At 38.1% G+C, this 72,089-nt stretch overlaps 1 long non-coding RNA gene across 2 annotated transcripts; it reads left to right on the top strand.

Annotated features, from left to right (window-relative positions):
- The first annotated feature begins 36,505 nt into the window (after window positions 1-36,505).
- Window positions 36,506-50,537, top strand: LOC308187588. 2 transcript variants are annotated; one of them, XR_013944801.1, is made up of 4 exons: window positions 36,506-36,918; window positions 37,247-37,338; window positions 40,343-40,479; window positions 48,220-50,537. It is a non-coding gene; the product is annotated as an uncharacterized lncRNA (long non-coding RNA). The 2 variants fall into 2 exon arrangements; XR_013944802.1 differs by lacking the exon at window positions 48,220-50,537 and having other exon boundaries at window positions 40,343-42,296.
- The last annotated feature ends 21,552 nt before the right edge of the window (window positions 50,538-72,089 follow it).

Raw genomic sequence — 72,089 nt, 5'->3', positions numbered from 1 at the left:
TTTCTAATCGAGTTTTGCTATGCTGACTCTCTTATTTCTCTCTACCCTGCAGTTTGCATGTTGTTTTACAACACTGCAAAATTAGCTTAAAGAGTAAATACTTGCGAGTTTTCAGAATCCTGTCATGTCCCACAAAGGAAAATAATTTTCCTGTGCTAATTCTCCTGCTAGTTTGATTTCATGGTGTTTTTGGGGAGGTACAGACTGAATCCTTTGGAAAGAGGAGAATATGAGATTAGGAAGCAGACAGGGGTAAAACAGTGTGACTGCTATTAACAAAACTTACTTTCATTTTCATCTTCCCCTCCTCCTTTTTTTTTTTTTTAATTTTCTTCATCAAATAATAATAAAATTAAAAAAAAAAAAAAGACCAGATTTTCAACTACGTTGTATAGCACTGTAATTAGCATATGTCTTAGAAAATCTTCTGTTATGCTTTGTGTGTTCAAGTCAGAGACCTGGCTTAATCAAGATAGGAGAGACACGTGCCATGCATCCGAGATTAGTATTTGGCCCTCAGCCATTAATGCTGGCATCCTCAGAACTGACTCAGTCCACTGCCAAACTTCTGCCGGGATTTGGATTCACTGAATCCGACTCACAGCATTTAATCCCCCAAGCAGTATCTCTTTGAATTGTGGAGCTAGCAAAACATCCAGGTGGTGGTCCAGACATGACTGTGCCTGTAAAAGCTCAAGAAGCAGCATACCCAGCTTAAGAGTTTTACTACACAGAAAGCCCTTTACCATGCAAGTCTGAATGTCAGAACTTACTCTTCTTTTTATTGTGTTCATTGTACTGAAGAGACAATAGTCACACTGCCTATTGCATAAGCCTTCAAACCTTTTTAAAATACTTGAGATCTGACAAATGTTGTCTGCTATAAATCTACTTGATGGGTCTCCTCAATCCATAAGCAATATTTTTCATTAGCCAGCTTTCCAGTAAAATGTCATTTTGCCTTATTTTCAAATGAACACATTTTGTCAGGGTTGGCATCTTTATTACATTATCAAATATATCAGTGAATACCACCTGGTGTAATTCAGTCTTGTTATATGAGTCAGATAGTTGCTTAAACTATGGAATTTTCAAAGTCAAATTTTCTGGCAGAAAGAATATTCTTAATAGAATTTTAGATAAATAGTGTGTCACTGAAACTACTGATCTTGATTTAAGATAATTTGACCTCTCCATGTACAATATTCAAAATCATTTATATTCTTGTTGCACCAAAAAAGCTGTATAAAAGCTGTTTGATAATGCTTGATTTCTATTTTGTGCTATGTACCAAAAGTAGCACCTGACATTCACAATAGAACATGAATAGGTGTGACAGTGAAGTTCCCATAGAAGTCACGGATTTTAAGTTCTTTCAAATAATAACAGTGAATATACTCCCTTCTGTGTTTCTAAGCAAGTAAGGAAAACAGCATCATGAAAAAGGTGGCTTTTAATGGAATGCAGAAATTAAAATTTTGAAAGTCTGACATCACACACACAAAAAAAGAATCACAGGAAAGTGAAAGATTTAAAACTGAGCCAAAGGCTCAGCTAAATTACATTCTGATCCAAATGCTTTTGTAGACTTATTCACTGAAAAAAAAAAAAATCCATTTTACTGCACAGTTATTTAATTGAAAGTTTTCCATTTTCATGTTCATCTGTAATATGATTTTGGACAGTTCATTTAATTACAAATATTGAAATGGCATCTAGACTTTTTTTTTTTCCCCTTGTAATTGTTTTCTGCTTTTATTTGCAGATTGAGGAAATACTCGTAAAATCTAGATAGGTATATAAAAAGCCCTTATTTTAACCAAATATAAGCACCAGATTATTATCAGCACTTCCTTATAACAGAAAACTTTTTTATTTTTCCAGATTATTAATTCACTTTTATTTGCAAATTATTCTTACAATTTATAATCTTACAACTTCCCTACCATTCCCATGGTAGGTAAAATACAGGATTACTTAGTTTTAAGGCACCATAATTTCTTTGATGGTAGACAGTAAACTTTATAAACTATAAATGACCACAAGAGCTTCATAGCTTAGAAAACGCTTGCATTTTCAGTGTACACAAAATCTATTTTTTTACAGTATCTACTTTTGCCAGATCAAATCAACTAAGTGGAGCTCACTCTTGTCAATTCTTGGGGTGTCTCCAAGGAAAACACAGTTAGATCTACTAAGTAAACTGGACTGTTTACCAGGTGATACTATCCTTCTAAGCCAACATTAAACTAATCAATATTAATTTAAATTATTTCACCTGATAAGTTCCCTGCCTTTTCAGAGCTCATGGCATGAGCTCTGTTCTTATTTTCCCCCGTCTTATAATATGATGAATTGAAAATTTTGTATAAAATTTACATGGACCACTACCAAATGTTCTGTCATCTCTAGCATTTTCTGGTCCTGAACATCTATTACAAGACTGCCAGAGGTGGCAGAAATTAAAACTGGTGTCCCAGGTGGGGTCATCCAAAGCCAGATGTCTATTGCCATCTTGTTTGAAGAAGAGTGGAGACCTTGTCTTGCCCAGAGCTTCTTGTTTTTGGATCGGAGTTAAAAAGCATGGCATTGATTGTTAATGGCTCAATGGCAATTCTTTTAGATAAATTATATTTGCTCATGGGGATTTTTGCACCAGACTTCAATTTGGATTATTATATTATCCAAGGAGCCCCAGGGCTCAGTACTAGGGCCAGTCCTCTTTAATATCTTTATCAATGATCTGGATGAGGGGATCGAGTGCACCCTCAGTAAGTTTGCAGATGACACCAAGTTAGGTGCATGTGTCGATCTGCTAGAGGGTAGGAAGGCTCTGCAGGAGGATCTGGATAGGCTGGACCAGTGGGCTGAGGCCAACTGTATGAAGTTCAACAAGGCCAAGTGCCGGGTCCTGCATCTGGGGCGTAACAGCCCCAAGCAGAGCTACAGGCTGGGAGATGAGTGGTTGGAAAGCTGCCTGGCCGAGAAGGACCTGGGAGTACTGGTTGATAGTTGGCTGAATATGAGCCAGCAGTGTGCTCAGGTGGCCAAGAAGGCCAACAGCATCCTGGCTTGTATAAGAAGCAGTGTGGCCAGCAGGTCTAGGGAGGTGATTGTCCCCCTGTACTCGGCTCTGGTGAGGCCGCACCTCGAGTACTGTGTTCACTTGTGGGCCCCTCGCTACAAGATGGACATGGAGGTGCTTGAGAAAGTCCAGAGAAGGGCAACGAAGCTGGTGAGGGGTCTGGAGAACAAGTCTTATGAGGAGCGGCTGAGGGAGCTGGGGTTGTTTAGCCTGGAGAAGAGGAGGCTCAGGGGCGACCTTACCGCTCTCTACAGGTACCTTAAAGGAGGCTGTAGCGAGGTGGGGGTTGGTCTATTCTCCCACGTGCCTGGTGACAGGATGAGGGGGAATGGGCTAAAGTTGCACCAGGGGAGGTTTAGGTTGGATATTAGGAGAAACTTCTTTACTGAAAGGGTTGTTAGGCATTGGAATGGGCTGCCCAGGGAAGTGGTTGAGTCACCATCCCTGGAGGTCTTTAAGAGACGTTTAGATGTAGAGCTTAATGATATGGTTTAGTGGAGGACTTGTTAGTGTTAGGTCAGAGGTTGTACTAGGTGATCTTGGAGGTCTCTTCCAACCTAGACGATTCTGTGATTCTGTGAAAGATTTCATATTCTCCGAGAAAAGTTGAAGTTCTTTCCACCAATGCTGTGATTGTACCACTACCATTGTTAAAAGGAAAAAACAAACAAACACAACAACAAAGAAAACTCAAATACACAATTATAATTATCTGATAATGATAATGATAATGATGATGATAATAATAATAATAATTATAATAATAATAAGCTAATTCTGTTCATGCAGAAACTTTCATTATAACTAATGTTTATGTATTTGCTACATGTATGAAAAATGGTTACAGAATATTACAAAGCAGGCACTTATTTTCCTAGAATTGCTATTAAGCACACACTGACTTGTGCCAGAAGTATTTGGTAAGTAAAAAAATTCCTTTCATTTGGGCATTAAATGTGTGTCTAGGATCTCTGGTAAGAGATAGACAGTAACAATAGAATAAAAGCTTTGTAAAATTTTAGTCTCCCATTGACCATGTATTCCTATCATGTGCAAACAGACAAATGCTACAATCTGAAATCAGATTATTTTACTCTCTGACCTTATGTCTTAGGGCATCTTCAAAAGTCAAAGCTTTTGGCTACAAAGAACACAGACTTTCACTAAAACTGTTCTACTGGCACTATCAAGGCAAAAACACGCTTGGTCTTGAATACTTTGGCCCCTGTATATGTAAAGCATGTACATAAATCACTTATCTCAAAGAGGAAGAATTGTCAGTATCTTTATTATTATTATTATTTAATAATAAAAAAAGAGTAAAACAACACGCTTTACAAAGAAAGAAAAAAACACACACAGTTCCACACTTCAAATTACTCCCAGTCAATCCAAAGAGAAGTCTAGTTCATCCTTTCCCAACTGACATAAACAAAACTGATGTGAACAAAACTGATGTGGACAACTCCCTCCTCTTGATTTCTCATAATTACAAAATTAAAAAAAAAAAAATCATCATTGAGAACAAAACCAAAACCCACCATAGCCTAAAAACTCTGAAATCCAGGACCCTGACTTTGGCTACACTGCTCTGAAGATCACAGCACTTTTGGTTGGAAGACAGTTGCAGGTGGATGCAAGCTGTTTGGGAAGAACAGACATGATATTGTGAATAAGGATCTTCTTTATGCAGAACTCCAGCTTGAAAATGGAGATATGCCTGTTAAGAGTTTTTTTTCAAAACCAGAGTGGGAACGAACACTGGGGATGGGGGAAAACTCACAAGAGGGTGTAGTAAATGAGACTTTCTCCCTCATTACATCTAGCAAAGGTGTCCTGTTCAAAAGTTCTTGCCTTTATGGGGTTTTTCAACAAGCTAGAAATCTTCTAGGAGGGCAATACAGGAGTAGGCAGGATGTCCAAGAATTTACTAGACTACCCTGGTAACAGTCTCCAAATGCAAATGCTGGAGGGTTGGCCCAGGGGTAGTACTCTACTCCTGCTGCTCATAAATATAGAATTTGGTGGCAGTCACAGAGGGCAGCTTGGGTTGCAATGTGTCTAAAATTATTAAATTAAGGATCTGGAGGAGAAATGGAAAGGCATGAACCAGTTCTGGGGTTTTGGAAGTGTATATTTCATCTTATTCAGGGTGTTGCTTAGTAGGCTGTCTTTGGGAAGCTGCCACAAAGGAGAAGGGAGTCAAGGAGAACAAGATGATTTTTAAAGAGAATTTAAGGAGAGCTTAGGAATGAAACATTCTGCTTTGCAGGAACACTGGTAATTTTGGCAAAAGACCTTTTTGACTAAGCAAACAGCTCTTGAGTAAACTTAAGTAAACAAAAGGAATCCAGAAGGGCTGGGGAAAAAAAACAACAACAACAAAAACATGGCAACAAAAGCGAAGTATGGAGGAATTGCTTAGGCAACTATGGACAAAATAAGGAAAGCAAAACTCCATCTGGAGGTAACTAGTGAAAGACATAAAAGCATACAGGTAGGGATTCTATAGTTATTCTACTTGCAAACTGAATGTCAGGGAAAATGAGAACAAGCTGATGGAGAGAAAAGACAGCCTGATCATGGACAATATTGAAAAGGTTGAAAGACAAAACTGACCTCTGTGTGTACCAGCAAAGTTTGGGGCGGTGAAGGGATTCTCATTGTTAGAACAAAATGTTATAGATGTACTCCATATCATGGGGTTGTTAAGTTTTATTAACAGATTCTGAATGACTTGATTGGTGTTGGTGTGTTAGTGAGGCTGCTGCCTATCATGTTGCCTGGAAAAAAAATGATTAAAAAGTTAAAAAAAAAAATTGCAAAAAAACAAACATTCTTTACTTCAGTGAGGCTTTTAGCGTTTTCCCATAGCTGAGGAAGCTGAGCAAGTATGTGCTGGAAAAACAGTTGAGTGGGTTAGCTATGTGGGTTGAACGTTAACAAGACTCAGCCACAAGTGATCAATGGCTAAACGTCCAGCTGGTGACTGGTAAGTAGAGTATTCTAGGAGTCCCTGCTGGATCAACATCTTAAGTGACATGGATAGTAGTACAGACTAGATAACTACTTGAGGTCCTTTCCAACCAACATGGTTCTATGGTTCTATGAAATTCCATATGCATTACAAAGAGAAACTGGCAGAAGTTAAAGTGTTAGTAAAGTAAGTCCAGCAAAACTGAGCTAGAGCTGGGACTTGAGGCTACAGAGATATTACATAGGCAGGCAATAGTTACAGCCTGGTGGACATCCCAAGATTTGCATTTAGTAAGGGTAGTGGAATGAGCCCTGGAATGCACTGCACCTCCAGCCCCAGTAGAGAGCTTATGTGGTTCCTGATACCCCCACTGGGACACAATACTCTTAAGATCCTTATGAAATGCATCAAAAGGCTCAAAAGGGTAACATACCTTCCACTACCTTGTCACCAAATTCACTATCTGATAACATCCTATTAGAATCATCCTGACAGAAATGTTGACAGCATTTGGATCTGCATTTCCTCTCCTACACCTCTGTGAAAAATGTTTGCAAAAATTCCTGACAGTTTGTCTCCCAACACAACAAATAAACAACCGAGTTTATTTCTGCTCTTCTGCATCTTTATAACATTTTTTCTTTGTCACAGGTTATATTTTCATAAAATAATACCTATAAACTGGGCACAGCAGTATTAGAATCTCATTGTCAATAAAGAGAGAATAATTGATAACAGAAACTGATCTTTCCAATTCCTCCCCAAGACAAAACTCATAAAAAAGTAAGACATAAACATTTATTCTAAACCTGAAATGACTAAACATGACTGGTTTTGGTTTATATCAGGTCATCACTCTCAATGACTTAATCAATAGATCAAGAAAATGGTTACCGCATCTGAACTTGTTCCCACTTATCTGTGTTTTCCAGGACACTAAGTATGTGTTTGCTAAGTTAGACTCTACAGTTTATACTAATAGGTCTCACTGAATGCAGCTGAAGTTTAGAAACCTGTGGATTTAACTATATAAACATAAGTATCCAACACTATCTCAAATGTTCTATAGCATTGTCTTATTGTTACATTTCTCTAACAGTATATTTTCTCCTGAAGTGATCTCCATAAGTTTTTTGTTTAAGACAACAAGGAGAATGATGGGAGAACTGGGAGAGAGAAAACTAGATTTACCATCCAAATATATATATATTTTGGTAACATTTCTGCCTGATATTCCTGGTTTAAGTAGCTTTAACACTCAGCCAACTTAATAATTTACCAAACCATGCCAACCGACAAGAGAAGAAATAAGATATGTGGGAGGCCTTGGATTTTTATCTGTATAGGACAAAACCTTTCAAATTTTTTTTCTAAAGCCGTTTGTCTCCTTTGCTGAGAAAATGAAAGGGGAAGCAATTTCCACTCAGAGTATCTCAAAGTGGATCTCTGTGTCTATTATGCTTTCTGAAGATTTATCTAAGTCACCTGATAATATATGACCACACTCAACAAGGACCTGTACAGCTTAGAAATGCAATTTTTATTCAGTGTAACACAGGGTTCCATACACGTTTTTACAAATCATTGTATTCTTAATGTATACGCTTTTCCTGGATGCCTCATATATAAAGAAAGTCTTTGAGTAATTATTACCATCTGCCTGTACTGCTTTGGAGCCACCTGCAGTACAATACACAGACAGATGAGCAACCAGAAGACAAAAATAATAAAGATAAAATAAAATAAAATAAAATAAAATAAAATAAAATAAAATAAAATAAAATAAAATAATAAAATAAAATAAAATAAATAAAATAAAATAAAATAAAATAAAATAAAATAAAATAAAACAAACAAAAAAAACTTCCTTCTATAAGAACAGGAATTTTTAGGAACAGGATATCTCCCTTCCCTCCCTATATTTTTTATATTCCACAGACACTAAAGAAGAAAATGGAGAGTAGGCATGAGGGATCAAACCCTTCCTATCTTGGTTAACATACAAATGGACGGATAAGATACATCTTTGACTCTTTAGGACTTCATTGGCCAAAATTACCTAATTTTAGGCATAGTGGAATATTTGCAAAATTTGAAGTAGAATGCACAAAGGAGCAACACACAATTTAATTTAGTGTGGATAAGTTTGAATCTTGACTATGACATGAGGAGATCAAGTATATTTTATAACTAGAATGGTAACTGAATTTAGCAGGACCACGTAATGGTGTTCCAGTTAAAGTATAATCCAAAAATTGTACCTTGGTAATGTGCCTTGTTAGTGCTAAAGGCAAACTTCTTCACCCAATTGAATTTCTTTGCATAAGGGCAAAACTGCGAAAAAAACGAACCTTCTAAAGCAGCCAGTTCTTCTATGATGGTGTTTCTACTAGCTATATAGCTTATGCATATGTTGACAAACTAAGCAACAGCTGCTTTATTGGCAATATTCAATGCTAAGACATTGATGTTATGCCTTAGAGGGAACTCTTCTTGTGGCAAACCACAGCTAAATACATCTCGTCCTGTCTGAACTCTAAAGGAAACAAAGCAGGTATCCACTGCATTTTAAATGATCCAATTGGAGTAGAGCGGCAGCATGTATTAAAAGTTCTAGTACTCCATCCTAGGCAATTAAATATTATTATATATATATTTCTTTTAAACTGGGTTAGGTATCTAAAAAAAAAATCTCTTGAGTTTGTACAGCACAAACACACTCATAGGAAGGTTAAAGTTAGCAACTTCTATGAACCTGTGCATTCTTCTAGCTTGGCAAAATTCCTAACAAGGATGTACGAAGAGTCATGAAGTGCCTTGTTCTCACCTTGATGAGCACTTAAAATGTAATTTACTGTTGCTCTCAATTATTGTAGATTCCACAAGTGTTTACTGCTTTTGGCATCCTGGAACCTCACAGCCAAATGATGATGAATGAATGTAATGATTTGTTCTGTTCTAACAGAAATCTGGTGCTAAGGCAAAATAAGATATTTAGGCTAATCTGCATGACTACTTCTTGAAACTTTAAGTTCACAGATTCACAGATTTCTCTAGGTTGGAAGAGACCTCAAGATCATCGAGTCCAACCTCTGACCTAACACTAAGTACTCCACTAAACCATATCCCTAAGCTCTACATCTAAACGTCTTTTAAAGACCTCCAGGGATGGTGACTCCACCACCTCCCTGGGCAGCCCGTTCCAATGCTTAATAACCCTTTCGGTAAAGAAGTACTTCCTAACATCCAACCTAAAACTCCCCTGTCGCAACTTTAGCCCATTCCCCCTCGTCCTGTCACTAGGCACGTGGGAGAATAGACCAACCCCCACCTCTCTACAGCCTCCTTTCAGGTAACTGTAGAGAGCGATGAGGTCGCCCCTGAGCCTCCTCTTCTCCAGGCTGAACAAGCCCAGCTCCCTCAGCCGCTCCTCGTAAGACTTGTTCTCCAGACCCCTCACAAGCTTGGTCGCCCTTCTCTGGACTCGCTCGAGCACGTCCATGTCCTTCCTGTAGCGAGGGGCCCAAAACTGAACACAGTACTCGAGGTGCGGCCTCACCAGAGCCGAGTACAGGGGGACAATCACTTCCCTCGACCTGCTGGCCACACTGCTTCTTATACAGGCCAGGATGCCGTTGGCCTTCTTGGCCACCTGAGCACACTGCTGGCTCATATTCAGCCGACTATCCACCAATACTCCCAGGTCCTTCTCGGCCAGGCAGCTTTCCAGCCACTCATCTCCCAGCCTGTAGCTCTGCTTGGGGTTGTTGCAGCCCAGGTGCAGGACCCGGCACTTGGCCTTGTTGAACTTCATGCAGTTGACCTCAGCCCATCACTCCAGCCTATCCAGATCCTCCTGCAGAGCCTTCCTGCCCTCGAGCAGATCGACACACGCACTTAGCTTGGTGTCATCTGCAAACTTACTGAGGGTGCACTGGACGCCCTCATCCAGATCATCAATAAAGATATTAAAGAGGACCGGCCCCAGTACCGAGCCCTGGGGGACTCCACTAGTGACCGGCCTCCAACCAGATTTGACTCCATTCACCACAACTCTCTGGGCCCGGCCATCCAGCCAGTTTCTAACCCAGCGAAGCGTACGATTGTTAATAAACATTCAAGAAGATGTGCTAACATTAGGATGAAAAAGATGCTCCAGAATAACAGACTTTTCCATGTAATAAGTTATTTCATCCAAAAATATAAAAAAAAAAAAAAAAGAGAGAGAGAGAAAGAAAGAAAAAGAAATAGAAAGTGGAATATTTTGCAAATATGTTATTTGTATTAATTATGAAGAAGGTCCTCTTTAGTTGTGCAGCTACAATTGTGCTAGAGGGGAACATCTAGCACCCAAGGAGGAGGTTCCAGTGCTTAGGAAATTGACAACTGCTGTCTGCCTTCCTCATTAGCATCAAATTTCTTTCTGTAGGCAAAAGCTATGAAAAACCTTCAGCAACTTTTTCTCAGCCTTTCAGATGTTTTAACTAGTTTTTTTTTTCTTCTTCTTCTTTCCTTCCATCTTCCTCTTGTGTTTTGCTCTTTGGCCACAAAGAGAAACAGCAACTATGAAATAGTGATTATTTCCTCCCATTTGTAGTCCCTTTCTTGTGTATTAAAACAATTATAGATTAGAACCAGGTACAGAATTTAGCTAAATATGTACTTCATAGATTCCTACAGGGAGGTCCAGAAAAAAAAATAAAAATAAATAAATATATATATATACTATCTTATATGGCACCATAAGTGGCCTAGTATTCCACATGGGATTAAATGAACCCTTATTTCATTTTGCATTTTACTACAAATAGAAATGGTCTGTGAACAAATATATTTAATGTCCAAAACCACAATTTTGTTTTTAAACCAAGATTCCAGGTAGCTGTATATATGCATATATTACAGCATCAGCCTGTCTACAGTTTTCAGAGTATATCCTGTCAGAGACTGAAGAACATTCTTTCAACATAGGCTCTAACAGGAATAGGTTCTGCCTTTTGGTCTTTCTTTTCAGACTTCTGACCCAAATCTTACATCCATATCTAATGTTTTCACCTTCTTTCACCACAGAGCCTTTTGTTCTGACAGATGGTATTGCAGACTGTAAAATTTGAGGACAGGAATGTGGAAGTTTAAGAATAATTTTGTGGCTGTGGATTATCTTCTGAAAATTTGTTGTGCAGAAATGTAAATGCCACAGGTTTTCCTAAATAAATGCCTCTAAGCTTGCATAACAGTTACCTTTGAAAATTTTTGTCCATAATCTGCATTCAGTGGGAACATTCAGTGAGCATTAAGCAGACAACATTAGAATTATAATTTAAAGTAATAATGATTGTTCAATCTTATCAATCACTCTTCTTTAAAAATAAGAATCTATAGTCAACACCAATACAATAGTTTAATACATTTATGTACATAAAGAAAAAATTTCCTTTCCACTAAATAGGATCATATGTACAAAAACATGGTAATTTGGTTATGCTATTTATTGACCTGATAGAGAAATTAGAGACAGTAGTTCTCTGCATTATGATAGACTCCTGGTTTGATCCAGAATGTCAGTAGGTTCACAGACTGATGTAATCAGAGAGCTACATGGAAGTCTTCCTGGTGCTGCTTTGTTTCTAACAAAGATTCTAGATGGATTCTCATTTACTCTATTCATAAATATTTGACAACTATATTTGCTTATGCAGCATGAATGCATCATTATTTAAACTAATCTTTAGGGAATATTTCTGCAGTTGCTATGTTTTTTACAGTACCATGCTCTTTCTGTAATTTTGGTTTTGGACATCTCTTGTCATCAACAGTTTAAGGCTGTACAGAGACTATAAACATTTAGATGTCAAGAAGAATGTTTAGGCATTTCGTGTTTTTTGTTTTTGTTTTTGTTTTTGATTCTTGGTTTGCTGTTGTTGTTCTTTAACTATTACTTTCATTCTGGTGCTTGAAAAATTCACCCTAAAATGTAATATTCTCTCATGATGTGCGAGGTCATAGAATAATGCAATTGTTAAAGAATGCCATTTGAAGATATTGTTGTCTAATACTTTAGGAAACGTTGTTCCTCGTTAAATGCACTTATATGTATGCTCCCTAACCCAGACCGCGCAGACTATGTCTATACTACTAAACAAAATACGGTCAAGGCCAATCCTGTACCTTGAGGCACAGACTGGCTCTTGTTCATATTCTTCAGAGCTATCTCCTTCCAGAATAGACTGGTCTTATGTGACGCAAACCACTCAGCCCCAGCTCCCCTCTAGAATCTATGTGATGCCCTTTGGGTTCTCTAACTTGATTGATTAGTATGTGTATAATAATCTGTGGTATTAATTAAATTGTTTGAAATAATATTTTGGGGGAATGGCATACACTGGAAGAAGTCCAAGTACATAAAAGTTTTGAGTCCAGGCTGATAAGAAATAGGAGGATGATGAAGACAAGATATTTCACAGGAACCAGAAAGCACACAATTTGCAGAACAAACAGCTTTAGAGTTTGAAAGACATCTTTATTAAGGGTTGTATTATATCCTTTCAAGCTACCATGCTTGTGAATAATTAGTCTTATGTCTAGTGCCTCCTGCAGTAGTCATGCTGTCAGTCAGGTTACTGTTCTTAAGCAATACTGACAGCATGTATTTCTCCTTGCCTGACCAGCTATGACCAAACTTATCAAAGGGGTTCCATTGTGTAGATTTGAGGGAATGCAGTCTCCATCCCTGCCTCTTGGAAGTCTTTGATCTGTCTGCTAAAAGTGCTTATTAGTGATGATGGACATGGGTTCAGAAGAAACCCAAGCATCTTCGCTTTCCTTTGATGATGTCGGGAGTATAGATGACTATTTTTGTTTTAAGAAGTTCCTTTCTGTGAAACAGTTATCTTTTTCTTTAACAGGCGCAAGTCCTCAAGAAGTAAACTGGATACCCAGGATACCTACAAGACTCTGGGAAAACTCTGAAACTGCAAATTCTGTGGGAGCTGTAATCTTCAGCTGTGTTACTGACTCTCAGAAGAAAGTGATAGAAAGAAAGTTGCAAGCCTGAGAGCATGTTTGAGGATCTGGATACAGAAACAATGCCAGACCTCTGATAAGGGTTAGAAATAGGTTAGGATGGGAAACTGATCCTCTGAGTTCTTGTGATTGTTATGGATTGTTATGTTATGCTGTTTCAAGCAAACAGCTGTCTTGAGAGAGGTAGTTCAGATCTGAAGTTAACAGGTAACTCTCTAAAGTTATCTATTTCTGTGCTGATTCTTAAAGTTAATTTTTATAAATATACCTCTAAAAGAACACGGGAAAAATGTCACCCACAAAAAGTGTAACCCGTGTATGTCCAAAAAGGCTGATTAAGGAAAGAAACACAGTGAAACTAGTCCAAAAAAAAAAAAAAAAAAGGTATAAAATCATAAATGAGATAGAATTGGTGAGTAGGGAACTTTTATTCACTATTTTCCATAACTCACAAAATAAAGAGCATTCAGGAGACCATAGAATCATAGCATCATTAAGGCTGGAAAAGACCTCCAAGATCATCTGGTCCAACCATTCCCCTACCGTCCCCCTACCACCAATATCACCCACTAAACCATGTCCCTAAGCACCACGTCCAGCCTTTAATGGCTGATGAACAGGCAGTAGCTTCATAATGATCAACATTTTTTGTTTGTTTGTTTTGTTTTTTCACACTTGTGGTGGTTTTACTCAGGTGGGCAGCCAAGCTTCACCACAACCACTCTCTCACTCCCCCTCCTCAAAGAGGAACAGGGAGAAAATATGATGTAAAGGGCTCAAGGTTTGAGATAAGGACAAGGAGATCGCACAGTAATTATCATGACGGGCAAAACAGACTCAGCATAGGGAGACAGCAAGATTTGTTGCCTATTACTAACAAGCTAGAGAAGTGAGAAACAAATGAAAGAAGCCAAAAGCACCTTCCCCCCCATCCACCCTCTTCCACCTCCTCCCCCCGAGCGGCGCAGGGGATTGGGGGAATGGGGGTTATGGTCAGTCTATAGCGCTTCTTCGCTGCCGCTCCTTCTCGGTCACTCTCGTCCCCTGTGCTGTGGGGTCCCTCCCATGGGATGCAGTCCTTGCTGAACTGATCCGGCGTGGGCTGCCCACAGGCAGCAGCTCTTCAAGAACTGCTCCAGATATGGGTCCGTACCACGGGGTCCATCCCTCAGGAGCAAACTGCTCCAACCTGGGTCTTCCACAGGCTGCAGCTCCTGCCAGGTCACCTGCTCCTGCGTGGGCTCCTCTCCACGGGCTACAGGTCTGGCCCAGAATCTGCTCCGGCAGGGGTCTTCCACAGGCCGCAGTCTCCAACGGTGCAGGTCCACCTGCTCCAGCATGGTCTCCTCCATGGGCTGCAGTGTGGAACCTGCTCCACCGTGGTACTCCATGGGCTGCAGGGGGACAACCTGCTTCACCATGGTCCTCACCACAGGCCGCAGGGGACTTCTGCTCCGGCGCCTGGAGCACCTCTCCCCTTTCTTCTTCACTGACCTTGGTGCCTGCAAGGCTGTTTCTCACTCTTCTCACTCTCCCAGCTGCTGTGTGTGGCACAGCGTGTTTGTTTGTTTGTTTGTTTGTTTGTTTTTTCCCCTATCTTAAATATGCTCTCACAGAGGCACAAAACAACATCACTTATTGGCTCAGCTCTGGTCAGCAGTGGGGCCCTTACCAAACATGGGACAGCTTCTAGATCCTTCTCACAGAAGCCACCCCTATGACCCCCTGCTACCAAAACCTTGCCACGTAAACCCACTACAACACTGTGTAAGTAAAATGAAAATTTTATTTTCATAGGAAGTTGATAATTCTGAAAAAGTACTAAAAAATCTCAGGAAGTAAAGGTTCTTTTGTAGCTGTTAAAGACAGTGGCCTAAATGAAACTTCCAGCACAAGAAGCCCCAGGCTGCTGATGCTTGGAAAAGTAAAGTGAGACCAGAAAATGTGTCACTTCTTCCTTGCCTTACTTGTGCTCTTCCCAATTGTTTGTTGGATGTTAGACTCCAGGTTGTTGGACCAAATGAGCCCTTTGTTGTTTTCTGTTATAGACACTCTAGTGTTCTTAAGAGAGTTGTAGGAGTTTTGCAAATGCCACTTTATAGACTGAATTTAGTATTGAATTTAATCATCTCCCACTTGAGCTAGATCTTTTTTGAACCACTGAATTTCTTTAAGGAAATATAATCTAACAACAGTGTCCATGTAAGTTGCTTGAATGAAAACCACCTTGGATTTTGTGGGTTTGTGTATGATAATGGCTTTGCTTAAATAAATAAATTAATATATACTTTAAATAAACAATACATACTTTTATGATGCATATATCTGTCTATACAAAAGTCAGGCATCTTCTGCAATGAGTAGAACATGATGCAGTAATATTTGTTTTATTATTTTCCCTTTTTTTTCCTTTTTTTTTTTTTTAGTATAATGCACTAAACAGGTAATTTTTCTTAGCCTGATGCATCTGAATTACAAGATAGCAGTAACCATACATTGCAAGGGAGTGATCCCTGATACCTACAGGCAAGAACAAACACTCATGTCCAGAGTTTTCAGTTAGCCCCTCCTATATATGATTTGCCATCTCCTCTGGGATCCATGTTCCACACATGGTTTTGGCTGAAATAGGGTTAATTTTATTCATAGTAGCTCGTATGGTTCTATGTTTTGAATTTGTGACCAAAACAGTGTTGATAACATGCCAATGCTTTAGCTATTGCTGAGCAGCACTTGCACAACTTCAAAGTCTTCTCTGTTTTTCACTCTGCAAACCCAGCAAGGAGGCTGGGGGTGCACAAGAAGCTGCAAAGGGACATAGCCAGGACAGCTGACTACATCTGACCAAAGAGATATCCCATACCATATAGCATCATGCTCAGCAATAAAAGCTGGGTGAAACAAGGAGGAAGGGGAGGATGTCCAAGTAACTGTTACATGTGGCGAGCCCTGTTTCCCTGGAAGTGGCTGAACTGATGTGGCCTGCTGATGGGAAGTAGTGAATGAATTCCTGATTTTGCTTTGCTTCTTATTCTGTAGTTATTAAACTGTCTTTATCTCAACCCACAATTTCTTGTACTTTCACCTTTCTGTTTCTCTCCCCCATCCTACTGGTGGGGAGTGAGCAAGTAGCTGTGTCAGGCCTGACTGGCCACCAGGGTTAAGCCACAACACAGCCCTCAGTTATCTAAGTATTGGGTCATTTTTCATGCCTTTTTTTTTTTTTTTTTAAGTTCAAAGTGTCTGAGATAAATTGGGAGCTGGGCTGCACTTCAGCCTACTAGACTGTTTTTCTCATTGTCCAAATCTGTGGATATACCCCCAGAATTGCACAGTATCACTGAATTATACTACATTTTAGTAGTGGTCCTTGCCCAAACCACATTTGAGTTTTGGCAAAGGTAAATTAGTTTGCCCACACACAAAGAGTTAAAATTATATGAGAGCAGGAATTAGAAAGAAATACTCAGTCCTTCTCTAAAAATTAAAACATAAATTTATTGTACCATTTTTTTTATTTTTTATTTTGTGAGGAAGATGCCTCTTTTTCCCATAGCAGCAACCTTTGTAACATCTTGTTATAGTTTTCCCAATTAATTTCAGTCAAAAAGTGAATATATTGCAGCCAGCATAGTAAAGCTAAGGTGACTAGTTGAATACTGCTAGGTCGGCGATGTGTAGTCATCACAGTTAACACTGTAGTGTGTTAACCAAAGAGAGATTCGTTACCCACTCGGCACAGTAATGAGCACTCACAGATGCAGCTTTTAACAGAAGCAACTTAACCTTAAAATCTGCAATTAAGAGTGTGGTTTCCACGGAGACAGCTGTGAAAGATGCAATGGAGCTGCAAAATAAACAAGTTGTAGAGTGTCAGACACATAAACTAGCCTGAAAGTAAAAGAAAAAGCCAGGAGCAAACAAGGTATGAATTGTTTTCTGCACTATAGCTCCTCACATGACCTTAATGTTTTTAAAAATGTAAGCAATTCAGAAAAAGCAATGATGGAGGATCGTATTTACAAGAAGTGTTATATTTCATCAACAGATGAGCATAGGAAGCTAGAAAAGAATATATATATATATGTAACAACTAACGTGATAGATATTAGCAATGGCTGGTATTCAACCTTCCTGTACAATAATAGCAATATGAAATCCCTTTCACTTTTTAGAATACACTTCAGAATGTTACTAGATACTGGTTCAACTGCATACAGAATATGTTGTAGGAAAACAAAATGTCTCAGAAGGGTCACAGTAAGGATGCAGAAATCAAATAATAAAAGTTACAAAATGCCAGTAATGAGGTTGCTCTGTTTCAGTTTTATATTTAGATGTCTAAACATAAGTGGAAACAATCTTTCCTTAGAAGCTGACAAGGACACTAGCTCTTCACCATTTATAAAACACCCGTTTCAGGAGAACTGAATCACTAAACACCCCAAGCTAAAGCACAAGCTGCATCTGTCACTTACTGCAACTGGAATTCATCTTGTGACATTGTCTTCATTGACATAATCAGCTGTGTCACTCAATACCTAGTCAGGGACTTTGCTCATTTAGAATTCACATTATTCAAAACGTGTGGTGTAAGGATGTGTTTAGTACACTTCTCAGATCCTGTGCTGGACATGGAATTATTCTTTTTTTTTTTTCACAGATATTTTTTCTTCTCTAGAGTCTCAAACACTAAACAGCCAGCAAGTCTTCACCCCTTCCTAGCTGTGTTAATGGGATACTATTTTACAGGTGCAGACCAGCAGAACAAGAATGTTATAGTCAAATGTCCAATTTGAGACAACTAATATCCAATTATTCAAAGTACTTGGCATTAAACTTCTGTTTTACGTGTTCAGTACATGGCTTCCAGCACTTCTGCAAAACAGACACACAGATCTTGAATGAGATATGTAGAAAAGAGACAAGAGATGATACTGTTTAAGGTGTCTGAGTTTTCCCAGAATAATTTCAGGGCTTTATTCAGTGGCTGTAATGTAAAATGCAGAAGTAGGCTAATGTCTTAATCTACATCTCTTATTTAAAATGTTGCTTTAACGACAAGTTAAAGTCTTTACATTCATTGAGTGCCACAGGGTCCATCTTCAAAAGAAGGTCAAAAGAAAATCTTTCCTAAACTGTAGGAATTGTGGCACAGTGGACAGAGTTGAGGGATGGTCCATAAACAGTTTCCAACATGGCAAGCAATGCACCAGGTCCAGGATGCGTTCAGGGAATCCCATCGGGGCAACAAGAGCCAGGGAAAGAGACAGAGCCTGAGACAAGCTACAAAATACGTCTGAACCAGGAGACAAGCTACGCACAGCACAGAGACAAGGTCCATCCAGGAGGCAATGCTGGAGAAAGGTTCCCATACAACCTAGCCCAGGCAGGATCTGAAGAAGCAAGGCTGAGCTGAAATTGGGCAGCTGGTCCTGTGGGCCTAACGGGGCAGCCAGATGATGCTGTTCAGGGTCATTAAAGCCTATTAGTGCACTCATAACACAAATTTATAATCCTGTGATGGTTTGGGGTCTTATCCTCCTTCTAACAATCTCACTCCTTTCAACTATGTTTTCTGTGAGATATATGTATATATTTCTGAGTTCTTGTTATTGTGTGTTTTTATTTTTCTGCATTCTGGAATAATCTTCCTGAAGGATGGTAATTTGCATAGCAGCCACTAGGTAAAGCTGATGTATGGAAAGGCTTCATAGCTTTTACCATATTAATAGTTATTTCTTACATTATTCCTCCAAACATCTGAGTAGCCTATTTTATCTAAGGGTTTTACTGACACATTTACAGAGGTGCCCAAGAATCAGGAGTTACTAAGGGGTGACTGGGACCCAAAAGTATCACAAAACACAGAGAATGTGCTGCAGAATATTGTTTTTATTTCCACCAGTACGGCTTCTGTTTTCTCATGCCTTTCCACAGTGTTATCTGGGCCCTCTAGGAGTGTATGTCCATTTTGAAACAATTCATCAATTGGTTTAGATAACTTTGAACAAATTATCATCTGTGAATACAAAAACTGGAAAACCTGATAGCATATAGTTTGTCTTTCCTAATACTTTTCACAGTCCCTTTTGGTCTTGATTGTCATCTTTGTGTCATCTTTCCACCTTACTGCACAATCCTCTTTTCCAGATCATTAATGAAATGTATTAAAAAGCATTGATCTCAATGTGAAACCTTGGATTACTTCTCTGTTGATTTACTGGCATTTTTAAAAAATCCTCATGTTTTATGTTTTCGTTTCTCCCCGTTCTGTCAGTCTTATCCTTTTTTCTAGCTTTAGTATTAAAAATCACTAGGGCTACACCTACCATCTGTAATTTTCCAAGTTTTTCTATTTTTTTTTTTAAATTTAAAATATCTTTCATCTGGTTTAACAGAGACAGCTACAATAGTCTAGATCCTGACATTGATCTAATCAATGAAAAGATGCTAAGCAGCCTCACATTACTGATGCCTGGCATTGGAGAAAATTGTATGAAAGGAAGTAGCATAAGTGTAAGTGACATATAATAAATACTGTCTGTGCCAATGAATCTTGAATTTCTTCCTGATCAGTGTCAACAGTACAAATGTCTATACTAATATTTCAGATAGACTATATCCCATTAGTTAAGGACTTTGGTTGGGATTATGACCAAATTATGTTAGAAAGCTACCAGACTTCAAAGACTTAAGCCCATGAATCTTGCTTGTTAGGGAAAGGAGGTGTGCTACTATTCAGGCCACTATAAATTGAGAGTGGGGCTCTGCCACTGCCTTTTGGGAAGAAATCAGTCCTGATGGGACGTGTTACATGTGCTCTGTAGAAAGCTTCTGAACTGAACCTTTTTGGGAACATAAAAGAAAAGACATCTGAGTCCCAGCTCTGAGGTCTGATGATTTTTTTTTTCAGACACATTAAGACTGGTTTGTTCTGTACATGCAGAGAATCTAAAGCTTAGGTATCTGACTGGTTTTCTGCAGATACGTATAAGTTCCCACTTACACAGGAGATACTTAAGGTGCCTAATTTTGGTGTCTGGAGGTAGGTAGTATAAACCCGTTACCTTTGAAATCAGATGTGAGCTGAACTTTTATTTCAGTTTTAGTGTCTAAACTTTCATCTACATCGCAATTTAGGTAATTGTAAAGTACTTTAAGGTCTTCCCTGAGCTTTTTTTTTTTTTTTCTCTAAGCCAAACAACCCCAGCTCCCTCAGCCACTCCTCATAAGACTTGTTCTCTAGACCCTTCACCAGCTTCGTTGCCCTTCTGTGGACATTCTCCAGCTCCTTGATGTCCTTCTTATAGTGAGGGGCCCAAAACTGAACACAGTATTCAAGGTGTGGCCACACCAGAGCCAAGTACAGACGGACCATCACTTCCCTAGTCCTGCTGGCCATGCCATTTCTGATACAAGTCAGGATGCTCTTGGCCTTCTTGGCCACTTGAGCACACTGCTGGCTCACATTCAGCTGGCTATTGACCAATACCCCCAGGTCCCTTTCTGCTGGACATCTTTCCAGCCACTCTTCCCCCAGCCTGTTCTTCTTTATCAGGAATAGTGTAGCCAGCAGGACCATTGGGGTGATTGTTCCCCTGCCCTCTGCTCAATAGTACATCTGGCCCTATAGACCTGCGTACATCTACGTGGAGTACCAGGCCACTAACCATTTCCTCATGGACTCATTCTGCTCCTTGTCCCTATCTGCCAGCTCTGGGGGGCTGAGTACCCAGAGAACAACTGGTCCTGCTGCTAAAGACTGAGGCAAAGAAGGCATTAAGCACTTCAGCCATTTCCTCATCTCTTGTCACTGTGTTTCCCACCACATCCAATAAAGGATGGAGATTCTCCTTAGTTCTCCTTTTCTCATGTATTTATAAAAACAGTTTTAATTGTCTTTAACAGCAATAGGCAGATTGAGCTTCAGCTGGGCCTTGGACCTTCTAATTTTCTCCCTGCACAGCCTCATGATGTCTTTGTAGTCTTCCTGAGTGGTCCGCCCCTTCTTCCGAAAGTCATAAACCCTCTTTTTCTTCCTGAGCTCTAGCCACAGCTCTCTGTTCAGCCAGACCAGTCTTCTTCCACACCAGCTCATCTTTCAGCATGTGGAGATGGCCTGCTCCTGTGACTTTAGGATTTCTTTCTTGAAGAGTGTCCAGACTTCCTGGAGTCCTTTGCACTTCAGGACTGCCTCCCAAGGGACTCCACTAACCAGTCTCCTTAACAGGCCAAAGTCTGACCTCTGGAACCCCAGGGTGGCAGTTCTGCTAACACCCTTCTCCCTAACTTTTCCAAGAATTGAAAACTCTATTAATTCATGACTGCTGAGCCCAAGATTGTCTACAACCTCCACATCACCCATAAGTCCTTCTCTATTTACAATAAAAAGGTCCGGGGGGCACTGTCCCCGGTTGGCTCACTCACCAGCTGTGTCAGGAAGTTATCTTCCACACACTCTTGAAATCATCTAGACTGTTTCATCTCTGCTGTGTTCTATTTCCAGCAGACATCTGGTACATTGAATTCCCATGAGAACAAGGGCTAGCGATTGTGAGATTTCTCCCAGATGCTAGTAGAATATTTTGTCTGCCCCTTCAGCCTGGTTAAGCAGTCTATAACAGATGTCCACCGGGACATCTGACTCATTGGCTTTACCCCTGATTCTTACCCATAAACTTTCAATCCTGTCATACCATTATTAATCTCAAGACAATATAAACACTCCTTACCATATAGGGCTACTCCGCTGCCTCTCCTTCCTAGCCTATCCCTTTTGAAAAGCTTATTTCTATTCAGTAATGTGAGCTGTCCCACCATATTTTGGCGATAGCAACTATGTTATAGCCCTCCTGCCACACAATGGCATTCAGCTTCTCCTGTTTGTTGCCCATACTGCATGCATTGGTGTAGATGCAATTCAGTTGGGCTAGTGATCCTGCCACATTTTTGGGGGGAGAAGCCCTAATTCCTGCATGACTATTCCCAGGCACTTCTGTGATTTTTAACCCATCAATGTTCCTTGTGACTTTGGTGCCACAGGGCTCTCCACCCCCCTACCTCCACAGGGGTGGCAGACTGACGGAGCTTGCCAGTACACCATCCCATAACCATTGTTATATCACCTCCAGACTTGTCTTTGTCAAGCCTGGTTTTATCCCTTTCCCCCTTCAAATCTAATTTAAAGCCCTATCAATGAGCCCTGCTAACTCCTAAGCAGAGATCCTTTTCCCCCTTAGAGACAGTTGAACCCTGTCTCCAGGCCAGCCCACAGTCCTGTCTCTAGTCACCCCGCCGGCCAGCAGGCCTGGTGCCTTGTAGAATGACCCCTGATAAAAAAAAATAAAAATAAAAAAAATTCTGCCACTGACACCAGGCTTGAAGCCAAATATTGATTAGTGGCTCTTCCTGTTTCTTGCCTCATCAGTCCCTGCAACTGGAAGGACAGAGAAAAATACTACTTATGCTGCTTATCCCTTAACTAGTTGCCCCAAGGCCCTGAAGTCTCTTTTGATTGCCCTTGGACTTCATCTTGAAGCTTCATCACAACCTACCTGAAAAAAAAAAAAAAAAACAACAAAAAACAGATAATAGTATGAGAGCTGTACCAGTGCAGGAAGCTTTCTCTTCATGTCCCTAATCTGGGCCCCAGGGAGGCTGCAGACCTCCCTATGAAGTAGGTCTGGTGTGCACATTGGTCCTTCTGTTCCCTTCAGAAGGGAGTGTCCTGCAACAATGACCCATCTTTTTTCTTGGTAGGAGCTGGGTACAAGTCAACATGTGCTCAGTGTCTCCTCCAAGCCAGATGTACCATATTCCTCAATATTGTTCTGATGAGCGTACAAAGCTTCATACCTATTGTGCATGGGCACCTGGGAAGGTGGGGAAGTCACAGAACCACACAATTGAAATCACAGAATGACAGAATGTCCCTGAGGGGACATGCCTGCTGCAGCAGGCAGGGACTTGTTGCCATTGCCCCTTATCCTCTAGGTCAGTGCTTTCAGCACGGTGGAGAGGATAGGGAAACCCCCCTAAAGAGCATCCCTTCTGCCTGCTGGGCCTGCCTCAGGGAAGGCAGGGAGTGACTCGAGCAGTCTATCTCCCTCTCAGACTCCCAGACACTCCTCAGCCTATTCACCTCTGTCACTAGGTGGAGGAGTGCCTCCACCTGGGAATACCACCCACAGGTGTGCTTGCTCCTGCCATCCTGACCTGAGTCAGGTCACATCCTGAAGCCTGACACCTGGGCGGCTCCCCCTGGGGCTCTGCCTGGTAGGCTGCCTTGCTTGTGGGGGGTGCTGAGCTCTGAGAGCCTGTGGCCTTCTACTGGGTGGATGCCATTGCTCCCTGTTTGAGCAGGCCAAGCTTCTGGGCCCTCCCTACAGGAGCTGCCCTGCCACTCCCCGACTGACACACCACACCCTGCTCTGGTCATTGTGCTCCCTAGGGGCTGCCTTTGTATGGGGGGGGGGGGGCTGGCTCCACCCAAGCCTCATCAGCTGCTCTCGCGAGGGCTGCTGGCAGCTTCCTCTGCTTACCTCAAGGGGCTTTGGTGCAGCAATCTCCCTGCACGCTGCAATCCCCTGCTCCAGTGCAGAATGCATCTGTCCCAGAGTCTATCACCTTGTATACTATATACAATATATAGTATACGATATATAGAGACAAGTTATTGAGAGCATTAGCCCTTTCAGCACTGAGATCAGTTTACTTTCTCCTTTGTAGAACCAATTTCACATTCACTGGATCTGTAGCAGAGCACTCCTTCTCCATCTTCCCACCTCACAAATAAAAACGTGTGTCTTATGAACAGCCAGAAAAACATAATATTGCTTACTAATGACACAATGTACATGTTTTTCTTTATACCACATTGTTTAAATCAGGAGACTGAGAAAAAGTGACGTACAGCTGTGTCCTGTGAAGAAATAATCACTGTGAAAAGTATATGTTCAAACCTAACCTCCTAGTTAAGTTATTTTTATGTTTCGTTTGAGAGACTTACAGCCTACATTGCTGAAGCAGACATAAGCAATAAACCTCTTATTCAGGAAATGTCCATAATTATTTGTAAAAAGAAAAATGGAAATCAGGTATATGCCTTCTGAAAGTAATTTTGGTGCAGTGTTATACAAATTGAGAATTCTGTGGATTTTTGTTGTAGACATAATTGCTCTTTTAACTGTCTTAGTTCAGCATTACTATTTACTCTGAGAGCTGTTTTACAGATATGATAATTTTGTAAAATTAATTCTTCATTTAATATTTGACTTTATTTTAGTTATGCAATGGGATGAAAATATATATGTCAGTCCTTTGGGCAAATGCCTAAAAACTACAAAAAAATATCTAATCAGAATTAAGGACAAATTACAGAAAATAATCTGTTTGTGCATTTCCATTTACCTAAATCTAGATTTCAAAGTAAAGAAAGAGATTAGCCCAACTCATAATACTTTTAAAGATAATTCTTTGCTATGTTGGGACTTGAGATCATGGCTTTGAAATATGAAGTTGGAAAAAAATAAATATATATATATTAAATGCTTTAAAGACATAAACTCTAAAGACAGAATTCCATATCTAATTTAGGAGCTTTGGCAAGTGTTGTATATTGACTTTAATAGTTATTTTCTCTCTTTTTTTTGTAAAGTTAAAAGGTCACATGGTGTGTTGTAAAGCATAAGACAAGTTCTTTCCATTCTTTTGTGTGAATATATTCTTCTCTTTGGGCATCTTTTTATTTTCAATACTTACATCTGTTGCTTAAAATGCTATTCCTGGTACAATTGTTTTTTAAATGCAAACCCATATGTGTGATCTCAAGAGAAGCTGGTAAATTTCACCAAATGGGCATCCCTAAATTACATGCCATCTGCAGCTAGTGATGAGAGGACTAAACCCAGTCAGCTGTGATCTTTCACCACTGCATCTATCATTTTGATTGGCTCTAGGGAAATCAACAGCTTTTGGCTTGAACTCTTCCAACCCCAACAGGTTATTATGGACTGGTTGAGATGTACTGGCTAACAAATGATCTCTTTTATCTGCATATAGACCTCGAAGTGTTTTCTTGTGAAAATCAGTGGTAAACTGCAAAATTTAACAGAGCAGAATTGGGTCCTTATTCTTGAACTGATTCAGATTTTATAAGGTATAAATATGCAGCCTTATTAACTTAGAGAGACAGTTGAAATATGCAAAATACAGAAGAAAATTTAAGAAACATTAGTATTGCCTGTGTAATTGTAAATTGATAGCACAAGGAAAAAAAAAAAAACTTTTCAGAACAGCTTGTTCACATTCTGAAGGGATAATTGCCAAAGTGGGAATTATTTTATTATGTCATGTGAGACTTTATGATCATATTAGAGAAAAACAAACAAACAAACAAAAACTAGTAGGAAAATAATACATAGATGCTACCTTACTAAGAAAAAGCCCTCACGAATCCTATTTGTGTCATTAATCTTCCACTATTAAGTGCCCTCCCTTTCATTCCTATCCTGTCATATTCCTTTATTCTTGTATTACTTTAAAGTAATACAAGATATTGCATTACTTTAAAACAAATAACATTATCTACCTATATTTCTGCAAAATATTTGACACAGTTCCACATAATATCCTTGTCTCAAAATTGGATAGACATGGATTTGATGGATGGACAGTGGATAAGAAATTGGCTGGATGGTGACACACACACAGTTGCAGCCCATGGTTCAATGTCCAGGTGGACGCTAGTGGTGAGTGTTTTTCCTCAGGCATTGGTATTGGGATTAGTGTTATTTAACATCTTTGTTGATGAAATGGACAGTGAGATTAAGAGCACCCTCAGCAAATTTGCAGACAAAACCAAGCTGAGTGGTACAGTCAACATTCTGGAAGGAAGAGATGCCATCCAGTAGGGTCTTGACAGACAAGAGATGGGCCCATGTGGACCTCATGAAGCCCAACAATGCCAAGTGCAAGATCCTGCACCTGGGTCAAGGCAATCCCAAGAATTAATATAGGCTGGGCGGTGAGTGGATAAAGACCATCCCTATGGAGAAGGATTTGGGGGTACTGGTGGATGAAAAACTCAATGTAAGCTGGCAATGTAAGCTTGAAACCCAGAAAGCCAACTATATCCTGGGATGCATCAAAAGAAGCATGACCAGCAGGTCGAGGGAGGTGATTCTCCTCCTCTACTCCATTCATGCTCCATTCGTGCTCCTCTACTCCATTCATGATGAGAGTTGGGGATGTTCGAGCTAGAGAAGAGAAGGCTCCAAGGAGACCTTATAGCAGCCTTTCAGTACTTAAAGGGGTCCTACAAGAAAGATGAGAAGAGACTCTTTATCAGGGAGTGCAGTGATAGGACAAGGGGTAAAGGTTTTAAACTAAAAGAGAATAGATTGAAATTAGATATTAGGTAAAAATTCTTTACTATGAGATTAGTAAGGCACTGGAACAGGTTGCCCAGAGAATTCAAAGATGTTCCCTCTCTGGAAGTGTTCAAGGCCAGGTTGGATGGGCTTTGTATAACCTTATCTAGTAGAAGGTGTCTCTGTCCATGCTGAAGGGGTTGGAACTAGATGGTCTTTAAGGTCCCTTCCAACTCAAACCACTATATGATAGTGAGCTAATTAAAACTGCAGTTTAACAATTTAACTGGAAATATACTGAGATGCACCTTGCTTTTACTAACTTGGAAAATGTACGTGCTTAAACCTCATGAGCCTAGCTAAACATTTCATTCAAAATACATTTATTTATTTATTTGCTGCCTAAATAGATGAACTAACAAAATCACAAAACAAGATTAGAGGTAAGGGATCCTCCTTCCCTCTGTTCCTCACCTACAGAGCTCCAAATGGTAAGTACAGGATTATTTTGACTCATGAATGTGCATTTAAATGATTAGGTAAGTAGGAATGAAGGGCATAGCATCCAGCATGGTTGGGAGCAGGATGAATGAGGTACATCCTGGGAGATGCTAAAAGAATGGAACATCTGAAATCCTGTCTTTTGAGCTAAGACATCAGTGTGTCTTTGGGATTCAGGATTCAGAGCCCCTTTTGAAGGACATCTGTAGGTATCTATGTAGAGAAGAGTAACCTGGGCTGTGCTTTCCCAGCACAGAGAGGCAGCTCCTCACAGCCATGCATATGATCAAGTCCTTGTAACAAACGGGATAGGAAAGCCTCCCATTTATCTGTTGGGTATTTTCATGAGACACCCTATTAGATAAAGAAGATACTAGAATGATTTTACTCCACCTGATAGCAGTTGCTTTGGTAGGGTTTAGGTATCACTTTAGGCATCAAAAATGTAATACATTAGAGTTGCCAGTGTTTTAATTATCTTTTGCTCATGCAGCTATGCTTGTTTCCAAGTTCTGTCCTCAATGCTAGGATTTTAATATGCACATTCAGCATGCTCTGAGAGTGCATGCTGATCATATTCCTCAGGAGATTTAAGCAAAGGAATGACTGGTGTCTGCAAATAGATTTATTTAAGGGCTAGATGCTGAGTTGCTCAAACCTCTTAGAGTTTAGGTGCTTAAAGGATGTGTCACAATTCAGCTGCAGCTACCTAGGGAGTTCTTTAAGGTCACAAAATAAAGGATGTTTGGAAGTTGGGAATTTCTAAGATATTTTGAATGGGAAGTCTTAAAGATAACAAATTTAGGATTTTGGTTTCTAAATTACATATATAATCAAATTTAGATGCCTGAATTATGTTTTTTTGTTTGTTTGTTTGTTTGTTTGTTTTTTGGCCTGTTTACTAGCTTCTCGATGCTTTAGTTTCCCATGTGTGTAATATATCTTTATTCCAAAACAGAGTGCTGTAAGAGAAAATACTTTAAAATCTGTGCACCCTCATCTCCTATAGGAGTCTATTCAGTAGGGTATCCAATAAATACTTAAAATTTGAGGTAAGATAATGTTTAAGATTTTAAGAAATATTATGAAAGTAAAGGGAAGAAAACCAGAAAATAGGACTAAGAAGATAAATGAAGTGAGAGATAAGGCAGCATGAAAATAATATTTTCTGACTTTTTATGGACTTCCTGGTCCCCCCTCTCCGTCAAGATTTTCTTAAAAGCTTGTGTTGTGCAAAAAGAGTCAAAGGTAGTTCAGCACTAATCATCTTTCCATTCCACTTGATATCTTAGGAAGTTAAATGCTTATATAACTTTTAAAATAATATTTCTTTTCTCCCATAAGTGACTAGGGTTCAAAACTGAGAGGTTATGAATTTACTCTTTCAAGATGCTTTCTGTGAGCGTTTCCTGCTGAAGCCAATATATAATGTCAGTTATCTCACTTTACTTGATTGCTTACTAGTGTAGCATTGGTAAGATTATAAGCATTCATGTTTTAAGAAATGTGTCACTTCTGGGGGAAAAAATCAATTACAACCAATATGATAAAAGACACAAATAAGAAGATAAATTTGGTTATTATGCTAGGCAAATTTGCTAGTTAAACTCTTTGAATTATTGTAACAATTAAAACAAGAACAAAACTAAAAAAAAAAAAAAAAAGACCAACAACAACAAATGAATATTGAGGGGGAAGAGAAAGCACTCCACAAGAGTGACTTGCACAGAGCAGCAAAGGCATTTGTAATATTTTATGCACAGTTTGCTATCACCTGTGTACTTTACTAAAAATATATCAACTGATGGCAGACTTTGGCTACAGAATCCATCAAGCATTTGCTGCAAGTGCTTAAACATGACTTTGCAAGCAGCAGAAATATGAAAAGGCCTTTAGATTTTGAAAACTCTGCTGCAAAATAGGGTATATTATTTTATTCCCCCACTTGAAAGAGCCACAGGACTCTCACAGTGACTTTTCCAAATTATGTACTTTTCTCTCCAAAGTATTGCTCACTTAGATGTCTGAAGAAAGCTGAGACCTTTATATTGATTTTTTTCAAGTGTTTTTTGCTGGTGTGTATTCCTCAAGACTAATGTTAGGACCCTCTCACATCTTTGCACCATTACCTTTATTTATTACATTTACCAGAAACATTTTCTCTTTGATGTCCAGTACCCAGCATTCTGAATAGCTGCAACAGCTGGAAAAAGATCAACATTGTGGTGTAACCAGCTAAAGCTTTCAATAGGTGACATGAAACCATTCTCTAAGGCAATACGAAGAAATATTTATTGGTATCTGCTTATACATAAAGAAAAAGAGAGATAAATGGTAGAAATGTCAAGTGATTTTCAGACAGTTTTGCACTGTAAAAAATATTTCCTTTTGATGTCAACAAGAAGTTTCGTTATTGACTTTGGTAAAGACAGGATTTTACTCAGAATACTTTCCTTTCATAAGGACAAATGGATGGAAAGGAATGAGGGGAATTTTTCCATTATATTTTATTTGTATTCTCTGCAGTTGCAGAAGAACACAAATGCAAAGGATGAAGTTCAGTTCCTAACTAATCAGCTCAAAAACACCATTCAAATAGGAAACAAAATCCAATCTATCAAAGAAGATGGATAAAATGGCAAGTTTTGGCCAAATGAAAATTTTCCATTCATGAAAAATTCCTTTATGTCTTCAACATTCAAGCACAGAAGGCAAGAGCTGTTAAAGTTTCATGTCGTAGTCTTAGTCTTGGAGCCCCATGCTACATGAAACTCATTTGTACTTGGGAGGGAAGATGGGGTGAATTTACACTTTAAGCACTTGAAAAATGATCTTGAAAGAATTTGAGTATTTTAACTATTAATAATAAGTAAATTTTAATTTATAAAATATATAAATAAAATAAAATTTATAAAATTATTATAAAAATATATATATAAATAAATATATAAAAATTTATAAAAATATTTATAAAATAAATAAGTAAATTTTAATATTTACTGCCTTTTTCTTTTTTCGGCCATACAAGCTTGACTGTCCTTAGGATAGGTATATACCTTTCATCTTCTATTTGAAGGCAATTCGACAAACCTACCAAACTACAAGGAAATGGTGCTTTCAAGATTGTATGGAGATGCAACTCTTGTCTCTGCTGCCCTTCCTATCACTGCGTATATCCTGGTTCTGACTTTTTATAGTATTTTCTTTGACTATGTAGAGTGGAATCTTTCCTTTATCTGTATTTCTGAAAAACAAAAAAACAACAACAACAAGGTATTGAGGAAGAACAATAGTTTTCTCTGTGTGTCTTTTTTCTTTCTAATTGTTTATCTGCCAGAGAGAAAGATTAATATATGGAAAATAAAGGGATCAACTTTCATAAAAGTAAAAACCTTGATTTTGTAAAAATTTGAAACAACAAAGAATGGGAGTGTAGAATTTTATGAAAAGTATGGTGGGTTGTTTTTTATTTTTCTCTCTCAAATTTTCTCTTTTGGTGGCACATCAGGTAAAATCAAATTTTCATAATCTAGCGTTTGTCCATCAAAAATACATACACAACCTGTAGTTATTTCTGAACTTGTGATGCACTGCATCCGGGCTACTCCTCTGAGACAAGGAAAACTTTCCTTGTCTCCGTAACCTACAATCAAAGAGGACATCATTATGCAGATACTGTGGTACACTGCTCTTTGTTTGGGGCACACACAGAAGGGTTGCAATGTAGGCTATGGAGCATGGAAATCCTTTTCCACTCACTTCCATACAGACGATGGACAATTAAAAGTCTTTTATAGAGTGACTGAAGTAAAGAGCCAGCAGGGTGAATACACAAAACAGAGAACATAAGAAAGAACACCGGGCAGGCGGAATTCTGTCTGGCACCTCCTACTGCCTTGTCTTCATTCTCTCAACTTTGTCCATTATAATCTGGATTTTGCCTTTATTCTTGTCATTGGATATGCCCTTTGGAGTGACCCAATGACAGTGACCCTTTTGGAGTTTGCAAGCACAGCAGAGACACCAGCTTGTGATGCATAATATTATGTTCTCATTGTTGCATTCCAAATGGACTACTCTTGCTAGTTCAGTTAAAATGAAAACCAAAATCTTCATTTATATCTCTGTTCGAATGAAATGATATTGTCATTGCTTTTCTAATTTACCATAATGCAGCTCCATCCCTGATTTTTCTGTCTATCTGTACTAGTAAACTGAGTTTGGGTATACTCATATACATTGTAGGAAAATGAGTTGCAAATTGTTCAGGAAAAAATGAAAGATAAAGACAACCAAATTCATGCCAGAGAAATTTCTAAAATTTAGTATCATACATGATAATGACCAGCACCCATATATATATGCAGATATGCATGAAATGGCTGACATGAGAAGTATCTTCCCTCAAAAAATCTTTTCTTATATGTTAGTATGACTTCTAAGTGTGATGTTTGTGACTTTTTTTCCAGTCCAGACAGAATAGGATGCAAGACCTTATCAGCAAGACCTGAGAATAAAATAATAGCTTTTAGGTGGATTAGCTTTTGGTCTTGAACCGCTTTATAGATTCAAAATATTTGCAGTAGGAATTGCCTTACTCATCTTCAGATATCTACAATGTGATTATGTACATATGAGTTACTATTTGCATATTTTTTTTAGTGACAAGAGAAAGACACACATTCATCAGGTGTGCTTTAACTGGACAGTTTTAGCTATGCTCTTTAAGGCTGACTGGACTCAAGCCCTGAAAGTGCCTGCTTTTTTTCCACTGAATGCAAGGGTAGACTATTTCAGACGCAGCAGCAAGCTAAGATGTGATTTACTGATTGAAGAGACAGATACGGCTAAAGCACAGTGATTAATTCTCTGCCTTCATGTTTGAACAAAAGACTTACTGAAACTAGCCCAGGTGAAGAAATCTACCTTTGGTCAGTTGAATCCTACACTCAGTAAGACTTACTTACTCTTGAAATGTAAGTTTCCTCCTAAAAGAAAACAAACAGACAAATAAACAAACAAATTCAATGTTTGTACTTTGAGTAGGTAAATTCCCTTTTGCAGTGGTTTCACAGACTTTATGCTGGGGGATTCAGGCAGTGGGCTGCCATGCCGATTCAGCTCTCAGTTGCACTTTCCACACTGACTGGAGAAGGATGAACCAGGTTCTGGCCTCATTTAGTCTAAACTGTATTTGTTCATATACTCTCCTCATGTTGTACTTGTTTTCAAAGAGGTTTCAGCTCCATCTGGAAATGTTTCTCCATGCCTTTTTGCAACTTTTTTTTTTTTTTTTTTTAGAAACCTCAAGGGGATACTTCCAGGTCTTGGAGCTGTGTTAAGCTTCAGATGTTCTAATTCCTTGATCACCTGTTCTGGCTGAATCTTACCTCCTTCGGTATTTTTTCTTGCTCTCTTGGGAAATTTATGTCTGTTTCTGACATCTGTCCCCAAGCCTTCTGTGTGAACACAGAAGCAAAGAATTCATTTGATTGTGCTTTAGTTATGTCTGTCTCTTCAGTCAGTAAATTACCCAGGCCAGCTCTTAGAATTTCTACTGTCTCTTCCAATGACCTCTTGTTCAATATGATCTTGAATAAAAGAAAACTTTGTTATTTATCTTAACCTCTTCTGCAATTTTCCTTTCATTTCACATTTTCACCATTCCTAGCAGATTGCTGTGTTTCCTACTGTGTTACATCATCTCTTCAGTTATCTTCATTCTTTTAATACCTTGCCTCAGCCTCTTTGTTGTCTTTGAATAACTTCTGTGCTGAATCCTTCAAGTTTTCTTTTGAGAGGCTGTTTTTATTTGTCAGATAATTCTGAAAACGATAGAGCACACATTAATTTATTCAGCAGTGCTTTTCACCTTCACGATATCTTTTTTCCTGTTGTTTTATTTCATTTGATTACACAAAACACACTAGCAATCTTAAAATGTGCTTGGTGGAAATAGCAAGACGTATGTATTTAAATTTTAAGCACATAGAGGTCTATTTCTAGTTTCACCACTGAGTTGCTGTAATTTTGGGGGAAAACAAAACAAAACAAAGCAAAAAATAAATAAATCTAGGCTAGACATAGGCCAGACTACACATCTGTGGGTGGCAAAATGTTAGAAGTGAGAGAGTGGGCTGGCAGAGCTTGGTCACCACAAATGGTAGCTTGTGGCAGACACTGCACCTCATTCTCTCAGCAACATGGGATTAGGCGCTGGAATACATAACAGAAACATACATAACATGTTTTATAAAATTGTTTTAGTCTTCTGGAGCATGCTTTAGGGTGAGTCACTATAATCCTGCTGACCACCATCACTAGTCTCTAAATATAAAACTACAAATAATGTTTCTGATAACTTAAAAACCTATCTAGAAGTTCAGTTTATAAGAAAGTAAAAAATGGTTCTGAGTATGAAATAGTGTTTCCACACCTGTTTTATCACTTCAGTTCTTATGTAGCATAGTCAGATATGCTCATAGAACTTCATTTTGTGGGGGAGGAGGAGAGGAATTGGAAAACGATACAAGATACGTTATGATCACCAACTACAGTTCACAGAAAAGAACTGGAGAACTGAATAAAGAGGAATTACATGTACAACTCCCACCAAAATCTACAGCAGTATTTTTGAATGGAGAGGTCTTGTTTCCAGTCAAAAGTTTTCATCCAGGAATTTTTTCAGTTTTTAATTTTTTCAGATAAGTCAATGTTTTCCACAGGGAAGGAAACAAAATAGCATAATCTTCCAACTAGTTCTGAGTGTAACAAACGTATGTTTTTGTAAAGTGCTTTTAGACCATCAGATGAAGGTCACTGGGGAAGTGGAAAATGTCATTAAGAAATTCACTGACTTGATTTTCCACAGGTTTAGACTTCATTTGCCAGCTAAATACTACACTTCTTTGTCTACAGTGAAGTCTGTTACAAGATTCAAAATGAAATTAGATTGTGCGTTCTAGTTCTCTGTTGGTATTAAGGTCACACCAAACTACATCTATAAATTACCTAGGCACAGTCAGTTCTTAATGCAGCCCCTAAGGACTCTCCAGTGCAGTGGTGTGAAGAGAGGATTTCTTTGGATTAGCATTAGGCATAATCATTCCAGGACATGCTTTCCCCCGAGCAGTCTTACAATATTCCTCAAATTGAGGACAATCCACTTGATACAATTCTCCCAAGACCCTGACTTGCAACAGGTCTCGTAACTCCTGACTATTGCAGTCTGTCTCTCTGATAGCTCTCAGGATATTTGCTCCTGCTCAGCCCTCTGAAGCTCCTCTGAAAACAGGCCTCTTGCACTGGTTCTTCTCTTTGCTGTGTTGGAAAGAAACCCTCCTGCTTAGTATGGGAGGTACAGCTCAGTAGTACCCACTATGGAATGAATAAGTCTAAAATATTTATTATTACACCATTCCTGAAGGGAAGTATTGTCACCCCCTGTTTTTATATGGAGGGATTCAGTTAGGGGGCCTTACTCTTAGGGACAGCAGCTCAGTGAGATCTTACACAGGGAGTTAACTAAAACCAGGCTGGAGGGCATTCTAGCGCTGACAGTAAAAACATGATGTTATTTTGGTCTTGAAGCCGCCCTGAGAAGCTCTGAATAGTATAGTAAATGGATCTAGGAAGGTTGGATTTAGGAGTCAGGCAAGTAAATACTTCTTAAGAGCTTTTCTGAGAAACTCACTGCTGATAATATATGAAGTAGAGTAGGAATCTGAAACCCAAGCTAGTGCTGTAAATGCTGAGGTATTCCAAAACAACGGATGTATTCTTTACGAATAGTCCCTGATGCTGCAAGTCATATGTTCTTGCTTAATGCTCTAAAGAAAAATACACTAGGAGTTTCATAGTAAAAAAGGGTTTCATTAGAAAATATCAGTTCATGATACTCTTCCAGTGCAGGCTGGATTTTATGGTGGAACTGAGATTCACCTAAAGTGTCCAATAATCAAAGTCTCTGGGCATTTATCTACAATGTGAGAAATTCAAGTTAAAGCCATTTTTTTCTGCATTTTTTCCACAGCCCAGTGAACAATTTAGTCAATTTTTATTAGCTATTTTGGGGTCACTATCCCCTGTTCATTTATACTAGCTTGTTCCTTTCTGTATGGATAATTAAATAGTCATTGGAATGGAACTATAGTTTTGGCAATACAGGGCTTTCTGAAAATTCACTGTCAAATTCCACCCAGTTCTAATAAATAGTCGCAGTGTATTCAACTGGCCAACTCTCAGAGTTTAGGTGCAAATACAGACCAGGTTGGGGCCTCTTTATGTTGATCCCAGTGAATATTGGAGTAGATTGGAACCAATTTCTTGTGTGTTATCATCTTTGTTTCAGCCCTCAGATTTTTCCTGATTACTTGACTCATTTTACAGCACAGAAATTCTTTTGATTTTCATGCTGTTTGCTTAAGTCAGAGCCTCACATAATTCTTCACTGGGACAATCAATAGCAAATTTCTAACACCAGTTTTCTCCTTTCATTATCTTCAAAATACTTCATTGTAGGCAGATCAGATTTAACCCAGCTTCATCACTGCTAAGGTCCTCTGTGTCTTTTCCTTTTTAGCTACACTTGGGGAAAATGCCAAGCACTCTTAACTGCCGTGTTCACTTGGAAATTACTTTACTGGCACTTGTCTGGGAACACAGAAGAAACACAACCTAATCGATCCATAAAGGTGAAAATAAGAGCTGTGTAATGCAAAATGTATTTTTATGGTAGAATGAATTGGAAATGCAAAACATTAAAGGTAGAGAGAAAGAATAATATGTTTTTGCAGAGCTGAGGCTGATATTTCTAGTCTAGAAAATTAGGAAAATCAAAATGACAGCTCACAGCCATTTTCCGGCTGTCCCTTAGATAAAGTCTTCAACTTACCTCAGGTGATTTGAAGAGGTACAATGTCTGGAGCTTAATAATGGAAAGAGGTTAAATGTATACTAATGTAAATAATTGAAACACAACTTGTCTTATAAAGTCCAGAGGAAATGTGACAATACTTATTCCTCCTGCCTTATGATTGCATTAAACTAACTACACCCATTGCTATCAATGGGCAAAATGTACTTGCAAAAGCCAAATTTTTTAATCTTACTGATTACTTCCTGATAACTGTTAGAGCACAGATTATGCAGTGACACTCTGGGACCCATACCCACCAACACAATAGGAGCTAGTATTAAATAGGACAGAGGCTACAACTGTTGTGCAGAAAGCCTATTAGAGCTTGCAGTGAGGAAAGAAATCCTATTTATGAGGAATTAATGATGTATTACCATTGCACAGGAAACAAAATGTCTGGCATTACGGACAAGATGGGGTGAAAAACACATATGAAACAAGTCCAGGCCTCTGAATTTATCGGATACTTATTCTCTATTCACTTTTTTAAGCATTTTTACAGTATATTGCTAACTATCTACATGCAATAACACAGAAAATCCCTCCCCACTTCCCCCCCCCCCCCCCCCCCCCCAAAAAAAAAAGTGGCCCTCCCACCCCCAATTCCACTAACTTATGGATATCTGTATTGTGTGTACATAGCAAGGTTTTGGTAGTGGCTGGGGGCTTCAGGGCCACCCTGTGCCAAACAGAGGCGGTTCCTGCCAGCTCCAACAGCTCTACTGCAGGGCATGGGTGGGCCCAGCAGCTAAGATGGCGGTGCCTTGGGGAAATGGAGTTGAGAAAGAGCAAAACTGCAGTGAGGACTGAGGGGAAAAAAAAAAAAAAAAAAAAAAAAAGGCATGTGAGAAACAGCCCTGCAGGCAGCAAGGTCAGAGAACAAGTAGGGGGAGAAGGTGCTCCAGGCACCAGAGCAGAGATTCTCCTGCAGCCTGTGGTACAGATCCTAGTAAAGTGGGTTGTCTCTCTGCAGCCTGTGGAGAGTATCATGCCAGAGCAGATCTCCATGCTGCAGCCAGTGGAGGACCCCACACAGGAGCAGGTGGATATACATATCCTGAAGGAAGCTGCAGCCCATGGAGAGACCACACTGGTACAGGGAAAATGTGTGAGAAGGAAGGATTTGCAGAGAGTAACTGACAAAAACTCCTATTCCCCTTCCTCCCTGTACCATTTGGCAGGGAGGAGGTAGAGAATTTGGGAATGAATCATTGTGTTTGAGCCTGGGAAAAGTGGGAGCAATAGGTGTTTTAGGTGTTGCTTCTTACCACCCTTTTTCTTAACTGCCAATAATTAAATTAATTTTCCCCAAGTCAAATCTGTTTGCTTGTGATGGTAATTGGTAAATGATTTCCCTGTCCTTATCTCAGCTCAGAAGCTTTTTCATCTTATTTTCTGCTACTGTCTTGTTGAAGAAGGGAGGCGAGAGAGCAGCTAGATGGGTATCTGGCAGCCAGCCAAGGTAAGCCTACCACAATAGCACATAATACAATCTTTAATAGTGTACTTTGCTCTTTTTGTACCTTCATTGCTAAAGTTACTCCCAGGAAAATTTTCAGTGTTCAGTTGTCAGTGTGATTCTGGAACCTTCAGTGCTGGAACAGGAATCTGCATCAGGGTGTCACCCAACATCATATTACTTTGGGAATTTAACTAGTCTGAGATCTGTCTTCTTCCAATTACTCATTATATCTGTGCTAATATCTCTCCTTTTTTAAATCAAAGTTATTAAATTGGCTCAAATTATATTGCAATACCACAAAAAGTGGTATTGACATGACAGAAAGAATGGCAAATAGCATCAAGGAAGTAAGAAGAAGCAGCTGTTAAGTGGGGAAATCTAAAGTCCACCTTTACTGCAGCAGCAAATGTATGTGGAAAAGCAGCTGGATCTGTGTTGGCCTTGAGCTCCCTCATCTAGTTATTGTAGATTGACACTTCATAACAGCACTCTGTAATTTAAATTGCGAATGACCATGAAATCTGCCCTAAACCCTTCACTCTGAAAGATCATCCTGTATGTGAAATATGTGTATCACCAGTTGAAGAGCAGCAGGAGCATTCTTTATAAATACCATCACAAGCAGACAATATAGTGTCAAGAGTTTCTTTAAAGTAGCAGAGAAATTCATAACAAGAAACAGTGAAGGTAACACTATACAAATTAAGGGAAAAAAATGAAAAATTAAATGTTTCAACAATTCTGCCAGATGTTCTACAACACTAGAAAAGCCTGTTTCCAGGAACTTATACTAGAAAAAAAAACCTTCAGTAATAACAGCCCCAGTCTTCACTGAGAAAAGTAAGAAGATAAAGTAGCATTTTGTGGGTTTTGTTGTTGTTTCTTTGTTTGCTTTTTCAGGAGGGAAACTATTTCTTTATTCACAAGAGATGACAGTCATGTATTCAGAAATAAACTTTTCTAAGAAGCAAAGGGATATATAGTAGAAGAAAAGCAAATTTTGAAAAGATGAATAGAAATTGACAGTAGAAAAGGCTATCACCTGTGATCTATCTTGGCAACAACACAGCTATTGAGAACACTGAGTTTGTTGAACAAGATCAGCTGATCTTTCCTGATGGTGAGATCTCATTCTCTGTTGAGTATCCAGGTCATGAAGACATTGTTCAGCTCTTGGGTGCATTCATCTGTTCTTTCTATGAGTACACTTTCCAGAGGCTTGGGGAAAGGATATGTCTATGCATATATGAAGAAAGTTGATGTTCTATATGGATGCTACTGATGTAGGGCCTGGTCTAGGCTCCTGATTTTTGTTTGTTGTCAAGTATTTATTGTCATAACTGCCTCCATGCTGTCATCATTATTGCTCAGATAGCCAGCCCACATTTTTCAGCACAATTTATTATAATAGCTGCACTGCAAGATACCTTGCTTCAGTTTCTGTATTTATTTGAAAGAAGCTAATGAAATGCACCTTGGAGAGGAGTCATGGCATATTGAACCAGAACTAAGACCTTACCACTCTTCCTGAATGGGGACGTTCATTCTTTTCTTTGCTTTGCCTCATCTCAATGCCACAGGTAGTGTGGCATGTGTCACCACATTCTGGGAAGGAACACTACTTTATTCATCCCCAACTCTAAAATTTAGTGATTTTTTTGACCAAAATGTGCCAAACTACAAACTATTATACAGCTGTTATGTAAATACGATCTAGCATGGCTTAGCCTTCCTTACTTGACAAATGATGCTGACAGACTGCCCCCTTCCTGAGGAGCACATTTGTCTGACAGGAGTTCTCAGAGAGTCCTGAACTGCTCTTCTCCCTTTAGATAATTATCCCAGACTCGTTAAGTGACAGCTTGTGAATATGCTCTTATCAGAATAAACACAAAAGATGAGATCTCCAACTCTTAGTCCTAGATACAAACAATAACAGAAAAAAAAAAAAAAAAGACAAAACCAGCAACAACAACAAAAACATTAATTTCTGGAAAAGAGTAGAAAAATGTAACTTATTGATATCCATCCAAGAATAAGTAGATTAAGCACTGAATGTTACAGAGGGATGAGAGTGTTTCTCTGGATAAAATTTTCCTAATTTGTGAACAAATCTACAAATCATACTCCTTCCCCACCCCTCCCCTCCCTACAGGAAATTTAAGAAGTTTCTGTTATTATACAAAATATTTTGTCAGTGAGAAATTATAGTTGTTATCTTGTCTTACATACCTGTACACCTCTTGGTGTACATATAATAGGTTTTCACTATATTCATTCTAGTTACTACTCGGTGGACAAATCTGTGGATTTACCTCTGTTGAACACAATAGCAGTTCATGTAGTAGTTTTCACAGCTGCCTCAGAGATGTATATGCGTCTGATGCCATAAAAGGCATCTTTCCTCTAATAGCATCCTTGTCCTTACAACTGATTTTGGTATGGGTATAGAGGCTGGTCAAAAAAATCAACCAGACCCAGATGGAGATTCTTTGACTGGAGTGGCATAGGTGTAATTAAGTACAAATTTATATTCAACAACTCATACAGTCATATGATATAGTCATTGTATAGATAATTTCCAGAACATGGTAATATTGCATTACAAATAATATTGTATTACAAATGAGTGGGAATGTTTTCAAGTGACCTGGTATACAGTGAATATGGAAAAGCACTTGTATGTGTGTGAAAATGATCAACAACATATTGTTATCTGGCTACCACATACAATTAAATTAGACAGAAAAGGGCCATATGAATACTGGAGATCATTCAGCATTTCCAAACAGAAATATAGTCTTTAAATAGAAGCTTGTCATTATGAGCATATCTGTAGTCATAAATGAAGCCTTTCTAACTGTTCAGTACAAAGATTCTGCAAATATTGATATATACATAACTGCTTCTTTAACTTTTATTTTCTTTATTTGTCCATAAGATATAATTGAGACTTTAATTACATTATTATAATAATTATTATTTTTAATCTGAATGTTTACAGGATGAGTGTTGCTTAAGGCTTGAACACATGGGAACAGGTCGCAAGGCTATGGTTTGCCCAACCTTCATGAAGAATGAATGAAATGATGAAAATGCATCAGGCCTGCTCTATCTACATGTACCACACAGCTGGGTTGAGTATGCATCAAGAAATTCTTCATCATTCTCACTGCAGATGTATCACTGCTCTGCCTGCTGCTTAGTAATCTCCTGAAATGGGTTTGCATGAGATCTGCTTAGTTTAAATTTCTTTTACCATGACCAACTTTTGAAAAATCCAGAGCAAAATTACTGGGGAGTTTTGATGAAGCACAGCTCTGTACTGCTTTATGAAATCCTGTGAGCTCACTTCATTTTAATGGTCTGTGAGTTTAAGTGCTAACTCCTTTCTTAGGGTGGAAGGACATGTCAGTGTGCTTTCACACCTCTGTTCTCATACAATGCACAACCTATAGCTCCAGGGCTTGATCCCATGAGCTCATTCATGCCTTGAGCAGAACCAGTTTCATGAACCTTGTGTCTAGTTTAGGGAGCTAATCTGACAAGGCTCCCTACTGTACCAGTGAAGAGAGATTAGTTCCTGCAGAGCAACTGAGCTAGAGCACTACTCTGATTTTTCCTCAGGAAAAGTTCATTTTCAACTGTAAGAGAATCATTACTATGTATTCCTTGAGTTACTTAGTTATATAGATAAAATTGCCATGGTACTTACCTGTAGTCTGAACATTCTGAATCCCTGCAGATATGAAATCACCAAGAGTAATGAAAATGTAGGCTTGACGGCTTTGTTTCCCTAATAACATGCTAAAATATCTTTAAATAAACACTCAGATAAAATGTGTTCTAAAGCATATTTATCCAGAGAGCTGCATGGCCTTTGCCTTTTTTTTTTTTTTTTTTTTTTTTTGTCCTCTCATGTATTCAGGTAGCTTATTTTTTAGAAGTACAGGAATGACAGAACAGTTAACAGGAATAAGAAGCAAGCATTTTTCTTCCACTGCTGGAAACAAAGAGGGAAAAAGAAAATAGAAACAAAAAGATGTTGATAAAGTGAAGGAGCAAACAGAGATTAGATGATGAAGATTCAGGATATGGGGAGCAAGGAAAGGGAAGGAAATAGAGCAGATGGAAGTGAGAGATTAAACAATAAACAGAATCAGACAGTATGACTAACTTGTTCCATAAGGACAAAACACTTATTATAACTAAATTGCATTTGAGCTTGGTTAACATGCTTTAATCCCTCTAAGCAATTTCTGCAGTTGCACTGGGGTTGTTGTCGATCACAGCTAGGGAAAGTGTCCATGAGACAATCACCTTGTGAAAATACAGTCCACATGTTGGGAGAATGTGAAGACTCTTGCTATTGATAAAATAATGGGCTCAGAAATTACACTGTAGTAAGCAACACAGAAATAGCTGTAAATAAATAGAAGAACAGATGGCTGTGCTGGAGATGGGGATCTCTGCAAGATTCCCCTCACAAGGTTTTCTCTGAATCAGTCTGTCATAAGAATGGGCAAGTTGTATTTATGTCTATCATGCTTTTCTCAACACCCCCATCCTTTCACAGTAATAAATGACCAGGGTTTTGATCAACAAATCTACAGGTTTGCCATGTCTACCAGCAGTCATACACTTTTTGTGCTTAGATGGTTCATTGTGAATGTCCTTATGTCAGTGATAAAGAATATGTTGGATTTAGATACTTAGTACAGGCTTTTTCTTGAACCTTTCCTTGGAGTGGTGAGGAGGAGTATTTCTTTACTGGGGCAAATGTGTATATGCAAAATTTCTGCAAGCTTAGGTTTAAGCTCAGATAAATTGACTAAAACATAAGAAAGTTCAAAATATTTAGAAAGCAAATTAAGATTAGATTAAATAGCAGTTTCTACAATGCTTGAACTCTTATTAGTATAAATACAGATTCTCTATGTCCCTAGCACTCTTGTCACATGAAGGGAAAAGAAACTGTCAGTATCTGTTGACAGATAACTGGGGAGTCTCCGGGGGGGGGGGGGGGGGGGGGGGGGGGGGTCTCTGACATCACAAGTCAGCTCCTATATGTCTTCTTTCTACCCCACAACATTGAGAAGGAGTTCACATCAAGGTCATGGATTGCCAGGTGATAGGTGGGACGAAAGAAAAGCAGTCCTTTGGGACCATTACACAGGATTTGCTCAGAAGACTGCCATCAAAAACAAAAATAACTAATCAACTGTACTTGATTCTAGAATAGTCTTGTAAGGGACAAAAACAATCTTATTCTACATGTGATTTTTTTTTGTCATGAAGATATAGTATTTTTATTGTCACAATTACTTTTTCCTTTTGTATTGTATATTGGTGTGAATAGATCAATGGATTTTCTTTTATTGGTAGTATAGAATACTAGTATGCTTAAGTCTCAAGTAGAGCTGATATAAATCTCTTCCTGGGAGTTTTTTAACAGTACAATAAAAATAAAACTCTAGGCAAAAGTAGCTTTACATGACTAGTTGGTGTTTTGTTTTGTTTTGCTTTGCTTTGTTCTTATCTTTAAGAAAAGCATTTTCAATGCTATATTTTTATCTATAGCATTTTGAAAAGCTCTCCTAACAACTGGCATATTTAATGTAAGAATATACAGAGAGATTTGCCACAGAACACATTTCTGCAATGTTATATAGTGAATCCCCATTTATAAAATGACTATCCACAAGTTCTAGTAGTGATTCTTTACTTAAGTTATTGTGACTTTGGATGCAGCATTTGGTCTCCTATGTTTCTTATCCTGCAGAAAAATAAGATATGGAAAAAAGTTAGTGCCTCTGACAAACAGAAAGGATAAGCAAATACCAAGAGCCACAAAACTGATTTTTAGTTGTCTAATAGCTGGTAAGCACATGACAGAAAGTGCAGTTAATAATAAGCAGGAAAGGGAAGAATTAATTTTTCTGTGGAAACCTCAGTTCTCAATTTTCTTCGGGCTTAAGTTTCCCCTATCTTGTTGCAGTAAGGTTAGAAAGACTAAAGGTAAAATAAATAAATAAATAAATAAATAAACTATAATAATAATAAAAGATGGGAAGAAGAAAAGGTAGGAAACTAAGCTATTTTTGTCCCTATCAATGTGCAGGGCAGTGATGCGCATATATGGAACAGAGAAGATTTGGGGTAATTTGAGGGGCAGAACTGAGAATAATAGCTTCAGACATTTCTAAAATCTTGATTCATTTGTTGTTTTGTAAATGCTTGAACATTTAACTCAAAAATTTTTTCAAGCCTCTCTGCACACACAAAAGAATTGTCTCTTGCTCTGCTACATTTGACTCAACATGCATTGTCAATTTTGCTGTAGTTGTTATATAAACAACTTCCATTTTGTTTTGATCTCTCTATGGCTTTGCATAATGCACTTATTTTAGCTCTCTATTTTTTTTAAGGTGAACTATTAAAAATTAACTAATTTAAAAGAATTACATTTAAATCTAAAGCAAAATGTTGTTTCTGTGATGGTGTGACATTCACTTTTCTAACTAGACACTACCAGTTGATGTACAGGTATCATAAGCCATCATTCACTCCTTTGTTTTTTGCATCTCTGACTTTACTTCATCCGTTCTTCACCTTTCATTATTGTAGCTTTATAGTATAATGGCCCAGGATTGTAATGGGGCTGTATTGTTGGTTTGCAAGTATATACTACATCACACTTAGTTACATGCTATAGGCAGGGCGTCTTGTCTTATTTGTATCATATTTTGATACAAAAGTATTAATTCTTTAATTCTAATGCAGATGTGTGAATCTTAGAAATATGCTGTCCTTTCTATTGTATTATGCTGTAAATTGCTGGACATTATCCAGTAAGCATCAGGTTAAAATCACTGTGAACTTTTAGTATTTCCAAGACTTTCTGGAGGACTCTTTATGTGCAGCATGTGCATCTTTCTTTCATTCCTTTCATTCTTTCTCTCTCTCTCTCTCTCTCTCTTTTTCTTTCTTTCTTTCTTTCTTTCTTTCTTTCTTTCTTTCTTGTGTTCTTTGAGGTTTTCTGTGTCAAGCTAGTAAAAACCTATCACTTCTTTTCATCCTTCTCAGTGCTCAGGAAAGGGCACAGCTCTCTGTAGAGCTCCCTTATAAAGGTACCTAAAATAGACTTGATAAAAAGAACAGGAGGCAGGATACCTGCTATCAGGGTGTGATTTTTTTGTTTTGTTTTGTTTTATATATATATATATATATATATATATATATATATATGGTAGTAGCAATGGTCAGTTCAAGCAGGAAGTTTTACCTTGTTCTCTCTGCTCAGTTTCCATATTTTTAATTTCTTTTAAACTACAATTTATGCATGTCCACATTAGAAAATCTGTAGCAATTGACAGCTGATTTCTAATATGGCCATCATCAGAAAATCAGGTGCATTGTATAGAAGAACTGATAGCAATTTTATCACAGTCCAGTTTCAACCACAGTCTGAACTTCTTCCTATGATACAATGACTTCTTTGCGGGTTCATTTCTTTATTTGTATTTTGGAAGAGATGTACTTAGACTTCTGTATTATATTCAAAAATAGGGGAAAAAAAAGAAAAAAAAAGCTTTACTGCAAAAGCTTAGAAGTGGGAAAAAATAGCTATACTGGAAATTAATCTTATTTTCAGTAACTAATTCTAAAGAGATTATGACTGATCTTACACTTTAATTAAAAAAAAACTTTTAATGCAACAAAAATAAATTTGTGAACAACAGTATAAGAACGTAAGAAACTTCTGCTTCTGGTTTATTTTATACGCCAGTGCAAATTCATTAATCCATAGTATTTATTCCTATCTATTGAGCAGAAATGCAGAACCTTTTTTTCATGACATGTTTAATCATAATCTGTTAAATAATGACTGATTTACATTTTTGTCTAGTTAGGAGTACGAGCTCTGCATACTTGCCAACAGCTAACTTGAACTATTGAAATGGTTAGGTTTTTAGTTAAAACTAGTCATCTAGCTTCACTCACTAAGTGAGATAGGTGCCTTTCTAATCTCTAAGACACCTCTCATATTGGGAACTGTTCTCTGCAGAAGCTGTGAGAAAACTGACGATGCATGCACAGATAAGTACATATATATTTAGACACAGGAAAAAGGGTGTGTGGGGGAGAGAGAGATTTCTACATGCATACATTCACATGCACTCACAGAGATAACTATAAATTGACATATACATCCTAACATTCTTTCCAACCTGACAGTGCCACCATAAAAGCCAGAAATACTGGGAGACATGCTGCAGTAGTGTATAAAGGGAAGTCTACTTTGATATTTCACATCAGTATGATACCTAGAAGCATGTGGACCAGACTCTCCCTCTGGGTGTCCTTGTTCTACTGTCTCTTTCCCCTCAGCTGTCTTTCTTCCTCTTGTATATCTACCTGTCCCCTTCCTCCAGGTGATTTTTTCTTTTATCTTGAACTTTCTAAAGCACAACGAGACAAACTGTGCTGTTACTCAGTTTGATATTGCTTGCTATATCATGAACTCCCTTTCCACTGTTGAATCAACAATGCAATCTACTTTTTATTTTTATTTTTATTTTTATTTATTTTTATTTTTGAGAGGGAGAACCGCAGCACTGAAGTTATGAGAACCTGACAATGTAGTACCCATTTTCAGGGCTAATGAACATGTCTAAAGGGACTTCCTCCCCCATGAAAATCCACTCATCACCCAGATCGAGCAGGGTGGGATGGTGCTTTTTTCCCAGGTTGTGTAACTTAGTGAAGGCTGCATAGCTTTACCAATGTAGACTGGAACTGTGTCAACCTGGTGATAACAGCTTCCATAGTTTGTATCAGTTTCATCATACAACCTTCCAGAAGCAAAAACACTGAAATATTTCCAAAAAAATTCAAGACTTGGCCATGCTGCAGAAAGAAGTGTAGTGAGTATGTCTGAGAGCTTGCATATGTGTTGTGCCTACAGAAATGAAAATGTTTTTTGTTAGTATGTAACAGCCTGAAAATGTCTTTGTGGTTAACACTGGAGTCTGTGATAAGTAGATATACAAATATATTTAATGTGTTATTCATATGTTAAATTCAATCTTAGAAGCTTGGCTAAAATAATATATGCTGTTTGAAATCACTGTTAAACAGAGGTTTCGCAATTGAGAATGGGTAGTATTTTGCATTGTCCCATTGAAACATACTTTTACATCTACACAAGTATAATGAATGTCAGAATTGTCTCTTCTGCTGGGAACTATATTCAGAAGCTTTCATATTAAGATTACATTCAATTCATTAGTATAATGATATGATCTTAGTTCCACATTACCCTCTGCAGCCTCTCTGCTCAAATTCCCATTTCTTCTGTCTTGTGATGCTTCTTGGATATCTATATACTGTTGCATTATTTTTTCACCTTTAGTGCTTATGCTTTTGAATACTTACCTTCTCATGCGGCTTTATGGACAGACAAAGATTCCACCGCTTTATGTAAAACGGGTTTATATTCTACGTCCAGAGGAAGGTCAGACTTACTAGCTGTTGAAACACTGTTCTCAGTCATCCACGCATGGCTGCAAATACTAATGTCTCTGACCACAACACTTGCTAATTTCCAAATAATTTTAGCCCGATAATTTAGAAAATAGTGTTAGAGGTTTTCCAAATTCATAGAATTTCTGTCAAGTCACTAGTTGTCCTTCTGTTTTGTTTAAAAAAAAAAAAAAAAGCTCATATAATACTCAAAGCAAGAACAAAATGCCCTTTGAATTCAGAATATGAACACTATTATTCAAAATAGGCTGAAACTAAAATTGTTAACTCCTGGGGGAGGTGGTTGAATAGATGAAGACTACTTGGCACAGTAGTTGGATACATGAAGCATTAAAACATGACATGGTATTAATTACAGGGACAACACCAACCAGTCAGAAACATAGCAATGGTTTTGAATTGTTAATTTGTTATCTTGTTAATTTTAATTAGCATTATATAATATTCAGGATTTTGAGCTGCTTTGTTTCTCTTAATTATGTAAAAATATACATAAAATAAAACAAAACCCACACAGATATACTTAAAAGCGTTTCCTTCACAGAATAGAAGACTCTTTGTTCTCTAGCTCTGACATTCATGACCCTAAGAATACATTAGTGTTGGATCTAGGCACTATTTGTTGACATTGGTAGTAAATTCCTATATTATTCTTGCAGACTATTTGACATGTAACATACTATTCTTGGAGATGGTGAGCCAGAAACCATGCAATATTAACATTTTCAAATACAGAAAAACTGTAAACTGACTGATAAATATCCAACACAGAAGCACATAAGCCAGAACTTTTAAAAAAGACTTCTACATAAAGATTCTTCCTATGTATACCATGCAGCATGAGTTAATTTTTAATTCATAAATGCAGCAAGTTAAGATATAATAGTGATGTGAATCCTCATAAAGGAAATATAAAAAAGATTTTCACTATAATAAACTACTAAAAATATAATACAAAGCACCCTTATCTAGGCCCCTATTAAAAATAAATAATTAAAAAAAAATGGATGGGTCCAACATATTAATAAAAGAAATGGGTCAGAAGTAAATCAATAAGCATTAGTTCAACCATGAACTAATTTTTGGCCACAGCATTCTCTTCTTGTATTTTTTTTTTAATGCAGACAGTTTAGATTATTAGTCTTTTCTGAATCTTAATACATTGTGTATTCTAATATTTCTTTTACCTTATTGTGATTGACATTGGTTTTGCTATACGTAGCTTGTACTCTGAGATAGCAGAAGGCCTTGCAAAGAAAAGTTGCATTGTTGTCTGTATTTCAAATATAAACTTAGAACGCTTGTTACAAACAGTATATCTCCATGTGATTACAGGGTAATGGTTTGATGAACATCACTGCTAAGACTTTGAGGAAGCGGCATCTAAAGGTCACCAGAAAGAAACCACGTAAAGATTTGGTACTTAAAATTTTGTTTTCCTTTGGTGCAATCAAGAATGTTTGACAATCTATTCTGAAGAGAACAGCTGGAACAGAAAGGGCCTTAGAAATCTGTGATGAGCCACATTGGCAGGCTGAGAGCTTGTACAGTGCCTGCTTGCATTATGTCTGCTTGTGCTGCACTTTCCACAAAATTTTAAAGCAGAACTTAGTCTAACATTTCAACCAAGTCCAATGTCTGTCCTTGGAAGAGTGAACTAGCTGATTCCACAAAGCAGCAGACCACAGGGTTGTTGTAGCTACTGAGTCACAGTTGATCTAGAGGATCAGTTTCTAATCTTTCATATTCACTGCAAACCAGGGTTCACAGAACATTGTGTAGCAGATCACCTCTTTTCTCAGAAGTGCTTCTGGCCACCATCCTCCTTCCCTGAAGGTGAGAAATCAGAGACTGTAAATGTTTTTCTTGTTCCATTTCTATCTTTTTCTCTCCTTGCTGAACAGTACTGACCTATAAGAATTGTTAACTTAGCTTTCAACCATTTGCTGGATGACCTACAAAAATATTTTGAAAAATGGAAATTAGGTTATAAACTCTGGCTCTTATCACAGTATGTCATGCTGGTAATTTATTACAGGATGTAACAAGCAGTATGCTGGAATTCTTCGTTGGAAATAGCTTCAGGGTCTTCAGTCCTGTTTCTAAACTTCTATTTTATTGTTATTGGTTCTCTGGAGAATTTTTCATTTCTAATTGAGAAAACTTTCCTTTCCCTCTAAAAAAAAAAACCATCAACAACAACAACAATAGTAATAATAATAATGCAAAATCCAATTTAATGAAAGAAATCATGTAGGATTTATTGGTGAAAGTATTGAAATAGGATTCAAACTCATGAATTCAAACTAGAAGTCTGTATTGATTTGTTGCACTAATTTGTCTGTGGCATTAAGCAAGTTAATTGCTATTTTTTGTGCCTCAGTTTGCTTATTTGTAAAACAGGAATAATAAAACTATTTACTTCATAGGAACTTTTAAGAAGGTTTAATTATGGTTTTTAATGGCCCGTAGGTGCATTGGATGGTAGGTGCTGTGTAAGTTGCAACACGCTATTGTTCCCATTTGTCTTCTCTGTCATGGGAGTTTCTCTGCTTTCAAAGTATTACAAATGTGAAATATCCTTAACAGTAACCAGGCCTTTACGCTGTATGCAATCTGAGGAAATATACTATAACAGTTGTTTCCAAAAGGTGTATTTTATGTCGCTAGGTAGATATAGATCTAGAAACCTGGAATAAACCCAACAGTTTTCTTCCTAACAGAATAAGAATGGTGAATACTGTATTTTGTTTCTGCAGGTATGAAAAACTATCTGCAATAATTTAGCATTCTGTGGCAGAGCCATATACTCATAGAAATGGAAGAAGAGAATTTATGGCATTTAGCTCAAGATAAAGTATTATCCTTATATGTCATTGAAGTATTTTTTACCAAATGGTTTCATGTTAAATATTCTGATGACCAAAACCATTAAATTTGCAGTCTTAATTATCTTGTCCAACACTGGTGTAGATCTCTTCTGAGATCATTAACTAATGTTTATAATGCACTATTGAATATCATAAACAATACTTTTTTTTTTTTCAAGGGATGAGTCATTTTCCCTCCTTTTTCATGAATGAATCATCTTGCAAATACTGTGTATTTGTTCATCAGGAGACACATCAAATGGGCATATGGGTGCACTCAGTTGCCTGTGTAACATTAGAAAGATCTAGCAATCCTAACAAATCATTTTCATGTGTTGCAGGTGCTGCCTATTAGAAGGAAAGATGTACTTTGATGTTCTTTAATTAAAGTTTCAATTACTTTGCTTATTATTCTGAAAAGAACTGAATTAGAAATTCTAGTGTTGAGTGTCCTGTGAGGTCAGAAAGTATTAATGGCCAGTAGGCTAATGCTGCTAATAATATCTGTACATCTACATGTGTGATACATGAGTGGTGTGTGCTGTGTTGCAAATCAAACCTCACAGTTTACTACATTCAGAGCTTCCTCCTCACCACCGAACATCCTCTTTAAGTAATCCTTTTCTTTTCTTTCTGCCTAATCTTCTTTCTTTCCCTTGTTGAGTCTGTTTTGCTTTATGTATTGTGAGCTATTTCAATAGACTGAAATGACCTCAGTGAAAATAAGCTTAAACTGGATAAACACTTCCGCAGGCAGCAACAATTTTATGTCCATCTTGCAGAATGCAGGGGCTGTCAGGGCAGGGCCTGGCAGACAGAGCCTGTCCCAGTGCCCCAGCCAGGAGTAGTGCAGCCGGGGGCACCAGTGCAGCCCTAGGCCCAGGCACTGGGCACCTCCCTGGAGATGGAGACAGGCTGAAGCCTGGCCGGGATGTGGGCCCGTAGATGGGTCTGTCTCAGTGGAGCCTATGATCAGGAAGGGTGCTGAGGAGCTGCAGTGCTGGCTCAGCTGCAGCCTCACTGGGGCAGGGGCTGAAATAAGGTCTTGTGCTGTGGGCAGGGGCAGTGAGTCCTGTCAGTTACCTCAAGACCCCAACTCTCGTGTTGGGGTAATATCAGGTTAGTCTTATCAGATTGACAAAAAGTGTCTGGAATGATTTTGATCAGTTGACACTGTCCCCTGTATTTTCACCATGATGGAGAATTAGAGTGGGCCAAGGATTACAGGCTGTTTGCATGGGGCCAGCCTGTTTAGAAAGCAATACCGTAATAGTATGGATAATAGCTTAAAAAAACAGAGTGGTCCCATGCCATTTGCCTCAGTGCCAGAAAATAGACTCAGAGACATTTAACTTATCAGTGTAGATAAAGCACAGCTGTCTTAGGACACATCTGAACTGGTGATGGAAATGCTCTGTAGAGCCGGTGGTGCTCATTCAGGTGTTGAAATCACTCCAGCCGAAACACCATGGAGCAGGCTAACTAACATGGATTTATCAGTCTAAAAGCCTTCACCTCTCTCCTTCACTTCCTACTAAAACCTTCCAGAGGAGAATAAATACTCCTGATTTTGTGGTGTTTTACACATCACTGCACTTCACAACTATGTTGTTTTTGTTTCGGTTTGTTTTGTTTTTTCACTACTCCTGCACTGAATTGACCCTGCAGTGGTGCCTACTACTTATAAGTACTGGTAGGATGACAGTTTGGATGAGATTCATCTGGCCCAATGAACATGTCTGCATCCAGAGCTGTCACCTTCAACTTCATTTGTAGTCACTAGAAGGAAATAGAAACTCCTGGATTCAATTCATCTCACAGTAATTGTCTAAAATAGGTCAGGAAAGTAGTTCTCAGTAAATCCACTTTTTACCTTGTTGATATATATAAAAAAAACAAGTGTGACTAGTTTGGAAGTGGATATTCAATGCAGCTGTATAAACTTTGATTAAAAGGCTTTCACACACATATATATATTTTTTCTTTCTGTTGGCTTATTCCCAAATCTTTATTTTTAAATGTAACTCATATTACCTGATGAGTTCCAAAGCAGATCTGCATTGGTGTAATAAATATAATTATTATGATAATTATTTGTAATTCTCACTAAGGTTAGCATGCTGTATAATAACACAAGGAGAGAGGAGGTCACCAGCTGCCTGTGCTTCTGGAAACAGGAAAAATTTGCACACTTTGATTCTAAAGGATCTTCTGGAGTGTTATGGAAATATAGCAGTAGCTGAAATATACTCTGGGCTGTTTCTGTGCACCAGGAGACCATTATCATGATAATTTAACACCTGTATCACTGATTTTTGGTAGTGCAACCTGTAATCAGAATCTGAAGCAATCTCTGAAGCAGTTATAATTTAGATTACAGTTTAATATAGAACAGTATTGGTTCTGAGCATTTGGATCACAGAATGTGGAACACCTCACTGAGCTGTGATTGTAGTAACTAGGATTTACCATAAAGGAGGGCAATAACATAATTCTATAGTCTTGAAATGTAGCCAGGCTTCACTGAGTTTATATCTAGAGCAGGATGGCCTGTTTTTGGCAGTGTGATACCATACAGGATGTTTTCATGAGGCATCTTTCTGGTATAGTTATGTTTAGAATAGGCCCAGTGCACACTTCTAATTTTCCTTCAGGCCGTGATTTTGAAGGGCAGTCAGTATAACTCAGGAAGTAGAGTAGTCCTGTGAAAAGAAAGTTTTATCAATGCGACATCTCAGGTATTACAAATGAAGAAAAATAACACAGCCAAGCAGAGCTGTCAACACTCGGCTGTGTACCTTCCACCTCCGCTGTCTCACCAATGCTGACAAAGTCTGTGGGATAGTAGGCACAGCATAGATGCCTGTAAAGCTTTCTGTCATGAGAGATAAGGAGGGAGAAGATATCCAAGCTATTCTCCCTGCTTTGAAGCTGGTTAGGAAAGGAAAATGAAGTCATATCTCCCAGAATGATTATTTGTTTCTGTGCTGACAATGTTATCAGCAATGTAGGTTTTGGTGCTGCTATAATGTGGCCTGCGCTCTTATTTTAGACAAAGCACTGTTTGGTTCTTTTTTGCTTTCCTCCTTAGTGAAACCGCTGCCTATGCAAATTTTGCAGCTGCACGAAGCCCTGGGACTGGCCAGAGGGACTGGCATCATAACTGTGAGTTAGGTTGTAGTGAAAAGCAGTACTGGCCATTGCACTTATTTATTGTGATAGGTTCCAGTCCAGCCATCACGTGGAATCTCTACCACAAGATAATACAACAAGAAAGGTAAAGAGACCTCGTTTGTTTGTTTGTTTTCTGGACAGGACTGAATACATGAAACGGAAAAACTATAAAATTTGATTCCTTAGGAGCTTCCTGTATGATTTTTTAATAGTTTAGGAAAAAATAAGGTATGTGGACATATTTATATAGCCCTAGTACTTAGATCCCCTGGGTGAAGGCTTCTGGCATCAATGTCACTGTTAAAAGGTGGTTCTGCCACACTGCAACTGACTCCTCCTGATTTCAATGATATTCAGATGCCTAAATAATTGCAATGTTCTGGATGATTGTATTGGGTTTGCATGGCAAGGTTTTGATAGTGGGGGGCTGAAGGGGTGGCCTCTGAGAAGAATCCAGAAGCTGCCCCATGTTAGATAAGGGCCAGTTTCAGCCGGCTCCAAAGGGACCCACTGCTGCCCAGAGCCTAGCCGAAAAGTGATGTTGTTTGCACCTCTGTGAGAGCAGATTTAAGAAAGGGAAGAAAAACAAACAAACAAACAAACAAACCTGCTTCTCAACAGCAGCTGGGAGTAAGGAGTGAGAAGCAGCCCAGCAGACCCCAAGGCCAGTGCAGAAGGAGGGCAGGAGGTGCTCCAGGCACGCAGCACAAGTTCCCCTGCGGCCTGTGGAGAGGCCCCTGGTGGAGCAGGCTGTCCCCCTGCAGCCCATGGGTCCCACACGGAGCAGATCTCCATGCTGCAGCCTGTGGAGGAGCCCCCGGTGGAGCAGGTGGATGTGGCCTGGAGGAGGCTGCGGCCCATGGAGAGCCCCCGCAGGAGCAGGCCCCGGGCCGGAGCTGCAGCCCGTGGAGAGGAGCCCACGCAGGAGCAGGGGGTCTGGGGGGAGCTGCCGCCCGTGGGGGACCCGTGCTGGAGCAGTTTGCTCCTGACGGATGGACCCAAAATGGGAGCAGTTCTTGAAGAGCTGCTGCCTGTGGGCAGCCCCCGCAGGCTCAGTTCGGGAAGGACGGCATCCTGTGGGAGGGACCCCACATGGAGCAGGGGCAGGGAGTGACTGTGAAGGAGCGGCGGAGATGAAGCGTCAGGGACTGACCACAGCCCACATTCCCCATTCCCCTATGCCGCTCAGGGGGAGGAGGTAGAAGAGGGTGGATGGGGGGAGGTTGTCTTTATTTTCTTTGTTTCTCACTTCTCTAGCTTGTTAGTAATAGGCAATAAATTTTACTAATCTCCCTACGCTGAGTCTGATTTGCCCATGATGATAATTGTTGAGTGATCTCCCTGTCCTTATCTCAACCCTTGAGCCCTTTTCATCATATTTTCTCCCCCTTTTCCTTTGAGGAGGGGGTGTGAGAGAGCAGTTGTGGTGGAGCTCAGCTGCCCAGCAAGGTAAAACTACCACAATGTTATGACTTGTTCAAGTCCTCTTCCACATACAGTGAATTCAATGGAAATTTGTCACTGAAATTTAAAAATGGTTTGGATACACTTTTGAGGAGGAAGTTCAAACTTTGACTGACTGAAGAAAGACCCACGATTTAGTATAGACAAGGGCCCTATAGGTATAGCAGATCTTTAGAGAAATGTCATCTTATTGGATTTCTTTAAGGCCATAATGGGTAGTAACATAAAAGTTTTTAAAACTCATATAACATTTTCAGTTATGGCTAAGGCATTGCACTGTTGCTTGAATACCTTCAAATCTCATTCCACAATATTCCCGTTTACCTATGACTGTAGGCAAGCCAAAATGTCTTATCATCTTATCTAGTGATAACACTCACTTGTAAGCCCAAGTTTGAGCTAAGGCTGTGGGGGATCACCTAGCTAAGTCCTGACATTACTGAGTCATTCTGATCTGAAGTTCATACTGCAGTTTTAAAGCAATTTTCATGGTAATTATTTTGCTTGTAGCAGCACTCGCTGTCACAGATACACTAAAATTAAAAACAACTATCCAATTAGGCTTCACACAAAACCTCCCAAGAAGGACGGATGTTGAGCATTCATCTGTCATATGGAACTCCCATGATTAAATCTCTCATATGGCTAAAAAGAGATAAAATTTATTTAAGAACCTGGTATCCTAGTTGACTGAGGGTTTAGGGCACCTGTGTTGAAATCATAACCATACATGATGCAGATGAAGAATAGTCAGAAGCTCTGGATGTGGAACTAGTGCTGTTCTTGGTCCGACAAATTTTCAAATGGTACCCACTCACTACTTAGCTTATCTGACTGTGTCAGTCCCACTGTGGTCTAGGGACACAATATTTTTCAGGACATTAGAAGCCTGGCAATAGAAATTCTAACTGACAAAAAATTAGCTAGACAGCTTAGGCACCTCCAAAGCGAGCTGACAGCTGAGAAGAGGTTTGTAAATTCTGAATAGTCTGAACTAAGGTCCCTAAATTAAGTCCTACATATTTGTGGATCACGCAGCTCACATGGCTCGCTCTCATAGATTTTTGTGCTTCTTGTCATGTTGTTGTAAAGAAGAACAAACAGAAACAACAATAGTTTCATAAAGATTTTTTATTTGTACATTATGAGTTATTAGTGTCTAGTCCAATTAGGAAAAACACTCATTTTGTAAGTTCTACTGATAGGCATCTTGAACTCATCTCTGATGAATGCAGGAAAGAAGCTGGTTTGTGCATCATATTATCAGAAAAGTAGCAGCAAATAACCCAATTTTATCTTATTTTTCAGACTTTTCAGAATTAGTCTGCAAATAAATATCTTGAAGTTTGAAATGACTTCAGCAAAGCTTGACATGCTAATAGTGGCTCACACTTGTGCTAGTTATTCTCTAACCGGGCCCTTAGCCATATTATTTGCATTTTGTCTTTGCTCCCAACTATCCTTCTTATGTTCTTGTCAAAGCTATTACACTTGCTGTTACAAAGAAACGAGGCTATCTGTATTCCCAACATTCTGGGACAGAATAAAGGAGCAAACACTTCTGCACAAAGCTCCTTTGAGCTATTTAATTTACTTTGTGACAAAAGGAAAGATGACATTGAGCACTCTACAAAGAACAAAATTATTTCTTAAAACATGAAATACAAATGATAATTCAATCATTAGGAAAAATTCTATTAAGTTCAGGAAAATTCCATTATGCTCCCTTCATTACAGATTGTGAACTAGCGACTACTGTAGTGGGCTGTAAAAGTTTTGTTGAGTTTTGTTTTTAGGCAGGCCTACTAACAAAAAAATCTACTTTAAAATGCAGATGTAAACTCACCTTCTTCCATGTTATTAATAATAATAAAAACAAAAACAATGCACAACAACAACAAAACACACTACCTTGGCTCAGGAACAAATGGGAAATTTTTGGTGGGAACAAAACAGAACAAAGCTGTTATTGTCACTGTATGAAACACATATCTTCCCTTTATTTTTATATATTTTAATAATCCATGGCTTCCTTTAAATAAAAAGTATGCCATACTGAAGTAAAATAAGTTAAAACAATGAATGACAGCTAACAAAAGCCTGAAGGGTCTGGTTGTTCAATTATATCTTCAAATGCTATGTTTTAAAACTGTGGTCTAAATTGGTACCATTTATTGGGGGAAAAAAAAAAGTGGTTTCAGATTTTCAACTACTATGAGTTTAGAAAACACACAGTCTGTGGATGGACTATTTGGATTTTTGAAATAATTCATGCTCTTGGTGACTAGTATCATTTTATATGCAGTAGAACATCTCACCTGGTCTCCACCTGCTGCTTCATAAAAACAGGGACCTCCTCTAGATCCTATATTATATATGCCAGTGCTGGGCAGATGTTTCAGATAAGAAGGAGCATCTCAGTCATGACAGCGTTAAGGTAAATGAAGCCTTAGTATTTTAAATAAGGCAGCCCATACCTGTTAGTGGAAATAATCCTCAAAGCTACCTCATGAAGTATTTTTCTTTGTCTTTGAAATAGAAGTAAATTCTGTTGAGATAAGGAGATATGGGAGACTTTATTGTGTCCCAGATCCAAGTTGGCCAAGCATTGACACCATACCATTGGCCAGAAAAGAGCCATGGTACTCTAAGCAATAAAGAGACCATGCATTTCCCCCCCCCCCCCCCCAACCCTTCTCTCTCTCTCTCTCTCTCTGCATATTCCAACAGGTAAACTTAAATGCAGCTTTAACATTTGCAGTTTGGTGACATTTGAACAATAGAGTTGTTGTAAGATACAAGGTTGAAATATTCTACCAGCATTTTTGTATTGATCACATAAAGGTTAAGATCAAGCCTTTGGAGAGTCTTAGTCATTGATTCATTACCACAACACATCACCTAACAAAATTAATAGGAAGCAAAAACGACATCTGTGCTTAAAAAAAAGAAAGAAAGAAAGAAAAAAAAAAAGCTTTCAACATAAGTGCAAGCTTAATGTTTGCAAACTGCACAAATTACATGTGCACACATAGACTGAATTAGCTTAAAGGTTTCTCTCCTGAAAGATGTAACTGCATGAAACAGGTGACTTGGGACCTTCACTTGTGTTAATTTGAACCTGTTCTTCAGTAGAAACAGAAGAAAAGAAAGGCTGTAGAGAATAAGGAACTGTATTGTGTGACATTATATTGCAGCATCTTATTGAGCGGAAATTTAATTCTCGGGACACATGATGTAGTTTTGAAATACTTTCATCCACATTAATTCTTGTTTGGTGGGGAGACAGTGTCACTAAAAACAAAGCAGACCTGACCTGTTGTAGTAAATGGAACAAAAGATTGCTTTTGCTACCATGTCTTTCTTATTAGCCAGAAGTAGAAAGAGACAGACTTCCATGTAATAGGGAACATATAGACACATTAGAATGTCCCTATATAGAACTGCAGGGAAGACCACAAGTAAAAGTAGTCAGTCCTCACTCATATGACAGGTCAGTCTTCTATGCACTGGTGATTTTGGCACTTATGACGCATTACACTACCCTGTTGTCAAATTTCTAAGAAACGCTCCTAATCTTCCAGATCACCACAGTTTTATCTTGAGTTAACTCAAGACACTTTGTGTCTGACTATTATACACCATTATTATGATGGGTATCTTTAGCTTTGTGGTAGTTGTGCAACCTGCTCACTAGCATAGCATTTATTTAACTAATATATACTGTGAGTTGACAGTAAATGCAGTTATAGTATTTAAGGTGGGTGATCAGGTCAGTAGAATTTTATTTATCAAGAGGCTTCAGAGACAGAAGTGCAGGTGAAGTGCAGGTGAGAGTATGGGACTGGAAGCAGGGAAAGCGTGGATCTGTGAAGTGACTGAAAGATTAGGTAGAAAGGCAGATGATATGTTTTATAGGAATATACCTGTAAGCTTTATCATGTCCTGTTCTGGGATTTCAGAGCCTGCCTATCTTGAGAAATCGGTCCCTACTTCTGCTCTTCCATGCAAATTGACACCCAGGGAGTTTATTTGTTGAATCCTCCTTTTCTCTTACATCTCCAGGGTATCATGAATGTTTTCTGAGGCACTCTGTCTGCTTCCTTACATAAATTGGGCTCTGGGGCCTGAATAGTTGCCTCTCAGAAAGCAGGGCACGTAAGGTGAGGGAGGTTATCATTTGTCCAAAAAATAGTGATGATCAGATTATTTTCATATACTGGGAAATGATCTATTGGAGAAGCAGGAAGGGTGGGTACCTCTGTGTCTTTAAGTGTCTGAATTATTCCTCTTTTTTTTTTTTTTTTCAGGTGAGACAACATCAAGGTAAGTCTCTAGACTGATAAAACTTAGGTGGGAACATAGATTCAGCCCATATGACAAGTTCTCCAGGCCTGGCTATAGGGTGGCAGACATGAATAAAAGAGTTGTCTTATCATCTGTCTATGGTATTGGGGTGCTTTCTGTCAGACTTCATTGCCTGCTTGGATTCCCTTTGTTCCAATATTCTTCACAAAGATTTGGACCCATTCAGTGAAGTCCACATATGGTTTAATATAAAGGCTTTTAGGTTTTCAAAGGTAAATGCAGTCTGCCTATTCTGTCTCTTGATGATATAAAAATACGACAAAAGATTATTTTTTTTTTTGAGCATTTCTCTTGTTCAGGGTTAGATTAAGACAAATACACTTACATGCAGAGGTAGATGTCTGAACTAGGTGTCAAACCTAAGTTTGGTACAAACCTAGAATAGGACTTTCTTGTCCAAAAATAGGACAGATGCTACTGAGAGGCATTAGGACATCCTGGATTAGTGGAGATGCCATATGAACTAGGGAAGACATGTTTCTATTCCCTGATGAAGGCAGATGCTCACATTTAGACAACTGAATCTCACCCTTGTGAATGTTTAGATGACTCATTCTCTTGTCTTCATTAATTGTATTGAGCAGGAGCAAGTGTCTTAAACTTAAAATGAATGACACCTTCAAAATTTTGATTCACTAGCCCAGATTAGGCAAAAATACCTTCTGAGAAACACATGGAGGACAGACAGGAGACCTTGTATCTTCTTATGTGGATATCTTTTATTTATTTATTTATTTTCCTTTTTCTTTTTTCTTTTCTTTTTTTTTCTTTTTTTTTTTAGGATATGTACTCTGTAGTGCTCTCACTCACAACTAAGCCTACAGCCACATTCATCTCTCCCAAAACTTACTCTTCTTCATAGCAAGATCTACAATTTCCTTCCCCACTCTTTCCTTACTGAACTGTGTATCACTCCAAGGATAAAGATTTCAAACAGAAATATGAAAGAAAAAGATATTTTCTCTGTTCTAGGACTTTGTCAAAACTCTTACAAAGCACTCCAGTGAATCCCTCATTTAACTCCTGAAAACAGTTAGATTATTTACAGTTAATTTCCTATTCCAGGGGAAAAACGCACAGTGGTCTGAGTATATATTGTAAAACTATACTTGCTGTTTCAGATGATTGGAAGAATTTAGGCCGCTGTTTTCTGTTTTCAGAGGTATTACTTTTTCTGAATCCACATGCATAGTACAAATTCATGTCAGTGAAGTTATACCTAATTGACATTGTATTTATTAAAAATAAACACAACCTAACACAACCTAGAAAGTACAGATTCTTTTTTTTTCTATCTCATTGTCTTTTTCATCTTTATGGTTAGGATTTTTAAATTGTTAAATTTGTTAAATTGTTATTTTATTGGATGAATTATTGGCATTTCTGAAGGTAAGGTAATATGATCTTAATTCTTGCAGTGCTGAGTCCCACAGCTGAAGCACAATAACTGAGACAGTTCATTCTGCTGTCATGAACCACTCGCTTATGGGAGGCTAACATTCCATTTGCCATAAGAATGCATCTATTACTACAGTTCAAATCAAGAAAATTATAGCAATATTTGAAAGTGATCTAAGACTGTCTTCAACAGGACAACTATCTTCCCACATTTACTTAAAGACCTAAAAATAGTCATTTTAAGCTTCATTAATGTAAAATTTTATTTAAAAATCTTTTATATATTTCAATTGTTTTAAGAATATGGATCAGAGCATTGATATTAAATATCAGTACCATTGTACTGCAAACTTAGCAGTTACTCTAGTGACAAAATAACTTACATTTTTAAATTTTTTTCTCCGTGCTTATGGTTAATACTGATCCAGAAAGCATAAAATAAGTGTTTAAACAATCTCCCTATTGAAAATCAATAATCTGTTCTCTTATTATGAGCACAGTATGTGACATAAAAATAGAATAAAATTTGCATTGCATTTTCTTCAAGGACTCTTTAAGGAGTCACAAACAGTGCAGAACTATTTTCTCCCCTAGATCTTTTGTGAATGACTTGAAAGCTGTAAGTCTTTCAAAACCATGTCTGTATGCCAACTGCATACATTTCGTATTTATTTTTACCGTGACAGTGTAGGGAACAGCGGTGCAGTGGGCAATAAGTGCAGTATGTGGAAATAAGCAAGGACAAGCTCTATAACTGGGGAGATTAAACTAATTGCTACTTTTATCTTTTTCATTCTTTAGTATAATATTTTGATCCTATTTAATGTTCTACAAAAGAGGTTATATAGGATTATTTTCAGCCATTGACAAGTCCGCTTAGGGCCTATAATTAAGAAGATGGAGGGGAGGCCACCAGTGAAAGAATGACTTTTTATTTTAGTTGTTGGATTATATTTAACCTTTTCAAATGTTGGATGCTATTTTGACTAGCACTATCAACTATATACAGCTCGATTTTCATCAAAAGAATTAAATTAAAAAGTTCACATTAATTTTGTTTTTTGAAGTTTTGTTATCAAAACAGACGCTAAAGACAAAACAATTTTATTTTATTTTATTATTATTATTATTATTTTTTATCAAATGACAGGGGTAGCCTCTATTAATTTTCTGCTGCTTCTGGAAAAGTGTATTTATAAAAGGACCATATCACACACACACATAAACAGACACAAAATGCTGTACCTCCACTGCTTCTTTTCTACACTTCACTATAAAATGAGGTTGAACTTCCATGACTATCCTGGTTATAGGGAGCTGTCAACTTACAATCAGAAAGCCTTTATTCACAAGGCACTGCTTTCTAGCTAATAAACTCCGGCTTTCAGCAAAAGGTTGCCATATAGAGACTTTTCGTTGTATCAACAGGAAATGTCACCTGTTACATCAGTTTGGGGATTCAATTTGTTCCCAAATTAACTTTACTAACATGAATGGAGCAGTGAATTTTGCAAAGTATTTTGTACACACTTCTCTGCTTTGTAGCATTTTCTGGCTTTAAGATATATAATTTATCATTTTAAGAAGTTAGTGATTGTTTATTTTTTAAAATATATTTTGACTGATTTTATACTGTCTTATATTTTCATTAATCATATATAGGATGCTTACAACCAAGCAAACTATGGAAGTACTTTTCACCCACTTTGCAGATAGGTAAATGACCTTAGGTAGCAGAAGGCAGAGGAAAATTAGATCTCACTGTAAAAAAAATATTTCCTTTGGGGGGGGGAGGAGGGGAAGCACAACAATCCAAAACCAAAACAAACAAAAAAACACAGGTTAAGAATAATTCTACGTCATTGTTTCACATGAAGCCTTAAATGATTGGAAGAAAAATGATAATTGGTGTTCACTTGTTGATGAATTGTGTTGTGTTGTGTTGTGTTGTATTGTGTTGTGTTGTGTTTGGTTTGGTTGGTTGGTTGGTTTGGTTTGGTTTGGTTTGGTTTTTCCCCCATTCTTTTCAAGGAATCTTTCACTTTGACAAAATCACTGGTGTTTACTCTAACATGACAAGATTTTGTTATGTGCTGCTCCTGTATAGTTGGAGAACCTCAGTCTTTTATGTAAATGATTCATTTTCCTAACTTCTATCTCACTGAGTATAATTTTGATATTGACAGAAAACTCCAAAACTGTATGGCAAAGTCTTCAGTAAGAGTTGTTACAAAAAATAACATCTGCAATGGTGCTTGCTCTGGCTAAGTAAGAACCATATAACCATTTTATGTTTGTTGACTTTTGCCTACAGCAGTGTAGATTTCAGAATGCTTCAGAGATGACTAGACATTTTGGTACCCTGAGATTTTTAAGATCTCTGTGAAAGGTATCTGTGGAGAAACTGAACTGTTAAGAGTTCAACAGTTCTTTTAAGACCTGATTGTATTGAATCAGTTTGTGTTGGCAACCTATGGTGAGTCCATGCTGTGCTAAACTGGAATACCTTTGTGATAACTGTCTGCACAATCCTCCACCTCCTCACGAGGGAGGGGGTGGGGGGAAGAAGAGGTATAACAGTGTCTTGTCCTGAATCTGCTCAGTGTTTTACTAGCCAATCTGCCTAAAACCAAAGAACATCAAATGCAATCCCCAGACACGTGGATTGTATTAAGAATGGAATAAGAAGCCTTAACTCTGTAGTTCCTGGCTTTTGTTGGATTATTTTTACACAGCTTTTGCATTTAAGGAGGATTATGGCACACATGGTCAATAAGATCACACAGTCTTTTCAGACCCCTATAATACTTCAAGGTACAATGAAATGAGTTAAAGATGGAGAGAAAAGCCAGTCTCAGTCTCATGGCTTCTGGAGGTTTAAATAAGAACTTATTGCACATTTTAACAAGGATATTTCCATAATTTTTAATAGTAATGGAAAAAATGTAGAATAATTTTGTAGAAGAATCTCTTACTGAAAGGACCTGGTGTAATTACAGTGACAATTATTCTCCATTTCATCCATGGTGATCATAGGAGACCCTTTAAAGCTATTATGATTTTGTTCAACGTGCATGGGACACTGCTATTTAATTTCTATGCAACTTTAATGTGACTGCTATGAATCCTCCGTCAAATGCATAATCATACATTCTACAGTTGTCATGGTGTATTATGCCAATAAATACTACTACAGAAATTCTTCATGCACAGCCCATTGGCATAATAGTCTATAATGTTTTTTTTAGTGCTGCTATGGTCTACTGTATCAATGCCTACTGAGGGAGATTTTAAAGCACTCATCCAAGCACATAGGGTAACTATACATAATAAAAATCTCTATGAAGTTTTTGGAAATAAGCAATTACTCTGCATTGCACTGTTCATTTTATTTATAAGTGTCAAAATCATTAGCATACACATGGGACAGATGTGGTATTCAAATTTTCCCTTAAAGATTGAATTAACTTTGCTTTGATGGGCTTCAAGAACCATCAAGAAGGTATTTTTTGTATTCTATTTCATTTCTGCTAATGTCAAAGTACAAAATAAACAAAGGAAAAACTGAAATCTATCTCATTTAATGTTCTCATGTTTTTCTATGGTTTTGTATGAACGGTTCTATTTGCCTCATCTTCCTTCTGAAAGCCATCCATGTGTCTAATCTGAAGTTCTTGTCTAAATTTTCTGTCCATGAAACGGAGGGAGAGAAGAATCTCCAGAGAACAATATGGAGGAACATTCAGAAGCTAGGTACTTAAAATGAGAGGGACAAATGACTCACTGAAGAATTTAGCTTAGCTGCCTAGGAAATACATCACAAAAAATATATTCCAGTCCTTATGTGCAAAATAAAGACACTGGAATTTCAGAATTTCAACTATTTTAGATTAAATTGGATTAATTATGGACAACTGAACTTGAACTTCTGTACTAAATAGGGTGCAGTGCTGAATGCCTACCACTTTCTGACACAAGTAACAAATGACTCAATAGGAAGCTCTAGAAACCATACAGCTGTCAATGACACATTGACTTTGTTATAGCACTGTGAAGAAAGTTTACCTTCTCCCTCCCTTAAGGTACACTATTTATCAGTTAGAGTACATTCCTAAAAGCAAATACTGTTAATTTATCCTTTTTGAATTACCTGTATGTTGCTCATTTGCTCTAGATCATCAGAAAACTCTTTTGTATACCTTTTGTTTTCCTCTTCCCTTTCCCTTTCCCTTCCCTTCCCTTTTCCTTTTCCTTTTCCTTTTCCTTTTCCTTTTCCGTCTTTCTTCTTTTTTTTCCCCTTTCCTTTCCCTTTTTCTCCTTCTCCTTCTGTTTTCCATTTCTAAACAAACTAGCAGTTACCAGTTAATGCTGATACAACATCTCTTCCAAGCATAAAAATTAAGTTCTCTTTTCTTTCTCTGGTTGGCTGTTCAATTTGCAACCTATGGGAACTTACTCAGGCTGTTTCTAGATTTCAGTAGGGTTAGAGCCTCATGATACAAACTAAAGGTTTGGAACTTGACATCTAATAATCATAAATATTGGTATGGTAGATCTGTGAAACTGTTCTCACTAATAACACTGGAGACTGTGTGCACTCACCGAAAGTAAACAATGCAGATTTTTGCCAAAGTAATAGTTCAAGATGGAGGAAGTATGAATACTTGCTTTATTTGTAACATATTGAGAAAAAATCTCTCCTAGGCTGAAACCAGATGTCACCATGGTCTTTAATACCAAACGTGTCAAACCTGAGAAATGACCTGTAAGGAAAATTATGGACAGTTCCTTAACTTTCTTGAAACAGAGACACTGACAGGTACAAACTAATTTCAACACACATTTCTACAGTGCCATCTGGAAAAAAGGTCAAGCATTAAATTGATTTATGATATAACTGAGCTTCATGATCATGCTTTCCTTCAGAATGGTTTTGTCTGTACTCAGGTTCTCTAGTCACTCAAGTCATTTTAAGGTGTCTAACACAGGTGAATCTCAGAAGTGTGGTATTTTAAAACTGGTAGGTGGCTCAGCACCACCACGTCACTCTCTCACACCCCCTTCTCAACAGAGCAGGGGGAGAAAATACAATAAAAAGACCCTCGCGTGTTGAGATAAGAACATGCAGATCACTCACCAAATACCATCACAGGTAAAGCAGACTCAGCATAAGGAGATAAATGTAATTTATTGCTTATTGATATCAGACAAGAGTAATAGGAACTAAAAGCTAAAAACACCTTCCCACCTAAACACTGTCTTCTACCGCCTCCCCCTGAGCTTTGCAGAGGAACTGAGAATTGCAGTCAACCCATAAAACTTTGTCTCTGACACTCTTTCACCCTCACTCTCTTATCCTGCTCCAGAGTGGGGTCCCTCCCACAGGATACAGTCCTTCCCATAGTGATCCAAACTGGGCTTCCCACTGGCTGCATTTCTTTAAAAACTGTTCCAATACCACAGGGTGCAGTCCTTCAGGAACTGACTGCTCCAGCACGGGTCCCCCACGGGCGGCAGCTCCCCCCAGGCCCCCTGCTCCTGCGTGGGCTCCTCTCCACGGGCTGCAGCTCCGGCCCGGGGCCTGCTCCTGCGGGGGCTCTCCATGGGCCGCAGCCTCCTCCAGGCCACATCCACCTGCTCCACCGGGGGCTCCTCCACGGGCTGCAGCGTGGAGATCTGCTCCGTGTGGGACCCGTGGGCTGCAGGGGGACAGCCTGCTCCACCAGGGGCCTCTCCACAGGCCACAGGGGAACTTGTGCTGCGTCCCTGGAACACCTCCTGCCCTCCTGCTGCACTGACCTTGGGGTCTGCTGGGCTGTTTCTCTCATTTTCTCACATCTCTATCTCCCAGCTGCTGTTGTGCAGCAGTTTTTTTTTACCTGTCTTAAATCTGTTCTCACAGAGGTGCAATCAGTGTCTCTCACTGTCTCAGCTCTGGCCAGCAACAGGTCCCTTTTGGAGCTGGCTGGAACTGGCCGGATAACATGGGGCAGCTTCTGGACCCTTCTCACAAAGGCCACCCCTGCTACCCTCCTTGCCACATAAACTCAGTAGGGAAAGTGAGATATAACACTAGAAAATATGGAGGCTGTAACATAGGTAACTACAATCCCTCTTATTTTTAAATATTTTTCATCTTCTTAATTGAAAACATGGACTGGTCACAGAGTGCTTTGGCATATTTTCCAGTTATAATGATTATTATGTTAGCCCTTTTTTCATGGCAAATCAATGTACCATTCTAGGCTTTATTTCTCTTCAAACAATTCTTGTGATGATATTGACATCTTCTCTATTGATTTAGATATCTAAATAATGCTTTGAGAGTGGGATTCCTTCCACGTAAGTTTAGGTATAAGCTCATCACCTTCAGTTCCACTTACTGTCAGTGGGAACACATGGGCACTTTTAGGGCAAGATTCCTCTGACCTCATTTAAAAATTGATATTTTCAAATCATACTCTAAAAGCATTCATTTATTTATTTAGATTACAAAGGAAGTCTATGAAATTATTACATTGGATTTTGAACATCTCTGTTACTGAGCTGGTCACATAAATACCTACTGCAAGAAACCCCCTGAGTTAAACTATTCCCCTGCTGCACATGGACACCTGAACCTCACTCCCTTAACTGCTTGCTGAATGGAGCTGTACTGTGAACTTCATTTTTGGATGGGACATGGACCTCTATTGGGCATCCATCACTTCTTGTTCCTTGGTTTCTGTGAGAGGGAGATGACATATGTGGACTAGGACCTGAGGGCACAGCAATGCGAATGAAGTGCTCACTGTAGACACAACAAAGAATGACACACAAAGAATTCAGACCCTAATGTATTTCTTAGTTTCCTTAGAATGTGTCAGTATTTAGATCACGTTTGCTTTCGCTACAGCATATTTTATGTGACAGAGGAGGAGGAGGAATAAATTAAGTCCGTCTTTCCCAACAGAAAAGGTGTTTTCTACAAATGACTTTCTATTACCAGTATAGCTTCAGTCTCCTATTGAAGTCTTTTTGAATGAAATGGGATTTCCACTGTTGCTGTGTTCTGTCCAGTTAGAAACCAAGGTACAGATCAAGTTTTGAACGAAGTAAATATAGTGTACATTGGTGTTAAGAGTGTCTGTAGGAAAAATCCATAATGTAGACAAGCCTTTTGACAACATACTTTTCTTGACTTTTTGCCCTCTAAAGACAGAGCTCTAAGCAAGCCCTTTGATTCAATAATCATCCTAGTGGGCAGTAGTGGTAATTGTATACTTGAGTCAATATTCCAGCTTCTGTGCAAGGTTAGATATATGGATTATCTTCACACAAAACGTATTACTTTAGATCCAGGAAAATGTACACTAATCAGCATATAAATGCATAGAATACAAAAGGCCCAAACTAGTTCAGAGTCTGAGATGCCCGACTGGAAAACAAAATTCTAGCTAGTCAAAGTAAATTGTTATATAGAAAATATGTTTCAAAATTCTTGTCAAATGAATCTAGATGAAAATAACAACAAAGTTTATGATATGTAAAATGTTATATTATATATTAAATATGATAAGCTATGTCCTATAATAATCTATAATGTATTAGATATAATGCCATGATAATATATTAGTATGTTACACAGTACTATTATATCAACTGTATTTATATTTAATTAATAAAGTGTATTAGATAAAATTTATTTGGAAATGTCTGTCGGTTGATAGCATAATTTATTTTATTTTATTTATTTGTTTGTTTGTTTGACTGTGGTGGTGGTACGGAGGTGTGTCAAAAAGTAGTTGCTATTTGAATATCAACAGTAGTCGCATAATGAATATCAACAGTAACTACCAAAGTTTTAAATTCTTGTATATAGTAGTCTTTCCCTATAAAACAAGCGAATTTTCAATACATTCAAACAGAACATCAAATAAAGATATTGACCAGAAACCTAACCAAATAAATGCTCTCTAGAGCATAGTTAAGTGAAACAGAGGTTGATCAATGAAACAGAGGTTGGCCAGCCAAACTCCGGAGGGCAAAATACAGTGGCATCATCTAGAAAGTCCTGTTCTGAGAAACAGGATGCTTTAGCTGAGGTTGAGGTCTATGCTGATAAGTTTACCTATTACACCTTCCAAATTAGTTAAAAGATAGTTTGAGCATATTAACAGTCTGGAGTATTAACAGTAGCCTAAATGATCCAAATAACTTCATTTTTGTCTTGTTCTACCTGAAAGCGTTTTCAGTCACTTTCCAGTCTTTTTGCGTAGGTCTGATATGATTCTAATTTGCTTGAAGCTTTAAAAATAGTCAGGAGGAAGCTGATCTCCACACAGAAGGTGACGTGAAGACAGTGCAGAGGTTTATGCACCAGTATTATTTGAACATGTGTGTCCCTTGCACTGAGGAAATCTGTAGCGTTCATGTTGAAGTTTTCAGCCTTCAGATGTAGCCTGAGGAGGAGCACCTACAAACATCTTGGTGTCTTATAATGATAAGAAGTGTTATGAACCTTCTATACTATTTGAAAATCCAAGACTGTCAAGAGTAGCAATAAGACCTCTGTAACCAATGAGCTAAAGGTGAAGGTACGCTTCTCAGAGATATATGTATGCCAAAAGCTCCAGGCAAAGGGTTTCTTCACCCATCAAGTATTGCTCTGTTTTGTCAGTGATTCTTATCTAGTTTGCTTTAACTCAGATTGTGCTCTGTTTCATATACTGTGAATGTACTGAAACCCTGGAATCTGAATATGATGAAAAGGTAACCATACACCCTGAATGACCTCAAACAGGCTGATGGCATATGTAATGCACAATCTTCTATGATTTGCCTCAGAGTTGCACAGATACTCATTGGGATAGGCAATTGTGAATTATTTGACAGAACTTTCTCCTCTTTTCCCAACAATATATAGCAATCTAGATAAAATTTTATTAGGAGAGCTTTTCACATGAAAAAGTGGTGAAATTGGAGAGAAGTTGAGCCCTGACCAATCATTACTTAGAACTGAAAATGAACTGGAAAGTTAGGTTCTGGTCCTTACTTTCTTTCAAAGGCAAGTAAAATATAGAATGATTATGAATCTTTTAGACCGTGACTGTGTATTTTAGACACTGAACTGGAGAAGCACGCGAAAAAGGAAGTATTTAAAATCCGGGTTTTACAGTCTTGAGGTATGAAAGACACACCAAAGGCACACAGCCTTACACTCATGCAGCAGTTCAACTTGGCCCTTCTGCTTTTCATGCCAGGATCTAAACAAAGAGTTATTGGCAAGTGTGTTTTCAATACATAGGTCTCTCTGCCTGAGAAGACATCTCTGGCATATTGTTTAGTCTTAGTTTTGTTCCAGTGCTGAATGAAAATTAACTTTTCCATAAAGGAAATTGTTATTTTCTGTCCGTATCTTTAAACCTGAAACACTAAGAGACTGAAGTATTCTGCATCGTATGTATCAGCTGTCATTGGTAAAATCATTGATTATGAAACAGTTCTGTGGGAACCCTCTGTTCCACAGAGGTTCCACAAGGAGGTAGGTCATGGAGATGTGGGAAATAATGGCCACTTACTATCAGCTTTCTCCTTCCTTTTGTCAGGACTTACCAAACAGGCAAATACAATGTGGAGAAGGAAAAGAATTTTTCCTGGCAGGAAACCTGGTATTTTCTTAAAATGCTCAAAGTGGACTTTGAAGTAACTGGCAAAGAAAGGGATGAACCAGTATAAACCAGAATAAACACGTCAGCAGCCTCTAGGAAAGAAATGATGTGTCGATGGGCTATGTTATGTGCTCCTGTTATTAACTTACAACATTAATGTCAGCTTTTTTGTTGTTGTTTTTTTCTTTTTTCCCAGGCACAGACTGATGAATACTATTCACTGGGAGTTCTCATTACTGCATTGGTTTTTAATTCCTTAAAATCTTTGTGAAAAATGGTCTGAGAATCTTAACTTCTAAGAAGAAACTGTCTGTCAGTCCTGTTTATTTATTTCTACATGAAATTCCTTTCTTACACAAATCTAAATGACATCATTTCAAAGCAATAGGTTCCAAAGCACCAAGAATGTGTCCTGTTCAGTTACACGCATGCATGAACATGCATAAATGTACTTATACAGAATACACTTTTTTCTATTGCAAGGGCTCGCATAGCAATATGAATGTTTTAGATGCTTAAAAATAAATTATGTCATGATAGGGACATTATAGTTATACGGAAATGTGGATGCCCTCTCCTTGCCTCTACTTGATCTTTCTTAGCTTCATGTGACATCACAACTAAACTGATTGGCATTGATATTTTTAATAGCTATCTCTGTCTGAAAGCAAAGACGGGATTAATCAAAATTTGAATCTTTCAAATCCAAGAACGAAAAGGTAGGCAATAGTCAATTCTATTAGGTTTGATAACATCAAACCTAGAAACAGGAAATCATCAACAGACACTGTAATGACAATATCTGATCCATATATAGTTTACAGACATTAATACAAATGAAATCTGTAGCATCCAAGTGTAACTAAGTCTGACTCCTGCACTGCTAAATTTATAAGACTTAAGAGGCTAAGCTCTGCTAGGAGGATTGATTGATAAGATTAGAATTGTCTGTGGTTTTGGGGCCTATCAGGGTAATAAGTATAAAAAGGTCTCTATATAAGTTTTTAAATTAAGAGTGTCAAAAACATATTTATTTGTAACAAGGACATATTAAATAACTCTTGATATTTCCTAAAAGAAATATAAATACTGTAGACTCTAATTCCATGGGAAATGATTCACTCAGCATCTACATATAGATCTCATTGCCTTGAATTTTCATGTTAATTATAGTTATTTGTTCTTAATATTTTTTTTGTTTGTGTAAATACCCAGTCAATCATACAGACAGTGAATAAAACAGACTCTATTATCGAAAAATCATCTTCATGACAATGAAAATGTCAATAAAAAACACAGATGAATGAAATGGTAAAATGGCACTTCAGGTGAAAGAATGACTCAATTATGTAACAATGTTCGCTCAATATCTTGAGAACAGAATAGAATAGAACAGAACAGAAGTAGAAATTCCAAGGTATTATAGGTATTATTGAAAACAATAATGATTTAACTGCTACAAAACCACTTGTGAGGTGAAAAAGAGTTATAGCCCATATTTTACAGATGGAGAAAATGATGCCTATTAATTGTATATGCCTCCATCTTGATGTGCCAAAACTGAAATGCTTGTGCTCTGATTTCAGAGCTGATGAAAACCTACAGCTCTAAGATAACTTAATTGTGAAACACATAGGATCTGGAAGCACTGAGAATACATTTTTTTCAATCAAGATTGAAAGAGTGATTTGTATTTTTATTTTCAAATGCTTAAACTATTATTCATCCACTTTTACGTTTCCAAGATTAGATCTTGACTTTTATACTGAAAGATGCTTTTTGTCATGTTATGTTAACTATTTTATAGTTTCCACTGTACTGCCTGGAAGGAACATTCATCCTGAAAGTATTTAGTCTTTTGTTAGTCTCTCACTAACAATCTGCTTTTTATGTCTTTCTTCCTATTATGATTAATAGTTTACATTTGTATTTGGAACGCTTCAAGCTGCAGTCATGGCAATCCCTTTCACAATTTCCTTCCGTGTCTTCTGACACTACATGAATATTTGTGTTTGATCAGTTTTTCTCATGGGTATTTAGTAAGTAGAGTCTGTAGGTGCATTTTCTCGGTACATGGTGTAGTAAATGTTTTGCTTCTTTCAGGGGCATGGAAGCCTCTGACTACATAGTATGCTATACTGGACCTAACAATCAGAAATGCTTTCAGACTGCAGACCTGGGAAATGACCTGAAAAACATGCTTTGACAACAAAAACAAATACATTTTTTTAAGCAATATTTAATCTTTCATAGCTAAGACTTCTTAAAGTAAAACAGGACT

The sequence above is a fragment of the Anser brachyrhynchus genome, assembly GCF_964034855.1.
Source record: "Anser brachyrhynchus genome assembly, chromosome: 1".
Lineage (NCBI taxonomy): Eukaryota > Metazoa > Chordata > Aves > Anseriformes > Anatidae > Anser > Anser brachyrhynchus.
This window is presented reverse-complemented; position numbering and strand designations above follow the sequence as displayed.